Source organism: Eleutherodactylus coqui, chromosome 2, assembly GCF_035609145.1.
Source record: "Eleutherodactylus coqui strain aEleCoq1 chromosome 2, aEleCoq1.hap1, whole genome shotgun sequence".
Lineage (NCBI taxonomy): Eukaryota > Metazoa > Chordata > Amphibia > Anura > Eleutherodactylidae > Eleutherodactylus > Eleutherodactylus coqui.
Window position 1 is genome coordinate 48,926,195 of NC_089838.1, and position 72,089 is coordinate 48,998,283.

Here is a 72,089-nt window from a genome sequence, read left to right on the forward strand (position 1 = left end):
GCAGATAGGCAAAAGCTTGGAGTATATTGGAAGCTCACATTATAAAGCACCGTGCTGCTTGACATAAGGGTCTATGTAAATATCTGTTTGTGTGTGTGTGTGTGTGGGGGGGGGGGGGGGGGGGTGGTAAAGGGTTTTACTAAACTAAGAAAAATATCATTTTTACAAGTGAGTTGGAGTCGCCTCTTTTGTTCAAGACTTCGCTGTATCCGGGGAGTCCACCCCGGTACACGGCTTACATAGGTTCAACTAGTTTGATCGGGGGATCAAATGCAATCTAGATTTGAACCAAGATCACAGGCTAAAACGCGCGTTGAAATGTTTCTCTACTTCATCTTAGATCAACTCTTGTTGATCTTGGATCAAAACTTTGGTGCAGCCGGCCATAAGAGCCCTGTAGAATACTCTTAGAATGTTATATGGGGCTTCTATGAATCTTAAGCAATATTATACACCAATTTTATGGGTTTTGGAGAACTTTCTGTAAAGTTTGAAGTAATTCAGACAATGATTGGATGATATAGTTGCATGATAAGCATTAGTGGTTTAGCAGGACGCTCTGCATTGTACTGGGGCAGGGCCCAGCTCCCATCTCCATGACAGCCAGCTTGTTTACATGCAGAGCTGCAGCACACAAGGCCAAGAAACTTGCAAACAAACCCAGGGAGGACACCAGGCAGGTAAATATTGAAGTAAATTATTGGTTTGGCAGCAGAGGAAGATAAGATACAATAAGCAGATTAGTGATACCGCACTTTTGTGTCATGTGATCCGCTTTCTCGCAGTTGTTTCTGTAATCTGTTTTTTATATCTTCTATAAAAAAAATAAGGTTGTCTCAAAATTTTTTATAAAGCACCTAAAACTGAGCTACATGGACAAATGCCCCCTCAACACATTAGCCTGTCCTTAACCCCTTAACTAGCAGCTGTTTTGGGGGTTTTCATTTTTTCATCCTCGCTTTTCAAGAGCTATAACTTTTTTTTATTTTTTCATCAACATACCATATGAGGATTTTTTTTTTTTTTACAGGACAAGTATTTTTTAATGGAACTATTTAATGCACCATATAATGTATTTGGTGCGGTACAAATGACATTTTAACTTTATTGTATTGGGTCTGTAGCATTATGATGCTATGTTTATATATTTTTTTAATGTTTTACTACTTTGAAAAAAATTAAAAACAGCTTTTATTGAAAAGAAATGCTTTTTTGTCTTTATATGCAAAGCGCCATAACTTTTTGAGGCTGTGTGTGGTTTCATTTTTAATACAGTCGGAGCTGTATTACTTATTGTTACATTTTTGATGGGTACACGCGACTTGTTGATCACTTGTTGACCAAAAAAAGCAATTCTGACTTTGATTTTAGTTTGTTTTTCTTTGTTTTTTTATTTTTTTGCTTTTGATAGCATTAAAGGGGTTGTCCCGCGCCGAAACGGGTTTTTTTTTTGTCAATAGGCCCCCCGTTCGGCGCAAGACAAACCCAATGCATCAGTTAAAAAAAAAACCCGTTTAGTACTTACCCGAATCCCCGCGCTCCGGTGACTTCTTACTTACCTTAGTAAGATGGCCGCCGGTATCTTCACCCACGATGCACCGCAGGTCTTCTCCCATGGTGCACCGTGGGCTCTGTGCGGTCCATTGCCGATTCCAGCCTCCTGATTGGCTGGAATCGGCACACGTGACGGGGCGGAGCTACGAGGAGCAGCTCTCCGGCACGAGCGGCCCCATTCAACACGGAGAAGACCGGACTGCGCAAGCGCGTCTAATCAGGCGATTAGACGCTGAAATTAGACGGCACCATGGAGACGAGGACGCTAGCAACGGAACAGGTAAGTGAATAACTTCTGTATGGCTCATAATTAATGCACAATGTACATTACAAAGTGCATTAATATGGCCATACAGAAGTGTATACCCCCACTTTCTTTCGTGGGACAACCCCTTTAAGGCCCATTTACACCAGCCAATGATCCCACAAAGATGGCTCCAAGGACAGTTTGAGTGACAGCTTTGAGCGATCATTTTGCACAAACTATTAAGTAGCTACTCAGCTACTTAAGTACCAAGTAAGTGTGCAAATGAAGCCTTCTCTGAATGCAGTTAATATGCTCAGATCCTTTGTTCTCCACGGGGAAACAATGCTATCAGCACTCCCCGTGGAGAACTGCTGATAAGGCTGAAGAAGGATTTTTAGGTTGGACTAAATTTAATGATCAGCTAGCAGTGCCCGAAAAGAGCACGACGGGTGCGCGTTTAGACGCACCGATGATCACTAAATCGATCGCCGATTAGTGATTTTTTTTGGCAATTATCGGCTGGTGTTAATGGGCCTTTAGTTTCATCACTTCCACAATATATTGCAATACTTCAGTATTGCATTATATAGTATATCTGACATTCACATATTAAAGGGAATATGTAATCAGAAAATGAGCTTCTATGTAAATCACAGGATCCACCATTCACAAGAGGTGTAGGCTGTGACTTTCTACTCCAATTCACTACACACTGACCTCTGCAGGTCACAGAGCATGTCTACAACAGCCTCCCATACAAGTCCCTTCTGTCCATTGAATGGCCCATGAGGCTGCTGTATCTCAAAATGATGTTAAAAGTAGCTCAGGAAATACGGCCACCCCCATAGTCATGTACAGACAAAAGAAAAAAAAGTTCTACAATCAGAAGATTAAAACAGATTAGAAAAATGTGATATGTTGCTCTATCTGGTTTTAATTATTAAAAACTTTTTGGGTGATATAGTCCCTTTAAGCTCTGCCACAAGCTACCGGTAGGGCTCAATATGGTTAAAAAAATTTCAGCCTTAGGAGCCTTCACAAGGTCCAGGGCCACCATGGCAACCATATTTGTATCAACACATGTTAGGCGTAGTGTAACCATGACTTTATGCAATGGCGCACGTAAAACATAGTGCAAAAAACTTATTGACTTACATTGGGCCATTCAGACCTGCATTTTTCACATGCGCATATTACATGTGTGAAAAAAAATGCAACTTGTCCTACTTTGGTGCATATTCTGCACCACTATATAGTCTATGCGTGCATAAAATATGCAGTAAATATGCCTGTTTCTACATATTTGCTGTATACTGCATATTATGCTCTTAAAAAAAATGTGCGGAATAGAAAGGCAACATACGCTCATGTGAAAGTATTAAGGTGATTTAACACTTGTCATTCATGGGTTAATACAAGTTTAAGTCTGAAAGCTTTAAAACTGCACAGACCTGCCTGAGCGATTCTTGGTAGTGGGGGATTTAGACATTCTCCAGAGACCATATATCAATAAAAAATAATGTATTATTTCCTAAGTGCTAAGGCCCATTTAGACATAATGATTGGCGCTCAAAATTTGGTCAAACAAAAGTGCAACATAATGGTTACGTCTAAACGCGAGCCATCGTGTACTTTTCGTTTGCTTTTCTTTTAGTTTGAGCCTGCGTAAAAATCATCGTCGTTTTGCGCACTTCTCGTTACAACTAAACACACCCCGCTCAGTGATTCAGATGGGAATGTGAAGCATTGAATGAGAAGTGAACAATTCTCAGCGATGATCTGCCTGTTTAAATATTCTGCACGAGCAAATACCGGTGACGTCACTTGTTCATGCATCCAGTGTATGAGGGGCGCTAGACTTTTGTAGGATTTTTTACTTTTACAGCAATAAGGTGTAACTCAGGGTGCTGGTCAACCGGGACTAGACACTATACTTCTTTTTTGTTCTGCTCCACGCGATAAGTAAAGCTGAATGGGCTAGGTTCGTTAGAAATAGGGCAGCAGTGAGTTCACACAGTTGATGTCTCTTGTTCTTTCTCTGATGATCATTGTTAACTAATTTCGACACATGAGAGAACTCAGATGGCGGTGACCTTATTGCCGATTCTAAATTTAAAGATGTACTCTAACAGGCCTAAGTGTGCACTCTGTACTCCTGTCTTAGAGATCGGTCTCTACTTGTTGTTTAAGTTCAGCCAATGCATAACCACCAAAGGAGTCCTCTGTAGCTTTTGCAGGTTCCTGTGAAAGTTGAATAGTGTCACCACGTTTCTCTCTGGCAGCACTGACCCGTCCTGTCTGAAAACACTAGTACTCCACTGCTCTAGGCTCTCTTAGGCCTCCTGCACACGGGCGGAAATTCCACGGCGCAGAATTTCTGCCCGTACACGCCTGCATAGGATTGCATTACAACACGCAATCCTATGCAGACGGCCGCGATTTGTCTGCGCGAAATCCCGCGCATAAAACAAATCGCGGCATGCTCTATTTCTGAAATGTCACTCCCCGGCCGCTGTCTCCGGTCTGCGCATGCGTAGGCTGCCCGGCATATGAAAGATCTGGGGCCACCAGGAGCAGGTGAGTGACTGGTGAATTCTCGCAGCGGGATCCGACCCGGCCGTCTGCAGGCGGCCTTACTGAGTGTTTTTTCTCCACCCTTATCAGCTCAGAAAGCTCTCTCTTTCTAACAGGTAGCCTTGGGGGACCCGCACTCACTCCTGAGCGACAGCAAACTTACTGCATCACTAGTCCTCTCAGAGCATGATTCAAAGTTATATTCCTGCCCCTTTCTATCTCAGGATTAACTCAGCATCCTTCCGAAGTTGGTAAAATGAGCACCCATCCTTTTGGGGTGGGGGTAATAAATGAGTGACTTGAAAGCACTGCAGAATATGTTGGCGCTATACAAATAGCAAGATTTATTTATATATATAATCTATAGCTAAGTATGTATGTATGTATGGTGGAAAAAAGGACCTGCTGTACGTTTAACTTCTTCAGATGATCCATGCTGATCTATCATTATTCTTACTAGGGCTATTAATGCCAGGCTAGGGAAAGGCAATAAACCTCTTTAGGGGAAAAGTTCCGTCTCCACTCAAAATGTGGCCAGCCTAAGAGATCCCTCAAACCGATGCACAATAGTGGTTCTAATGTAATCACCTGCTTCACCATCCTGCATAGGGAGGTAAAGAGTCCTTGCAGGCACTCCAAATCTAGGATGGCTGAGCACTGTGCATGAGGGAGAAATGAGGATAAGCTGCGGTTGATATGGTCGTTGCCACACGGTCTTAATGCGACCTCGGTGCATTGTGGGTGCTGTCCGCAGGCTGCCTGAGCTTGTGGCTCGTGAGTGCCTGTGACATTGCCTCAAGCCGTAGAAGACAGGGTTGGAATATTGTATCCACTGAATGCCAACGACACTCCATAGTTTGTACCACTGTGCTAATAGCAGGTGACCCCCAAATTACACAGGCCTGAGCCTTACTGGTGTTTCATACACCACCAGGTATAAGGCCTTGCCTACAAGCATTCTCCAACTGACAAGAACTGAACATACCTATTCCTCTCCATAGGAGACTGACTGAACCTGGCCGCCAAGCTCTCACATTTAGGCCTCATGTCCACGGGGAAACTCAGGCCCGCTACGGATTCTCCATGGAGAATCTGCAGCGGGTCCCTCCTGCCCCGCGGACATAAGCGCTGAAAAATAGGAATTTAAAAGAATTAACTCACCCGCAGCGGACCGGGAAGGTCTTCTCTTCCTCACGGCCGGATCTTTTTTTTCGGCCGGCGGATGAACTCGTCACGCCGGCGGCACGTCGCCGACGTGCCGTGCGCGTGCGCCGGGCACATCCGCCGAGCCGAAACAAGAAAGATCCGGCCATGAGGAAGAGAAGACCTTCCCGGTCCGCTGCGGCTGAGTTAATTCTTTTAAATTCCGATTTTAGGTCTCCCGCGGATCCGGACGGCTTCCATAGGCTTCAATAGAAGCCAGCGGGAGCCGTCCCCGCGGGAGACCCGCACGAAAATGGAGCATGGTCCAGATTTTTTCATGCTCCATTTTTTTTAAAATCCCTTTTATTGACCATCCGCGGGTATTTATCTACCCGCGGGTGGTCAATGCATCCCTATGTGGTGCGGATCCGCGTGCGGGAGAAGAGTTTAAATCCGCTGCGGATTTTAATTCTTCTTTTGCCCGTGGACATGAGGCCTTAGAGTTTTAGCCTGATGACATCACAATGCATTGTCAACTGCAGGCTCATTTGCATACAGTGTGTATGTATGTGAGTCTATCTATCTATCTATCTATCTATCTATCAATTATGTAGATTATCTATATATAAAACTGAATGTATGTCTGTCTGTCTGTCTGTCCTTTATGCGCTACTACACCATTCATCCGATCGCCATGAAACTTTGGGAAGTTGTTGAGTACACTCCTGGGAAGATTACTGGCATAGTACATCTATCCTATCATAAATGGCGCGCGTGCGAGCATCGTCAACAGTTTTGCCCCCCCCCCCACGTAGATCGTTCAATTCCTATCATTGCCACTAATTCTCTCACTTCCCGATGTCGTAGAAACATGAAATTCGGCACGAGCATTGATTATGTCATAAATAGGAAAAGCTAGTGGGTCCCAACTCGATTCTTCAATTCTAAGTGCAAAAGAATTAGCGTCCAAATTTTACATTCGGAATCTAATTTTCTCACTTCCCAATGTCATAGAAACTTGAAATTCAGAATGGGCATTGTGTATGTCATAAATAGGAAAAGCGAATGGGTCCCAACTCGATTATTCAATTCTAAGCGCCAAAGAATTAGTGTCCAAATTTTACGTATGGAATCTAGTTCTCTCACTTCCCGATGAAATTTGGCAGGGGCATTGATTATGTCATAAATAGGAAAAGTAAAGGGGTCCCAACTCGATTATTCAGATTTAAGTGCAAAAGAATTAGCATCCAAATTTCACATACGGAATCTAATTCTCTCACTTCCCAATATCATAGAAACTTGAAATTTGGCAGGAGCATTGATTATGTCATAAATAGGAAAAGTTAATGGGTCCCAACTCGATTATTCAATTCTAAGCACAAAAGAATTAGAGTCCAAATTTTATGTACGGAATCCAATTCTCTCACTTCCCGATGTCATTAAAACTTGAAATATGGCACGAGCATTGATTATGTCATAAATAGGAAAAGTTAATGGGTCCCAACTTGATTATTAAATTCTAAGCGCAAAAGAATTAGCGTCCAAATTTTACGTATGGAATCTAATTCTCTCACTTCCTGATGTCATCTATATATATAAAATTGAATGTATGTCTGTCTGTCTGTCCTTTATGCGCTACTACACCATTCATCCAATCTCCATGAAACTTTGGGAAGTTGTTGAGTACACTCCTGGGAAGATTACTGGCATAGTACAACTATCCTACGATAGGTGGTGCGCGTGCGAGCGTCCACGACAGTTACGCCCCCCCCCCCCAGACAAAGATCGTTTGATTTCCATCTCAAGCACGAAAGCAAAAGGCATTACGAGCAAGCGTGTTCAACTACAAAATGATGCGTCCGCCGAACGTTTTGCAAGACAATTGCTGGATATTGAGAATGCTGAGGTAAAATGAAAGCTGTGCTGTGATTGGTTGCTATTTCTTATACTGCTGAGGTAACATGAAAGCTGTGCTGATTGGTTGCTACTTCCTATACTACTGAGGTTACATGAAAGCTGTGCTGTGATTGGTTGCTATATATATTATACCGCTGAGGTAAAATGAATGCTGCGCTGTGATTGGTTGCTATTTTTTATATTGCTGAGGCAGAATAAAAGTTGCGCTGTGATTGGTTGTTGTTTCTCTTACTGCTGAGGTAACATGAAAGCTGCGCTGTGATTGGTTGTTATATATTATACTGCTGAGGTAACATGAAAGCTGTGCTGTGATTGGGTGTTATATATTATAAAGCTGAGGTAACATGTAAGCTGCGCTGCGATTGGTTGTTATATATTATACCACTGAGGTAACATGAAACCTGCGCTGTGATTGGTTATTTATATATATAAAAACGAATGTATGTATGTCTGTCTGTCTGTCTTCGCAGTAACGCGCGACGGGTAAGCTAGTCTATATATATAAAATTGAATGTATGTGTGTGTCTGTCTGTCTGTTTGTCCTTTATGCGCTACTACACCATTCATCCGATTGCCATGAAACTTTAGGAAGTTGGTGAGTACACTCCTGGGAAGATTACTGGCATAGTACATCTATCCTATGATAAATGGCGCGTGTGCGAGCGTCGTCGACAATTATGCCCTCCCCCCCACGTAGATCGTTCAACTTCCATCATTGCCACTAATTCTCTCACTTCCTGATGTCGTAAAAACATGAAATTCGGCATGGGCATTGATTATGTCATAAATAGGAAAAGTTAATGGGTCCCAACTCGATTATTCAATTCTAAGTGCCAAAGAATTAGCATCCAAATTTTACTTATGGAATCTAATTTTCTCACTTCCCAATGTCATAGAAACTTGAAATTTGGCACAAGCATTGATTATGTCAAAAATAGGAAAAGCTAATGGGTCCCAACTCGATTCTTCAATTCTAAGCGCAAAAGAATTAGAGTCCAAATTTTATGTACGGAATCTAATTCTCTCACTTTCCAATGTCATAGAAACTTGAAATTTGGGACGGGCATTGATTATGTCATAAAAAGGAAAAGTTAATGGGTCCCAACTCGATTATTCAATTTTAAACGCCAAAGAATTAGCGTCCAAATTTTATGTACGGAATCTAATTTTCTTACTTCCCAATGTCATAGAAACTTGAAATTTGGCACAAGCATTGATTATGTCAAAAACAGGAAAAGCTAATGGGTCCCAACTCGATTATTCAATTTTAAGCGCAAAAGAATTAGCATCCAGATTTTACGTACGGAATCTAATTCTCTCACTTCCCAATGTCATAGAAACTTGAAATTTGGCACGAGCATTGATTATGTCATAAATAGGAAAAGTTAATGGCCCCCAACTCTATTATTCAATTCTGAGCGCAAAAGAATTAGCGTTCAAATTTTACGTACGGAATATAATTCTCTCACTTCCTGATGTCATCTATATATATAAAAATGAATGTATGTCTGTCTGTCTGTCCTTTATGCATTACTACTCCATTCATCCAATCGCCATGAAACTTAGGGAAGTTGTTGAGTACACTCCTGGAAAGATTACTGGCATAGTACAACTATCCTACGATAGGTGGCGAGCATCATTAACCGTTATGCCCCCCAGACAAAGATCATTTGATTTCCATTTCAAGCACGAAAGCAAAAGGCATTACGAGCAACGGGATGCGTGTTCAACTACAAAATGATGCATCCGCCAAACGTTTCGCAAGACAATTGCTGGATATTGAGAATGCTGAGGTAAAATGAAAGCTGTGCTGTGATTGGTTGCTATATATTATACTGCTGAGGCAACATGAAAGCTGTGCTGTGATTGGTTGATACTTCTTATACTACTCATGTTACATGAAAGCTGTTCTGTGATTGGTTGCTACTTCTTATACTATTGAGGTTACATGAAAGTTGTGCTGTGATTGGTTGCTATATATTATACCGCTGAGGTAAAGTGAATGCTGCGCTGTGATTGGTTGCTATTTTTTATATTGCTGAGGCAGAATAAAAGTTGCGCTGTGATTGGTTGTTATTTCTCTTACTGCTGAGGTAACATGAAAGCTGCGCTGTGATTGGGTGTTATATATTATACTGCTGAGGTAACATGAAAGCTGCGCTGTGATTGGATGTTATATATTATAAAGCTGAGGTAATATGTAAGCTGCGCTGCGATTGGTTGTTATTAGAGATAAGCGAGCGTACTCGTCCGAGCTTGATGCTCGTTCGAGTATTAGGGTACTCGAGACGCTCGTTACTCAAGACGAGCACCACGCGGTGTTCGAGTCAATTCCATTTCCTTCCCTGAGAAATTTGCGCCATTTTCTGGCCAATAGAAACACAGGGAAGGCATTACAACTTCCTTCTGTGACGTTCCAGCTCTATCCCACCCCCCTGCAGTGAGTGGCTGGCGAGATCAAGTGACCGCCGAGTATATGAAGTGGGCCCGCCCGCGGCTCACCACAGACACACGCTAAGAGAGATCAGGGAAAGTGCTGCTGCTGCTATACGGAGAGTGTTAGCGTCTTCAAGAACCACAACGGTCCTTCTTAGGGCCACAGCTCACCTAGTGCATTACTGTTGTGGCTGCTGTGAGCAGTTTTGCACTTTTTTTTTTTATGTATATCGGGCGTGCAGGCTATAGCGTTCTCAGGCTGCAGTCTGTACTTGAGTATAGGGGCAGTATTGGTCAGGCAGGGACAGTGGTAGTGTAGAATCCTGTCTACAAGAACCCCAACGGTCCTTCTTAGGGCAACCTGTGACCATGTGCATTTAACTCCGTGGTTGCTGGGAGTTGTAGTACCTCAGTATTGCACAGCAGAGCCTGCACGCAGCCTTCATTTAAATATTTTTCTGGCCGCAGTTAGCGTAACGTCAGCGCTGTCTGACTCCAAGTGTACGCCAAGAAACCACAAATTTTTTACATCACTCTGTGTTACACGCCAGCTGCCTCAGAAGTGTACGGTGTGTCAGACACCCATAGATTGAAAGTGCAATACACACTGCATAGCCTCAGCCTGCATTGCATAGAGAAAAAAAAGGACATTTAAAAAAGAAATCCTTTTTATGGCTACCGGTGACCCAGTGCATTTGCCTGCGTGGCCTGTTGGACTTCACGTCCATTCAAACTGCATAGTGCACAGCAAGGCCTGCGTGCAGCCTTCATTTAAATATTTTTCTGGCCGCAGTTAGTGTAACGTCAGCGCTGTCTGCCTCCAATTGTATGCCAAGAAACCACAAATTTTTTACACCGCTCTGTGTTACACGCCAGCTGCCTCAGAAGTGCACGGTGTGTCAGACACCCATAGATTAAAAAGTGCAATACACACTGCATAGCCTCAGCCTGCATTGCATAGAAAAAAAAAGGAAATTTAAAGAAGAAATCCTTTTTACAGCTACCGGTGACCCAGTGCATTTGCCTGCGTGGCCTGTTGGACTTCACGTCCATCCAAACTGCATAGTGCACAGCAAGGCCTTATAATTTATCTCTGGCTTCATTTTGCGTTATATTACCACTGGCAGCCACCAACTGCGCGGCAATAATTCACAAACATTTTTACACCGCTCTGTCTCTGCTCGATTCTTAACCCACCATGCTGAGGGGTAGGGGTAGAGGACGTGGACGCGGTCGAGGACGCTGAGTTCCACGTGAGGGTGTGGGCATAGGCCCAGTTCCTGGTCCAGGTGAATCGTAGACGGCTGCTGCGGGATTAGGAGAGAGGAAAGTTTCTTGGGTCCCCAGCTTCATATCACAAGTTCTGGGTCCACGTCGTAGACCTTTATTAAAAAACGAGCAGTGTGAGCAGGTCCTGCCATGGATGGCAGAAAGTGCATCCAACAATCTATCGACCTCCCAGTCTTCTACGCCGTCCACAGCTGCAACTCTGAATCCTCTCGCTGCTGCTCCTCCTTGCTCCCAGCCTCCTCACTCCATGAAAATGACACATTCTGAGGAGCAGGCAGACTCCCAGGAACTGTTCCCGGGCCCCTGCCCAGATTGGGCAACAATGGTTCCTCTCCCACTGGAGGAGTTTGTCGTGACCGATGTCCAACCTTTGGAAAGTTCCCGGGGTCCGGGGGATGAGGCTGAGGACTTCCGGCAACTGTCTCAAGAGCTTTCAGTGGGTGAGGAGGATGATGACGATGAGACACAGTTGTCTATCAGTGAGGCAGTAGTAAGGGCAGTAAGTCCGAGGGAGGAGTGCACAGAGGATTCGGAGCAAGAGCCGCTGGACGATGAGGGGACTGACCCCACCTGGTGTGATAAGCCAACTGAGGACAGGTCTTCAGAGGGGGAGGCAATTGCAGCCGCAGGACAGGTTGGAAGAGGCAGTGGGGTGGCCAGGGGTAGAGGCAGGGCCAGAGCGAATAATCCACCAGCTGTTTCCCAAAGCACCCCCTCGCTCCAAGCCACCGTGCAGAGGCCAAGGTGCTCAAAGGTGTGGCAGTTTTTCACTGAGACCGCGGACGACCGGCGAACAGTGGTGTGCAACCTTTGTCGCGCCAAGATCAGCCGGGGAGCCACCACCACCAGAATGCGCAGGCATATGATGGCCAAGCACCCCACAAGGTGGGGCGAAGGCCGTTCACCACCTCCGGCTTGCGCCACTGCCTCTCCCCCTGGGCCCCAACCTGCCACTGAGATCCAACTCACCTCTCACAACACAGGCACGAGCGTCTCCTGGCCTGGACCTACACCCTCACCTCCACTCTCCTCGGCCCCATCCAGCAATGTCTCTCAGCGCAGCGTCCAGCTGTCGCTAAGAGAATCGTTGGAGCGAAAGCGCAAATACGCCGCCACGCACCCGCACGCTCAAGCTTCAAATGTCCACATAGCCAAATTGATCAGCCTGGAGATGCTCCCCTATCGGCTTGTGGAAACTGAGGCTTTCAAAAACATGATGGCGGCGGCACCCCCGTGCTACTCTGTCCCCAGTCGCCACTGTTTTTCACGGTGTGCCATCCCAGCCCTGCACGACCACGTCTCACGCAACATTGTACGTGCCCTCACCAACTCTGTTACTGGCAAGTTCCACTTAACAACGGACACGTGGACAAGCACAGGCGGGCAGGGCCACTATATCTCCCTGACGGCACATTGGATGAATTTAGTGTAGGCTGGGACTGAGTCAGAGCCTGGGACCGCTCATGTCCTACCCACCCCCAGAATTGCGGGCCCCAGATCGGTGCTGGTATCTGTGGCGGTGTATGCCACCTCCACTAAACCTTCCTCCTCCTCCAACGCAACCTCTACCTCACAATCAAGACGTGTCAGCAGCAGCACATCACCAGCAGTCGGTGTCGCGTGGCGCGGCAGCACAGCGCTGGGCAAGCGTCAGCAGGCCGTGCTGAAACTACTCAGCTTAGGAGAGAAGAGGCACAGGGCCCACGAACTGTTGCACGGTCTGACAGAGCAGGCCGACCGCTGGCTTTCGCCACTGAGCCTCCAACCGTGCATGGTCGTGTGTGACAACGGCCTTAACCTGGTGGCGGCTCTGCAGCTCGGCAGCCTCACGCACGTGCCATGCCTGGCCCACGTCTTTAATATGGTGGTTCAGCGGTTTCTGAAAGGCTACCCACACTTGTCAGACCTCCTTGGCAAGGTGCGCCGGGTCAGCGCATATTTCCGCAACTCCAACACGGATGCTGCCACCCTGCGGACCCTGCAACATCGGTTTAATCTGCCAGTGCACCGACTGCTTTGCGATGTGCCCACACGGTGGAACTCTTGGCTCCACATGTTGTCCCGGCTGTATGAGCAGCGTAGAGCTATAGTGGAATACCAACTCCAACATGGGCGGCGTAGTGGGAGTCAGCCTCCTCAATTCTTTACAGAGGAGTGGGCCCGGATGGCAGATATCTGCCAGGTCCTTGGAAACTTTGAGGAGTCTACCCTGATGGTGAGCGGCGATGCTGCAATCATTAGCCTCACCATTCCCCTGCTATGCCTGTTGAGAAGTTCCCTGCAAAGCATAAAGGCTGATGCTTTGCGGTCGGAAACGGAGGCAGGGGAAGACAGTATGTCGCTGGATAGTCAGAGCACCCTCATGTCTATAACTCAGCGCGTGGAGGAGGAGGAGGAGGAGGGGGAGGAGCCTGAGGAGGAAGAGACAGCTGGGCCCACTGCAGAGGGTACCCATGCTGCTTGCCTCTCATCCATTCAGCGTGTATGGCCTGAGGATGAGGAGGATCCTCAAAGTGATCTTCCTAGTGAGGACAGCCATATGTTGCGTACAGGTACCCTGGCACACATGGCTGACTTTATGTTAGCATGCCTTTCTCTTGACTCTCGCATTAGATGAGTTCACGAAGAGGAAAGGGGTTTGAGAGTGATGCAATACCACAGGGCCCTGGTGGACAAACTGATGGTAAACTTCCCATCCGACAGCGCTAGTGGCAGAAGGCGCAGTTCCGAGGGCCAAGTAGAAGGGGAGGTGCGGAGATCAGGCAGCATGTTCAGCGCAGGCAGGGGAACACTCTCCAAGGCCTTTGCCAGCTTTATGGCTTCCCAGCAAGACTGTCTCACACCTCCCAAGTCCAGGCTGAGTCGGAGGGAGCACTGTAAGAAGATGGTGAGGGAGTACGTAGCCGATCGTACCACCGTCCTCCGTGACGTCTCTGCTCCATACAACTACTGGGTGTCAAAGCTGGACACGTGGCCCGAACTCGCGCTGTATGCCCTGGAGGTGCTGGCTTGCCCTGCGGCTAGCGTCTTGTCAGAGAGGGTGTTTAGTGCAGCTGGGGGAATCATCACGGACAAGCGTACCCGCCTGTCAACTGACAGTGCCGACAGGCTTACACTCATAAAGATGAACAAAGCCTGGATTTCCCCAGACTTCTCTTCTCCACTAGCGGACAGCAGCGGTACCTAAAGACCTTTGTCAATCTGTGTATGATATTCGTCCTCCTCCTCTGGCTCCTCCTCCTGAAACCTCACGTAATCACCCCGAACGGCAATTTTTCTGTGGGCCAAAAGGCTCATATAACTTTTCTAAATAACATTTATCAGTTTCAATTCTCATTAAAGCATTGAAACTTCCACCTGAACCAATTTTTATTTTGACTGGGCTGCCTCCAGGCCTAGTTAACCCCTTCCCGCAACAGGACGTAAGCTTACATCCTGGAGATAGCGCGGGATCACATAAGATCCCGCGCTATCCCGCAGCGGGAGCCGGCTGTCAGTCACAGCCGGCGTCCCGCTGCAACAGCGGGGGGGCATCGGAGATGCGCCCCCCGCTGTTAACCCCTTCCCTGCCGCGATCTAAGTAGATCGCGGCAGAGAGAGACTTCACAGAGGGAGCGCGGCTCCCTCTGTGTCTCCGGCCGGCTCTCACGATGTCATCGCGAGAGCCCGGCCTGTCACCATGGCAACAGGACGCCAGACACTGGCGTCCTGTATTGCCTATGCCTAGGATCGCTGTACAAGCGATAAGGCATGGCAGAGCAGTAGCTCTGCCATGCCTTATGACAGCGATCATCAGGGCAGTGGTGAAAGTCCCTCAGAGGGACACAAACAGTGTAAAAAAAACAAAGATTAAAAAAAGAATTTAAAAAAATGTAAAAAAAGAGTAAAAAAAACATTTTTTTATGCTTTTTCTCAGATTAGCATAAAAAAAGGTAAAAAAAAAAATATCACCCCACATATTTGGTATTGTCGCGTCTGTAATGACGCGTACAATAAGTTGCACATGCTTTTGACTGTGCACGGAAAAAAACGCTAAAAAACTGAGGCAAAATGCTAATTTTTAGCATTTTGCCTCACTAAAAACGCAATAAAAGTGATCAAAAAATCCGTATGTACCCCAAAATGGTACCAATAAAATCTACACCTCGTCTCGCAAAAAATAAGCCCTCATAGAGTGCCGTACATCAAAAAATAAAAAAGTTACAGGACTTTGAATGCAGCGATTTAGAAAAAAAAAAGATTTCCAAGAAAAAGGGTTTTTATTGCAGAAAAGTGGGAAAACCTAAAAAAATGTAAGAATTTTGGTATCGTTGTAACCGTACCGGTCCGCAGAAAAAATGGAATGTCTCATTTATGCTGCATGATTAACGCTGTAAAAAAAATAAAAAAAATCTATGGCAGAATTGATGCGTTTTCTCTGCCTGCTATCATTAAAAAAAAAATTAAAGTTTTACAATATAGTTAATGTACCCAAAAGTGGCACCGATAAAAACTACAGTTCGCCACGCAACAAACAAGCCCTCATACGGCCGCGTCGACGGAAAAATAAAAAAGTTATGACTTTTGATAAACGGAGAAGAAAATCCGCCAAAAATTGTTGCGTCCTTAAGCCCAAAATAGGCCATGTCATGAAGGGGTTAAAAATTAAGCCACAGTAAGCTAAGCGATTAATGGGTTTCACCTGCCCTCTGGGTTGGGCATGGACAATTTTTCTGGAGTACATTTGTACTGTCGGTACACCACTTTTTCGGGCCCTCGCCTACAATGTAATCCAAGTAATTTTTATTGGCTTCGCCTGCACTCATGGTACACCACTGTGTCTGGGGTTGGTCTACACTTTTGCTACAGAAATGTAACTCTGTTCTGCCTACCTATACTTCTGCCACAGTAATGCTAGAGGGGTCTGACTGTACTTCTGCCACAGAAATGTAACTTCGGTCTGCCGATACTTCTGCTCCTGAAATGTTACCTTGGTTGGTGTATACTGTTACTACTGTAATTTTACTAATACTGGGCTCTGCCCATACTGCTTCAACGGAAATGTTACTGGGGCACGTCTATACTGCTATAACAGAAATGTAACTAATAGTGGGCTCTGCCGATGCTGATTCTACGTAAATGTTACTGGGGCCTGTCTATACTGCCACTACTGAAATGTTACAAATACTATGCTCTCCCTACACTACTGCAAGGGAAATGTTTATCTGCTGCTTCGCCCATACTGCTTCTACGTAAATATTACTGGGGCCTGTCTATACTGCTACTACTGAAATGTTACAAATGCTGTGCTCTCCCTACACTGCTGCAAGGGAAATGTGAATCAGCTGTTTTGTCCATACTGCTTCTACGTAAATGTTACTGGGGTCTAACTATACTGCTACTACTAAAATATTACAAATGCTGTACTCTCCCTACACTGCTGCAAGGGAAATGTGAATCTGCTGCTTTGCCCATACTGCTTCTACGTAAATGTTACTGGGGCCTGTCTATACTGCTACTACTGAAATGTTACAAATACTATGCTCTCCCTACACTGCTGCAAGGGAAATGTTTATCTGCTGCTTTGCCCATACTGCTTCTACGTAAATGTTACTGGGGCCGGTCTATACTGCTACTACTGAAATGTTACAAATGCTGTGCCCTCCCTACACTGCTGCAAGGGAAATGTGAATCTGCTGCTTTGTCCATACTGCTTCTACGTAAATGTTACTGGGGTCTGACTATACTGCTACTACTAAAACATTACAAATGCTGTACTCTCCCTACACTGCTGCAAGGGAAATGTGTATCTGCTGCTTTGCCCATACTGCTTCTACGTAAATGTTACTGGGGTCTGACTATACTGCTACTACTGAAATGTTACAAATACTATGCTCTCCCTACACTGCTGCAAGGGAAATGTTAATCTGCTGCTTTGCCCATACTGCTTCTACGTAAATGTTACTGTGGCCTGTCTATACTGCTACTACTGAAATGTTACAAATGCTGTGCTCTACCTACATTGCTGCAAGGGAAATGTGAATCTGCTGCTTTGTCCATACTGCTTCTACGTAAATGTTACTGGGGCCTGTCTATACTGCTACTACTGAAATGTTACAAATACTATGCTCGCCCTACACTGCTGCCAGGGAAATGTTTATCTGCTGCTTTGTTCATACGGCTTCTACGTAAATGTTACTGGGGCCTGTCTATACTGCTACTACTGAAATGTTACAAATGCTGTACTCTCCCTACACTGCTGCAAGGGAAATGTGAATCTGCTGCTTTGCCCATACTGCTTCTATGTAAATGTTACCGGGGTCTGACTATACTGCTACTACTGAAATGTTACAAATACTATGCTCTCCCTACACTGCTGCAAGAGAAATGTTAATCTGCTGCTTTGCCCATACTGCTTCTTCGTAAATGTTACTGGGGTCTGACTATACTGCTACTACTGAAATGTTACAAATGCTGTACTCTCCCTACACTGCTGCCAGGGAAATGTGAATCTGCAGCTTTGCCCATACTGCTTTAATGTAAATGTTACTGGGGTCTGTCTATACTGTTACTACAACTGAAAAGTTACTGCACTCTGTCAATACTGCTGCAAATGAAATGTTACTGGGGTCAGCCTACACTGCTGCAACGGAAATGTTAAAGGGGTGTGTCTATACTGTTACTACTACTGAAATGTTACTGGGGTCTGTCTGCACTGCTGGAACTGAAATGTTACTGGGGCATGTTGCAACTGATACTACTGAAATGTTACTGGGGTCTGTCTACACTGCTGGAACTGAAATGTTACTGGGGTCTGTCTAGACTTATACTACTGAACTGTTACTGGGGTCTGTCTATACTTCTACTACTGAAATGTTACTGGGTTCAGTCTATACTGCTGCAAATGAAATGTTACTGGGGTCTCTACCTACTGCTGCCAATGAAATGTTACTGGGGTCTGTCCATACTCTTACCACTGAAATGTTACTAATTCTGGGCTCTGCCTATACTGCTGCTACTGCTATGTTACAGGGTTGTGGATACGGAGGCTTGCCAAAGACATGATGGTGGCAAGGCCACGCTATTAGGTCCCCAGGCGCGACACTTTTTCAGCGACACGGTTACTGGGAAGGTGCATATAACCACGGACACATACTGCCTCAAAAACATACCCCTCCTCCTCCTCCAACAATGAAAACTATCTTGGCAAATGCTTTCGCAGTGGTCCGTCTGGCGGCAGTCCAAGAATTTCACCTTTAACGACACAATAAGAAAGCCCCCCACCACGGCCCACTTAATCCTGGCCACATTCCGAAAACCAACTAAATAAAACCGCGCTACTATATCCACACTCCACATTTCATCCTGGCCACATTCCGAAAACCAACGAAATAAAACCGCGCTAATAGGTCCACAGTCGCGACCACTTTCCCACCAACGCGGTTACTGGTAAGGTGCATATAACCACGGAAACGGGGACAGGACACGTACTGCCTCAAACATCCCCCTCCTCCTCCTCCAACAATGAAAACATTCTTGGCAAATGCTTTCGCAGTGGTCCGTCTGGCGGCAGTCCAAGAATTTCACCTTAAACGACACAATAAGAAAGCCCCCCCCACCACGGCCCACTTAATCCTGGCCACATTCCGAAAACCAACTAAATAAAATAGCCGACTGGTAGACCAATGGTGGCTTCCAACTTGGTGGTACTGCTAAGTCCAAAGATTAGCGTACAGCTGAGGTCGGAATACAGGTGACTATAGAACACACCATCCCTGCAGGGCAAGGGACTGAGTTGCAGCAGGTACCGACCCTAAATGGAAGCAGGCCAGCTGAGAATCACATACTCCCTGAATGATTTTGGACTGACTGATGATGAGGCCTTTACTTGTGATCATCTTTGGTAATTCCTAAGAAAGATGCTTGCGTGGTAGTAGCCGGAAACTTGGATTGCTATTTGCTAACACTTTGAAATGGACAACGGAAACCATAGGAATGAAGCCTTTCCATTTTCCAGCTTGAGATGAGAAGGAGTGCAGACTTTCAATACCTTGAGTATCCTTTTCATTGCAATCAAATGCACCTCTCTTGTCTTAGAAAATACTAGCTTTTCCACATAGGTGTTGTCAATCTGTCTATACTGTTACTACTGAAATCCCACTAATACTGGGCTATGCCTATCCTGCTGTTATGGAAATGTTACAGGGGTCTGTCGATACCGTAACTACTGAAAGGTAACTGATACTGTGCTCTGCCTATACTGCAGCTACTGAAATGTTACTGGGGTCCGTCTATACTGTAACTACAGAAGTGTTAATAGGGTCTCCCTAGACTTCTGCAACATAACTGTTAGTGGGGTGTGCGTATACCTTAGCTACAGGAGTATTACAGGGGTTGGTGCATACTGTGGGTGCACTAAGTGTTCCCATCGCGGTGTTCCATGTATATGGCCCCCCCAAAAATTACCCAGTCTGACTAGGGCATGCAGTGTGGGCCGAAGCCCACCTGTATGTAATCTGACGTTAGCTCTGCTGTCCAGGGCACTGCAATGGGATATAGTTATGTACCGCCGGTGGGTTCCAAGGAGCCACCCATGCTGTGGGTCCACAGGGACTTCACATTGGGGAGTTCTACTTGCCTGTGTCTATGTATAAAAAACCCCAGTCTGACTGGGGCATGCAGTGTGGGCCAAAGCCCACCTGTATTTTATCTGACGTTACATCAGCTGTGCTGGGCACTGCAATGGGATTTATTTATGTACCGCCAGTGGCTTCCTGGGGCCCACCCATGCTGTCGATCCACACTGACTTCACATTAGGGAGTTGTACCTGCCCGTTTGTATGTATAAAAAACCCCGGTCTGACTGGGGCATGCAGTGTGGGCCGAAGCCCACCTGTATTTCATCTGACGTTAGCTCTACTATCCGCGGCACTGCATTGGGACAAACTACAGGAGCAATACAGCGCTAATGAGACGTGCACAGCTACGCTAGCATTGGAGTCCGCTGTAGGCCTGCGATTGCTGAGGGTTTGTGCAGAGGCCTATGTCCTGGATGCAGTGAAAGTCCGCTTCCTGCCTAAGATTGCGGAAGCTGTGGGCCGAGGCCTATGTCGTGGGTGCGGTGCAAGTCTGCCATGTTTGGCCGCTCAGATTTATTTTTTGTTCATGTCTTGGGTTTCCTAGGACCCACCTATGCTGTTGGTGCCCACTTAGTTTCCATCGCGGTGTTTGACCTGTCTGGCACAAAGACACTGACTGACTTGGGTAGGGGGCAGAGTGCAGATGGCTTTCCCCTTGCGGTGTCGATTGAGCAATGCGACACCTTGACAGAATGAATACTGTGTTGGCACATGGATTCCCCATTGCTATGCCCACGTTTGCAGCTCCTGACGGAGGTGGCACAGGATTGAATTTCTCATTGCTTCAGTACAGCATTGTGGGCTATCGCCCCGCCCCTCTTAAAGAGGGTCGCTGCCTGGCCCTGCCAACCCTCTGCAGTGTGTGCCTCTGGTTCCTCCTGATCGCAGACACACTTATAAATAGACATGAGGGTGGTGTGGCTATGCAGCCAGCGTGTGGCATGAGGGCAGCTGAAGGCTGTGCAGGGACACTTTGGTGTGCGCTGTGGACGCTGGGTCGTGCGGGAGGGTTGGGCAGCATGTAACCCAGGAGAAGAGGCAGGGGTGTGTCCCGCAGGCAGAGCTTGTGCTTAGTTGGAGGTAGTGTGGTGCTTAGCTAAGGTGTGCCTTGCTAATGAGGGTTTGTCCAAAGTAAAAATTGTTATGGGGGGGGGGGGCACTCTTGCCGCTATTGTGGCTTAATAGTGGGACCTTGGAACCTGAAATGCAGCCCAGCATGTTGCCCCTCGCCTGCCCTATCCGTTTCTGTGTCGTTTCCATCACTTTCTTGGGTTTTGCAGATTTTCACCAATGAAAACCTTAGCGGAGCATGGGCGATATACAAAAATGCTCGAGTCGCCCATTGACTTCAATTGGGTTCGTTACTCGAAACGAACCCTCGAGCATCGCGAAAAGTTCGACTCGAGCACCCGAGCATTTTGGTGCTCGCACATCTCTAGTTGTTATATATTATACCGCTGAGGTAACTTGAAAGCTGCGCTGTGATTGGTTGTTATCTAGATATATAAAAACAAATGTATGTATGTCTGTCTGTCTTCGCAGCAACGCGCGACGGGTAAGCTAGTCTATATATATAAAAATGAATGTATGTCTGTGTGTCTGTTTGTCCTTTATGCGCTACTACACCATTCATCCAATCGCCATGAAACTTTGGGAAGTTGTTGAGTACACTCCTGGGAAGATTACTGGCATAGTACAACTATCCTACGATAGATGGTGCGCGTGCGAGTGTTGTAGACAGTTATGCCCCCCAGACAAAAATCGTTTGATTTCCATCTCAAGCACGAAAGCAAAAGGCATTACGAGCAACGGGATGCGTGTTCAACTACAAAATGATGCATCCGCCGAACGTTTCGCAAGGCAATTGCTGCATATTGAGAATGCTGAGGTAAAATGAAAGCTGTGCTTGGTTGCTATTTCTTATACTGCTGAGGTAACATGAAAGCTGTGCTGTGATTGGTTGCTATATATTATACTGCTGAGGTAACATGAAAGCTGTGCTGTGATTGGTTGCTACTTCCTATACTACTGAGGTTACATGAAAGCTGTCCTGTGATTGGTTGCTATATATTATACCACTGAGGTAAAATGAATGCTGCGCTGTGATTGGTTGCTATTTTTCATATTGCTGAGGCAGAATAAAAGCTGTGCTGTGATTGGTTGTTATTTCTCTTACTGCTGAGGTAACATGTAAGCTGCGCTGCGATTGGTTGTTATATATTATACCACTGAGGTAACATGAAAGCTGCGCTGTGATTGGTTGTTATCTAGATATATAAAAACGAATGTATGTATGCTCGTCTGTCTTCGCAGCAACGCGCGACGGGTAAGCTAGTAGATATATATTATATTTGGATCATAGAATTTGTGGATATAGATTAAAGATAGAATTTAGATTATATATATAATATATGTATATATAGACCACCAATCTGACCAGCAATGAAAAAATTTTTCCAGGGGAAAGCAATCCAGAGATTGTGTTATACAAACTGGCCACTGGATGCCACTGTAACATCAGGTTTTACAAAACATAGGTTTTGTCAGTTATACCAGTATTTGAACACTGTTTACTCCTGGATGTGGTGGGATAGGTTAGTACAATTAGAACTAGCAGTACAGTTAACCAAAATAACCAACACCTTCTGAACTGTATGGTGACTAATGCTAGAACCAATAAAGTAGACAAATTGGAAGTAATAATGTCTGAGGTAAACTATGACGTAGCAGAAATAACAGAACTTGACAAAGAGCCTTTACATTTTGGGTTGAAACGCATGTTGCGTTGAGGAATAAAGTGTTCATCTGCTCCAGATGTAATTTTTGCACCATTTATGCTTTTAAAAACTTCATTTTTTTCTGCTATTGTGATTTGGATCTGAAGCCAGGATCCTTCTCTCGGGCGTGCATTTCCCACTTCCCTCCATGTGCAGTATTAGGTATGCTGATGGAGCTTCAGTATATAGAGAAGGCAACGTCCATACTGCTATATTATATAAAACCGACTTTATTCACCCCGGTCATCAGTGGCAACGTTTCGACTTCTAACCGAAGTCTTTGCTAAGCCCACTAAACATACATAGGTACATCATATATGTACAAATTACAAACACTCTGCAACCAATAACATACACATACATGATAAAATCAGCCCCTCACCAGGTGTAGCTGGTTTCTCCAAGGGTACCTCCCATCTTACTCCTTGTTAGATTATGTCTGGCTACATTAGTGCAACGGCATTTCCCAACTGCTGTGCGGTTGTGTGGGAATTCCCATTCTCGTGATGATTCAATCTGACCAACTGGCATCCCGTACTTGTACTGCACAAGCGCGTGCGCCTTATTCAGTGAAAGTGGGATGATGTCATGCATATCTGGATGGGACCCAGTATCATGTCTGCACAGGGGTACATTGATCACGTGACAGGTCACATGATAAGCAGCAGAGCCGCTGGGACTACACGCATCTCCCACGCATGTGTGTGGCGGACCCCCTCACAGAGTGACCTCATACCCTTATCGTAGACAGTTGCCTCACAGTGCCTATGCTGAACTAGCAACAATTTATGATGCTACAGGCATTAATACTAAATAGTAACAATATTGTGTATTAGCATCCAACATCCGCACTATGTTAGTGGGAAGCAGTTTCTATCAGCTACCTCTCATAACATGAGTGTTAAGTAGCCACTTTTATAGAATAAAGGGCATGAATGCTTCCCACTGATACTGCGGCGCTGAATGTCACTAAACAACTCTCAATCAAGAGACAACTGTCAAGTATAGCAGGAATAACAGAGACCTGGTTGGATAAAAGCTGTGACTAGACGGTGAACCTGCAGTCTGTTCTGAAAAGATTGTAAAAAAATAAGAGGGGGGGGGGTGTCTTTATGTTAAATCCTGTTTTTAGCCTACATTACGGGAAGATATATCTGAGGGAGATGAACATGTGGAGTCTGTATGGGTGGAAACACAATAAAATCCTTATAGTGGTTTTCTATAGGCCACCAAATTTATTAGAAGCCACTGAAAATCTGTTACTGAGGCAAATAGATGAAGCAGATAATCACAATGAAGTAATTATTATGGGGGACTTTAACTATTCGGATATAAACTGGAATGTCGAAACCTGCAGATCCCATAAAGGTAACAACTTCCCGTCAATTACTAAACTTGTATAGGACTCGACAAGAGGGACGGCCAGTTTAGGCTTGGTATTAAACAATAGACCTAACACAATAACAGGGGTGCAGGTTGGGGGGTACCTGAGAGATAGTGACCATAATATAATACATTTCAACTTGCCTTTTTAAAAGGGAGTTTTATATGGGTTCTAAGGGAATTAAGTAATGTGATACACAATTTGGTGCCGATTTTCAAAAAAAGGGGTCAAAAAGTGAACCTGAAAACTACAGGCTAGTAAGTCTTACTTCTGTTGTGCATAAAATGTTTTAGGGTTTCTAAGAGATGATATCCTGGAGGACCTCAAGGAAAATAGCTGTATAACTCCGTATCAGCACGGGTTTATGAGAGTCAATGGATCCTGTGTATCTGGACTTTTCCAAAGTGTTTGATACAGTGCTACATAAAAAGTTGGTATATAAAATGAGAAGGCTTCGTCTGTGTGAGAATGTGTGTGAGTGGGTAAGTAACTGGCTCAGTGGTAGAAAGCAGAGGGGGGTTATAAATGGTACATGATTGAATCACCGTTGCTAGTGGGGTACCACAGGGAGTAGTATTGGAGGGGTTACCATTATTATCTGGGTACCACAGGGAGCAATATTGGAGGGGTCACTATTAGGGATGAGCTAGTATACTCGCTAAAGCACTACTCGCTCGATTCGGGGGCCGGCGCGGGGCGGGGAGCTGCGGGGGAGAGCGGGGAGGAACGGAGGGGAGATCTCTCTCCCGCCCCCTCTCCCCCCGGCTCCCCGCCACGACTCACCTGTCAGCTGCAGTGGCTCCCGAATCTTCAGGGACGAGCAGGGAGATACTCAGCTAAAGCACATTACTCGAGCGAGTAGTGCTTTAGCGAGTATACTCGCTCATCCCTAGTCACTATTACTAGTGTGGTATCACAGAGGGCGACATTGGAGGTGTCACTGTTATTGGTGGGCTACCACAGGGGGGCAGTACTGGAGGGGTCACCATTAGTTGTGGTTTATCACAGGGGACAGTATTGGAGGGGTTACTAGTGGGGTACCACAGGGGGCAGTATTGGAGGGGTCACCATTACTAGTGGTATACCACAGGGGGCAGTGTTGGGCCCTATTCTTTTTAATATATCTATTAATGACCTGGTAGAAGGATTGTGCAGTGAAATATCAATGCTTGCAGATGATACAATACTATGTAAGGATATTAACACAAGAGAGAACGCACAGAGATTGCAAGAGGATCTGGATAGGTTTGGAGCAGAAAAGTGGCAAATGAGGTTTAACACTGATAAATATAAGGTTCTGCACATGGGCAGAGGAAATACATGTCACCATTACACATTAAATGGGAAATTACTGAGTAACACTGACATGGAAAAGGACTTGAGGTTTTAGCTAATTGGAGCAACCAGTGGCAGGCAGCTGCCGCCAAGGCAAATAGGATTATGGGGGGGGGGGGGGGGGGGCATCTAAGGGCACATGACAAGAACATTGTTTTTCCTCTTTACAAGTCACTGGTCAGACCACACAGGGAATATTGGGGACAGTTTTGGGCATCGGACATATTTGAGCTTAAGTGCGTACAAAGTTGGGCAGCTAAAAAAATAAATGGAATGGGCGGATTACAATACCCAGAGAGGTTGTCAAAATCAGGGCTATTTAGATTTGGAAAAAAGCTGGCTGACGGGTGACTTAATAACTATGTATAAATATATCAGGGGACAATATAGAGATCTCTCCCATCAGCTATTTATACCCAGGACTGTAACAAGGGGGGACTCTAATAACTGAATAGGTATATCAGGGGACACTACAGAGTTCTCTCCCGTCATCTATTATACCCTGTACTGTAACAAGGGGTCGCCCTCTGCGTCTAGAGGAAAGACGGTTTCATCACCAACACAGTAGCGGGTTCTTTACTGTTAGAGCAGTGAGACTGTGGAACTATCTACCTGAGGACGTGCCGATGGGGAACTCAATAAAAGAGAACAATAGGGGTCTGGACACCTTTCTTGAGCAATACATTATAATATATTATATCACTGTTTACTTCAGAAGGGTCGGTGATTATTCCGATTGCCAGATTGGAGTCGGTAAGGATTTTTTTCCCCTTAAATGAGGAAAATTGTCTTCTACCTCATTGGGTTATTTTCTGACTTCCTCTGGATGAACATTAGGGGGTAATAGGCTGAATATACGTATTTTTACAGCCTTACATACTGTTACCATGTATGTTAGTATGTGTTTCTTTAGGGTTCTGGGGTAGGATGAAGGGGGTCATTCAAACCACTTGAGATTTAAATGCTGCGTGATGTTATTTCTCAAATTTCAGATTATGAAGAGCCTGTTATTTCTCAAATTTCAGATTATGAAGAGCCTTAACTGTGTTTCTTCTTTTGTCCACTAGAAGGCAGTGATTGATGCAAAATGTTCCCTCCACATCCTGAATATTCCTCGGGGCTCAGAGAGGCTCCGGATCTCCCGGAAGTAAGAGAATAAAATAAAGCTAAAATCCTATTATCTGTCACGCAATATTCTGTAAAATATTGTCCTAAGTGTTCTCAGAGCTCCAAACCTATGTGGTAATTAATTTGTTAATAAATCTTGCAGAGCTCTGATACAAACCGCACCAAATCCGCAGTATAGACGTAGAAGGTTATGATACAATTTTTTTCTGCCTGCAGTCACCACTAGGGGGAGCAGACATAGGTGAAAAATTCCTAATAACATAATTATAAAGGTTTGTCGCTTTCTATTAAAGTAATTGCTTAACCCCTTGAGGATGCGGCCATTTTTCATTCTTTCAATTTTGGTTTTCTTCCTCGCTTTCCAAAAAATCATAATTTAAAAAAAAATAAATTTTTCCACACCGGCTCTTCGGGACCGACTACAGATTCCCACTCTACAAACTGGGGATTCCCCTCTCCTCTCTTCTTCACTTTTCTCTATACACTTCTCTACATTTCTTCTTTTCTCCTCTAACTCTTTAAATGACAAATAGGTTTGGATGCCCTTCACAACGTTCTTCAGCCGTCGTGGGGAGGGTGGACGAGGCCCGGACCTGGAAGCGACCGGACTCAGTCATTCCCCCACTAGGGACCGCAGCACTGGTTTGCTGCAAAGACGCTAGTCGTCTACCAAGTGTTAGTTCTGTACCACACGGTACACCTATGATGACAAGATTTCAATATGTTACAAGTGGTTGTTTGTCCCCCCTATCCTCTCCCCCCCCCCCCCTCACCCTCTTGTTTGACCCTTCTCCCCCCCCAATCCAGGTTGCTACACAGAAGTAAATATCAGCCTACGGCACTCGCTAGTCCTCAACACAACCTCCCAATATGATAAGATAGGACGATTAAATGTATGCTCTTTTAATACAAAGGGGCTTAACAGCCCCAACAAGCGCAATCAGGTGCTGTATAGACTCCACAGGAAGCGGGTTTCAATTGCCATGCTCCAAGAAACACATTTTCCACGCACCGGACCTCCGGACTGTGGGAAAAACAGATTTCACCCCTTATGGTTTCATTCCATGCACCCGGAAAATAAAACCTGTGGAGTCTCCATAGCATTTCACAAATTTATGACACCCGTAATCCTGTCACAAGAAATAGGAGACGACGGGAGATACATATTCCTTAAGGTATCCATTGACAATAGGATTCTCACAATCGCTAACCTATATTTCCCTAACCAAGGACAGGTGGCCTTTGCATCCAGAGTTCTCTGGGGACTAAAGGACTTCGCAGAGGAGACCCAGATCATTCTGGGAGGAGATTTTAACATGTGCATGGATCCCCGAATAGACTACTCCACGGGACGCTCTGCACTCAATAGAACGGCCATCCGCAGGATTCAGAAAGCGTTAGTGAGTATGGACCTGATTGACCTATGGCTTATCATCCATCCGGGTAAGCGTGATTACAGTTTCCACTCTATGGCACACAATTCTTATAGTAGAATTGACTACATATTCATTTCACATAGTCTACTTGACAGGGACCCACAATGTTCCTTAGATGTATTCCTGTGGTCAGACCATTCTCCTGTCTTTGCATCCATGGGCCCGGGGGACACAGAAAGAAGGACATCCACACGGCTCCTTAATGATCACTTACTTAAAGGTGCGGCCTGCCTAAGCGATGTAAATGGGAAACCCTGAAATGTATATTAAGGGGGGTGTTCATATTCCATGGAGCAAGAATTAAAAAAGATCAAACAGCAAAACTCACCCAACAAATAAAAGACCTCAATATTAAAGAATCCTCAAATAAATCCCAGGCGACTCCCTCCCTACAAGCCGAGATATCAGAACTCGAAACCCAAAATACTAGACATCTTAGACCAAAAAACTCTGGCCAGAAGAGATAAGATTAAAGCCGGTTACTATGAATACGGCGACAAGAGTGGCAGATGGCTAGCCAGATCACTACATCCCAGAATGGCTCAGCCACACATACATTCCATCAATTCCTCAACGGGCAGACGAGTACACTCCCCGTGGGAAATAATGGAAAAATTTTGCCTATTCTACTCCACACTATATAATATTCCCGAAACATGGACTGAATCGGACAGTCGGTGTGGACAGAGAGTGGAGGAGTACCTGGACCGCCATGTCACGAGACACCTCTCTACGGAGGAGGCTCAGGACATGGAAGGAGATATTGGGGAGGAAGAACTTACACAGACGGTGAAAGAAATTAAAACCGGGAAGAGCCCAGGTCCGGACGGGTTCTCCCCGGGATTCTACAAAACATGTGGGAGCCTGTTCTCCGATGTACTGCTAAAGGCCTTCAACGCAGTGTCTAGGGGCTGCCCCTTTCCTCCACAGGCCCTACAAGCACATATCGTTCTGATTCCTAAGCCAGGAAAAGACCCCTTAGTGTGTCGCAACTACCGCCCGATCTCGCTCATTAATTGTGACTTAAAAATTTTCTCCAAAATTATAGCAAACAGACTAAGTACCTCAATACCCCGACTTATATATGGTGACCAGGTCGGCTTTGTACCGGGGAGAGAGGCCAGGGATAACGCTGCCAAGACCCTGTCCTTAATCGACTGGGCAAGAAGGAGGAAAACGCCACTCTGCTTGCTCTCTGATGACACAGAAAAAGCGTTTGACAGGATAAGTTGGAGATTCCTGGAGGCGACTCTTCAGAAGGTCGGAGTAGTACCTAGGGCAATAGCATGGATTATGGCACTATACAGAAGCCTTTCGGCACAGGTCAGGGTCAATGGCAGCCTTCCAGTCCCATTTGAGATCAGGAACGGTACGCGACAGGGCTGCCCCCTGTCTCCTACCTTATATATACTAGTGATGGAAACTTTAGCTAATGCCATCAGCAGCAACCCCTCGATTAAAGGAATACGGGTGGGTAAAGAGGAACACAAAACTTCACTCTTTTCTGACGACCTATTAGTGTATTTAGCTGAACCCCGAATAGGCCTCCCCAACATCATGCAAGAATTTACAACCTTTGGTAAGCTTAGCAACTATAAAATTAATGCGCAGAAGTCAGTGATTCTTAACATCTCGATCCCCAGAAAGGAAGCCGACGACCTAGCTGAGGGGTTTCCATTTCTCTGGGAATACAAGTCATTCAAATACCTAGGGGTCCACATCCCAGCAGATCTAACCCAGATATACAAACTAAACTATAAACCTATCTTATTAACCCTGAAGGGAGACTTGGAAAGATGGTCGGGGGCCCCATTATCATGGTTTGACAGAATGAACGCGATTAAAATGGACATTCTGCCGAGACTACTATATATTTTTCAAACTGCACCGTGTAATCCCCCGGGTATCTTCTTCGACAGACTACGAAGTCAAGTGCTCAAGTTCGTATGGAAGGGAGGATCCAAAAGACTTAGCTATAAGAGCCTCACCAAACCCCCCCAAAAAGGGGGGATGGGACTCCCGGACTTTCGTGCATACCACAAAGCGACCATAGGTACTTTTGTGCTAGACCTATTTCACCATAGGACAGACAAATTCTGGGTGCAAATAGAAAACGGAAACAACATCCTCGAGACAAGGGGGGTGTTTTGGATCCCCGGAAATACTAACTGGGAGAAAGCAGATGCTTCTACCATGATGCGCACACTGATAGGGGCATGGAAGGGAGGTTGTAAGATCACTGTTCCGGGGCCCCTCACCCCATTGGTCGGGAACCCACACCTTCCGGCAACACTGACGATGCGTAGTCTAGGGTTCACACCGACAGGCACAGAGGCCAGGGTAGGAGAGGTAGTGGAGCCCGGAGGCATACGGGACCTGGTGTCCCTGGGAGGAGCACGGGAGGCTCCCCCGGGTTCATGGATGCAGTATTTGCAAAGAGGCAACTATCTAAAAAAGATAAAACCCAATCAGGGATGGAACATGAGTTATACTCCCTTCGAGAGACTATGTTGTGCCTCGGAAACTCCCAGACACACAGTCTCATTGCTTTACAATCAACTGCTAGAGGAACGTCTGGAAAATCACCAGCCCAGATGGATAAGAGCTTGGGAGGAGGCCTTGGGAAAGGTGGTCCCCGGGGATCTCCGGAGCAGGGCGTTTCAACTTACCCATAAGATGTCTATCTCTAGCAGGCTCCAGGAGTTAAACTTTAAGATCTTATCATGATGGTACTTGACCCCTGAGAGGCTACACACGTTCTTCCCCTCATCCCCGAACGTGTGCTGGCGCTGCCAGGTGGGAGCGGGATCGATGCTCCACATCTGGTGGGAATGCCCTATGGTGACACCCATGTGGCAAGATATGAAACGGCTATATGAGGCAGTATGCAGAGAACTGCTTACCTTAACACCTGAGTTGGCGCTCCTGTCTATCCCCTCAGGCGATGCTCCATGTCTCAAAAAAGGCCTATTACGATATTTTATAATGGCAACTAGACAGGTGATACCGAGGTTCTGGAAACAGAGCTCAGGTATACCCAGAAGCGCATAGGTGGGGGCGATGGACGAGATAGAACGAATGGAGAGGCTTAGGCTAATGGAGGACGCAGAAGGATACGACCAGTTCTATCGAACGTGGGCCGTTTGGACAGATAGCCGAAATACTCAGGGATTCTTGAGATGGTTAAATACAGGCTTCTGGGAGTAAGAAAGGTGGACCATGTATAGTAGCGAGAACATAATACCTGCAACCTGGTACCCCAACCCCTTTTTTTCTCTTCTCTTTTGCTTCCTCTTCTGTCCTTGTGCCCGACATACCCCACCCCCCGTTGTTTGTGTGTATTATAAGTTACAACAAAGCCAAAGAATCTGGAGGTATAAGGAACTTTATTTGATGTTTCATTCAGTAATATTACAACTTTTCCTTTATTATCGACAAGTTCAACTTACATAGTAGTTCCCAGGTTTTATGTGAATATGTAATGGTTCTACAAGTGATGTTAACAAAAAGCAATAAAAATACTTTGGGAAAAATATATATATTTTTCCATATTTTTTCCATTGCAAGGTGTATTTTATAAATTGTACCATTTACTGTATTATATAATGTACTGAAAAACATTTAAATACTTCCAAGTGGGGAGAAATTGACAAAAACAGCAATTGCGCCATTTTTTTTTCTTGAGGGGTGTCTTAGTTTTACAGCATACATGGTGCAGCAAAAATTATATGTTTACTTTATTCTGTGTGCTAGCATGATTGCGGGGATACCTATTTTATTAACCTATTTTACCTATTTTTATTGGTAGTATTTACGGGTTGATATGACTTTTTCAGTCTTTTCTATTAATTTTTTTCTTAGAAAAAGGGTGATCAAAAAGGTGCAATTCTGCCGTTCTATATTTTACGTAAAAGTACACTCTTTGTCAAAACTCCCAGAAGAATTTGTCGTTTAGCCCCAAAACTGGGCATGCAGTTCCACCTCAGACAGATACGTAAATGATGAGAGTTGTGGTGTGATTAGATGAATGGTCTTGTCACCAGAGTCCCTAAAAGTGGTTAGCCCCTTGGCCTATAAAAGGCTCTCAGAGGCTCCTTGTTTGTAGTGACCTCTTCTTTCGCTTGTGTAGAGCTTGTTGGGCACTAGATGTCCCTACGACACAGAGAAGAGATTTCACCCCATTACCAGAGTCTGAGAGGGGGCGCATTATTGGGATGTGAGAAGCTAGATGGTCGTATCGATGAATTCTCCCCCACTGGGCGATCTGACCAGACTGTTAGGGGGTGTTGGGAACAGTGGATGGGGGCACACAAGATGACCGGGCTCAGGGCGCCCCCTACAGACCACCAGCTTAGCAATATGTTCAGGATATTCTACATCCATGTGTGTTCCTCTCATGGTGGCTTTTAAGATGCAGCATGATAATGCTATGTCGCACACATAAGGGTGTCACAGAAATGCCTCCACAACATTGTGACACTTCCGTGGCCACCTGGTCGCCAGAGTTCTCGCCAATAAAACATGTATGGGACCATCTGGGACGCCAACTTCGAAAGGCTCCATGTCTGCTCTTATTACTGTTAAGGACACAGAGTGTGGACCCACTGGACCAACCAACCAGTTAGGTTTTGGGTTAGTCTCAGTATGGTTGGCAGTTGACCCCCTGAAGTCAGAAGTACCGGCAGAGGTGCTATGAAACAGAATAATGTAGGAATAAATCTTGCCCTTTGCTAAACAGGAAGATGGGAGAACCCCTGCCCAATAGCGGGGTAGGCGTCGTGACAAGGACGACCCCATGGTCTTCACATCTGGACTAGCTATCCCTGACAGGACACAGGAGAGAAGTACTGGGCACAGGACGCACCAATAACACAGGACAGGGCTGTGCAAACAATGGAACTGGGAACAGTACCAAGACAGGAGCTGGCAGCAGACAGATGTGCACAAAGACACAAGCAAGGACAGGAATAGACCATAGGTCAGGAACAGGGTCTAACAACTGACAAATGTATAAGTACAGGATGGCATTAGGCAATGCTGGGTGACTGGAGCTGGACACACCAGGCTAAGACACAAACGTCAGGAAGCAGCAAACATACAAGACAAAGAGCAGACAGAAAAGCCAGGCGTGAGGAAGCCATGAAAGATGACTGAGCCAAACACATAAACGAAATAAGGTGCAGAAAAAGAGAGAAAACCAATAAATGGAATACAGATACAAGTACAGGATCAAACAGACAATGAGGACAGGAACAGGCGACCTAGGAAAGCTGGGTGTCTGAGACTAACTCACAACAAGTCTCATGCAAAGAGGAAGTGCCCCAGCCCAGCCTAAATAGGAGAGTAATGCCTATTAACCTTGCAGATGAGCTGAAAGACAGAGAACTGGTTAACTCTTTCAGTGCTGGTAAAAAACTGACATATAGAGTCCATACACACAGAAGGAACAGAACGATGGTCGCGTCTGCCCGGAACCACAAGAGGGCGGCAGACACGGGTAGCAGACCTAACAATCACAAGCTAGAGGCGGGCAAATAGAGTACTAGAGCCTCATTTTCCCCGCGTCACATCTTGTATCCAAGCTAGAGGTGGTACAACAGATTACTAGAGCCTCCATGCCTATCCGTATCACATCTCGTATCCAAGCTGGAGGCGGCCCAACAGGGTACTAGAGCCCCCATGCCCACCCACATCCCATCTTATATCCTTCTAGGGGAAGATGTTACTGACAATGAGTGTTATACAAATATATATATTTATACTCATTGTCAGTAACATCCCTCCACTAAAAATAATATACTCTTTCTAGGGGGTGGGGGTTACTGACAATGACTAATATAATATGTATACTTAGTCCTTCCAGGAGGGAGGGATTGTGTTTTTCACAATGAGTGTAATTCTGCCCATTTCTGAGGTGTCCACGTTTAAGGACCAGCTCTAGCTGTGGATTAAAGAGCAGTTTTCCTTCTGACCACTAGATGTCAGTGTTATACCTATAGTGAGAGGCAGGTGCAGCTTCATCTCCCCACAGACAGCCATAAAAACAGTAACAAAAAACATAACCCACAATTGCTGCCACCTGAGTGACGGATCGCAGGATGAGGATAACGTTCTCCAGCCGGGATGTGGGGCACCATGATGTACTCATTGTGCATCAACTCTACCTGCGCCGTTATAGCCTGGCTGCAAGTAGCGTTGTGACCGTGAAATGGCAGGTGATGCTACGCTCGGGGCACAAAGCCTCAGATGATCTGTACAGATATCCTGTCAGCAGGATGATTACATCCAAGGTAAATAAACTTCATTACTTTCCCGGGTCACATGACACATGCAGCTTCGAGAACACGATGTTTCGCTCTATTTCAGTGACTGCTGGCGGTTCAGTGTGACTGGAATAGAGCGGGCCCTTGACAGCACTAACCAATACAAGCGACCATTACTTCTCCAGGTGAGGTGGCAGGGGCCATTTATCTCGGAACAAAAACCCTAATTAGCCGGGATGGCCATAAAAGAAACCTCACGCTTCACCTTGTTTGCTCGGTAATAAGTTTTTGTGCTGCGCAGGCAGCCTGAATTGTAGAAAATTGGACCTTTTCAGAGAATAAAGCATAAAATGCTGAGTACATTTGCTTTACTCCAAGTCTTATGCTCCAGTCACATTCAAAGCGGCACTCAGAGTTTGATATTAGCAGCCCCTGCTGGTTCAGTGTTGGCATAGCACATTGACTGCTGATTCTCATCCTGATAGTGCTGGTAGATACTAAAGAAGCAGCCAGCAGAATTCTGAATGCAGCTCTGGATGTGATTGGAGTATAAAGCACCTCATTCTCTTGATATAGATTCCTTAAAGGAGCCTTATTAAAGATAATAATGCCACCTGCAGATGTAGGGGATGTAACCCTGTATATTTAACCCCTTGTAAGACTAAACCTTTTTGTTTTAATTCTTTAGGATGGTTTCACACCTGTGCCCGGAGTTCCTCTTTCTTGCTCCATTTGGGAAGCAGTAAAGGGGAATCCCCATGGCTAAATGGCTCCATCTCAGGACCGAACCAAACAGCACGGGGCAGACTCCATTGCCTATAATGTGGTCCGTTCAGATTTCGCCCAGCTGCCAGACGTTTGAGCGGAAGGAACAGCTCTGCATGCAGCGCTTATTCTTCCTGGTATTTTGAGCTGGATCTGCAGCGGAACCTCCGACCGGAAGATCCAACACAGGTGTAAAACCAGCCTTACATTTATTCCGTGTTTTTGTGATTTTAGAGTCGCTGCGCCGGCCACTTTGAACACGTCGCACTTATGAACACATTTGACAACGATTCTCCAAGATTCAGAATTTCAGCCAAGATTTCCTTTGTGAAGTTGTCGGCCGAGGAAGGCGATCCTTCAGGTAAGGAGAAACTTTGCAGAACTTTCTCACAGTTTACATTTAACGGCTTAAGATCCTAAGTTACTGCAAATCTAAGACACCCTACCAGCTACCAACATGACATGTCTGCTATTTACTGTACAGATGCAGCAGAGCTGAGTGTGTCAGATTCAGAATAGCTAAGTGTATAGGGCGCTGCTGAGATCAGCGTCAGATGTAGCAAGGTATAGAAAGGCTGGGTGCGCCTACCGCAGGATAGTTGAGTGCGCCTGCCGCAGCAGAGACAATTATGTCAGATTCTCCAGAGACAAGTGTGTCAGATCCATTAGTGCTGAGATTGTTAGATGCAACAAGACCGATTATATGGGATTGTAACAGAGCTGAGTTTGTCACTTGTAGAACAGTTGAGTGTGTCATCTGGAGCACAGCTGAGTGTGTCAACGGCTCCGGAACGGAATGTGTGTCACCTGCAGCAGAGCTGAGTGTGTCAACGGCTCCGGAACGGAATGTGTGTCACCTGCAGCAGAGCTGAGTGTATCATATACTGAAGAGCAGAGTGTCAGATGCAGCAGGGATAAATTGTGTCAGCTTCTCTGGAGTCAAATATGTCAGATGCATCATGGCTAAGACTGTTAGATGCAGTAGAGCTGAATTTGTAAGTTATGAAACAGTTGAGTTTGTTAGTTGCGGAATAGTTGAGCGCATCGGATGCAGCAGGGTGGAGCGCGCATCGGTCCAGGAGGGTGGAGTGTGTCAGCTATATATATAGATCTTTGTTTTACTTGGTCTACTCCCTGAAGTTGTTAAGAAATATCTTCAAGACTCTTGCATCTGTATTTGGGAAAGTTGGGTGACAACCGACGGTACAGTTGCCGTTAAAGCCCATGTTTGGCTGTCACCCAGCTGTCCCAAAACCCTCTCCCCCCTCTGAAAAGTAAAGAATATTTATACTTACAAGGGGTTGTATTAGATTTTGGGTGGATTTTCTGTTTTTCCTTGACTCTGATTTCTTCACGACTACCTGTAACCTGAATTTATGGACGTTTTAAACAATTTGTGGTGATGGGGTGTTGGAGGGGGAAGCAAACTTTCCATTTGTCATATGCCAGTGTGAGTCCCTGAGCAGAATAGCAATGTGGTGCTAACGCAGATCTCCGCGTGCTGCTTTGTGTGGATGTTGAACAACTCAAGATGAAAAATGTTTTTGTCAACAGACAATTAAAGGGAAAAACGATAAGAGCGTCTTGCGGTTGCCACAAAGCTTCTGCCGTGAATCGCTGTCATTAATCACAGGAATTTTCACATGGGAGTCAAAATTAGTAAGGGAACTATTTTACGAAACGTCATCAAATAGACCCATCAGACAGGGAACAACAAGTCCGGCCATGGAAATCCAGGCATCTGTGATTACAGCTGACCATTGACCCAGAGCTGACTGATCAATAGGGTTAGACGGCAGTGCCCAAGGGATCAGACAGCTGAGGAGACTTGCCTATGAGCTGATAAAATTATTTCGGCTACCATGCCAAACCCAGCATGGCACTTACAAAAACAACACCAGGAAGTTTGTTTGCTCAAAAAGGCTCTTTGCCATCTGAACATAAAAGATATTGCAAGTGACACCTTCAGATCTTAACAAGAGCGTGTGTAAGGAGGGAGCCCAGGTTCAAGTTTGTACTGTAAGGAGCTCTGTTATGATTCTATAGTTATGTAATCGGGATGGCATAAGGAAAACCTCTACTGGCTATCCTACATTACTGCAGTTTGCGTATTTCTCTATGGAGTGTTGTATACAACTTCCAATGTAGAGCTCAGGGGGGAGATCTGGAGGACTTGAAATCATAGAGAGCTGCAAGTTGGAGAGCAATTCCAGTGGTATTGAGCCTTAAGAGAGCCTGCATTGCTGGGAGAGAGCAGCCAAAGTACTGAGGAGTCAGCTTGAAGGGCCATGTGAGATGTGTCCTGGAGAATCTGTGCCTGTTAGAGAAGGGCAGTGGCACAAGAAAGGAGGCAGCCAGTGCTTGAGAAGTGCAGATCCATAATGTACAGGAACCAAGAACAAATCTGCAGGGACTACAGTCAGAGAGACTGCTACAAAGGGTTCACATTGTCCTGCAGCTCTGCGAATCAGGGTACCCTTAACAGATGTCCAAAGCTGCGTCACCCATATTATGGTACTGAACACACTGGAAATGTGTAAGTGAGGTCGGCCCTCAGGTCAGCCCAACGTGTAGAAACAGGTAGTGACTTAAAAGCAGGCCTGCCAGTTATAATACGTGAGCTCGAGCCGGCACCAGAGGAACACATTCATCCCCCAGTTGCAGACAAGTTAGTGGACAACACTTGCATTACTTTTGGAATTTGTGCAGCTGACCGCCATTGCTGGGTTTAAAACATTCGTTGGTACTAGCACTTGTTCTACAGTAAAGTGTGTTTCTGATTTTTGTGATTTCTAATAGGTTGTCAACAGACCCCACTCACATTTGAGTTAAGAATATTCTTAGTTACAGTCAGGTTGTCTGATGTTTCAGAATAACCGCATATTGCTTACCTAGTAACAGAAGCTTCTATGGCAGCTCCATTTTCAAGTTTTGTAAGCCTGGTGTCCGCACCGTACCCCTCTGTGTTGGTTGCCACTGACACGTGGCCACAAGGAGTGGTCACCAAGTGACTCATACGTGGCACATACGAGAAAAATTACACATCAGAAGTCTTTTTGGGTTGGTTATGTGCCATGTAAAGGTGTTTTGAACGATGGGTAAGAGATTTGGGAACTTTATGGTGCTCATAGACATGACAAGTTCCCTGACATCCCTTCTCAAAAGTTGGCCAGCAAGCTCTTACATGAGTGTGGCAACTATTTATAGGAGCCTTGACTGTGCCTTTGCCATTTATAGGGGCCAAAGCCCCTATAATTGGTTGTCACACCCATTTCAGACCATGCTGGCCAACTTTTTAGAAGGGATGTCAGGCAACTTCTTAAAGGAAACCTGTCAGATTCTTACAGGAAACTCAATCGGAAAAACGGGAGATCTCCTTGACTCCCAGAAGAGAAGGCAAATTTAGGAGCCCAAAAACTTATTTAATAGTGCCTATAGACATTATAAGCACCATTAAATACGTTTTTGTGCTCCTAAATTTGCCTTCTATTTTGGGAGTCCAGGAGATCTCCCATTTTTCCGAGTGAGTCAGGAAACTACGTATGACGCTATATATATTTTTAGCAGACTTCACACAGAACGACCCGGGGGCAGATATTTCCAAATCATTCATTGATTTTTGCGAGAAATGCCCTTTAGCTTAATCTGCTTTTTTAAGTATCCCCCTTGGCACTACCGATTAAGCCAAGCAATTAAAATGAGACTTCACAAATGATTTTTTTGCCTCAGCATGGCCGCTTTGACTCCATCTGCCGCGCTAATTAGGAGACAATAATTAAATAATAGTTTGAAATTTTTAAGAAGAAGAATTAATTAGGAAGCAATGTGATATTTTCTCTTTAAGTCAACAATTTAAAATCTTCCTCAGACTGGAGATTATTTGGATGGAGGGCGGGCATCAGGGGTGGCGGGTTCTCTCACCTGACCATGCTGACTCAAAAACACAATTAGCAGTTTTCGTCCCTCGGAGATGCAGGTGATGTTGTTTACCGACTGTGTGTGAAATCCATATTATTCTGCCGTGAATTATACGAGACAGTGAGGGCAAAGTTATTTTTTAGGGCTCTGTTTAAAGAGATGTTCAGGATTAGAAAAGTATGACTGCTTTCTTCCAAAAACAGTGCCACAGCTGTCCACAGGTTGTGTGTGTTATTGCAGTTCAGACCAATTTCCTTTTAATGAAGCTGAGCTGCAATACCAGACACAACTCAAAAAGACCCACAAAAATTCAATAGAAGTACCAGTGCTGGAAGGAACCTCCATACTATTACCTGGTGTGAACCCCCATAGTGATATACTAGAGCTACATGGATAATTATTTGCCATTATAGAGGGTGACAAGCTCTTGGTGATCTAAATTCCAAAATCCTCCGTTGAAGACAACTCCTTTCTTAATGGCCTACGTGCATCCTCCAAATTGGGACCTCCAGGTCTTTTATTTCAAGAACGATACAGGATTGAAGGATGTCCCCAGAAAATGTGCCAATGAGAACTTACATTGGTACTTTACATGGGCAGCATGGTCAGGGAGGATTGAAGCTTTAAAAGCAATGCAATGGGAAGACGCAGCTCTTTGATCCTTCCACCATGACTATTGTGGATATTGTACATTTTTAGGCCCCTTTGCAGTGAACCCCATTTAGTACCCATATAAATGTTAACAGTTTTCTAGTTTAATTCCTTATGGGTAATTTTATCTTCAACTAGTTGTATTACGTTTACTTTTCATCAGTTGACTCACAGTGACTCGAAATGATAATTGAAGAAGTCTAATGGCCAATGTTAATTATGGCTATTCAAAAAGTCCTAAAAATTATACGACAAGCTTCAAGATGGTTGGATAGACGCGGGTCATTAAACCTCCATGTCCTTGTAGATAATGCAACTGTTGGCCCGTCATTAAGCGTCAGGGCTTGGAACAGAACGTACAACTTTTTGTTTCCTGGGTAAGTCACATCTACAATTACGGCTGAAATTGGATTTAAAAATATCCGTAATTCAAGACTACAATGAGAGCGCATTAGCTCAGCAACAAGGTCGTGACTTAAGAGCATTGCATTTCTTTCTAATCTTGCCAGAAAGGTTACTCCGCAGCCAGGATATGATTCATTAATGGGAACCTGACTTAGTGAAAGTGCCTTGTTCTGTTTTTGGATTCATCTGTAATTATCTCCTCCCCTGCAGTTCAATTTTTTTCCATTTTTGATTCAGGGCTCGGAGATGAGAAAATAAACGCGTCAGACCCGACATGGGTGAGTAATCTAGGAACAATGCAGATTAATTGTACTACATCACATTGAGTTACTTGTATTACAAGTGAACTAAGGCTAGAGTAAAAAGGACAAATCTCCCTGGAATAGAATGGGCAGATCAATGAGTTTTTTTTGGCACAAAACTGTTTTTATAGTGAATCTTTCCTTGTAGATTTTTAGTTTCATCCCACAAAGAGTATAAGAACACGATCAGGCTTGGGGCAGAGCAGAAGGGTTTTTTTTTGTGCAAAGGTGAGTCTGCAGGTTGACAATCTTTATGGAGAGGAGGGGTGGGGCAAATTGGGCCCACTTCCTTTATGATCCTCCCAGCGAGTTGTCTTGGCTGCCTCGTGGGCAGATCTGTTTCGGTCTGTTGGACCTCATCACCAAGGTTGAGGCTAACTATGCAGTGTGCTCAAGCAGGTGTGGGGTTTGAGGAGATAGGGCCTCATAGCATAGCAAGAGCAAAGTAGGGTTGCTTCTGGGTGGTGCTCCATAGTATTGTGCCATCCACGTAACAGGACAGTCTTGTTGATCCTCCTAACATGTCAAGAGACATGTTAGGGGGAGAATGGGGCAGCTTGATTTTTATCCCTTCCTTAATGTGTCCCTAAGTTGTCCCTTTATGGTATGCCTCTAAAGTATGCACACTCCTGTATTGCCTAACCAGAGACCATATTTTGTTGGCAGATCTGTTTTGGGCTGTTGGCCCTCATCAGCAAAGTCTAGGCTAACTATGCAAGATGATAAAGTGGAATGGGCATAAATGTTGAGGGTATCCCATAGCAAAAGCAAAATGAAGTCCCTCCAAATTATTATCACCATACTATCCTGACAACAGAATATTCTGGTGCTTGTTGATCCTTCTAGCCTTTGAAGGGAGAACATTTAGAAAAAGGAAATGATGGCTGGGGTAACTTTTTTTATGGGCCCCTTAGCAGTTGCCTCTATGGTACATAAGCTCCTGTGTCCAAGGTATAAGCTAATCAGAGACAACATTTTGTGATCAGATTTGTGTTGATCTTTCGGACCTCATCAGCTTGGTATGAGCTAACTACCCTGTTTCCCCGAAAATAAGATGCGTCTTATATTAATTTTTGCTCCCAAATATGCGCTACATCTTATTTTCAGGGGGTGTCTTATTTTTCAATGAAGAAGAATTCACATTTATTGTTTAACAAAAAAAATGAACATTTATTACCGTATATACTGCACAGTACCGTAGTTGTCACCACAAACCAATATAGCTAGACAAACTGTGAAAACAAAGCAAAAATTACTCAATGACAGTCATGTCATCATTTTCTGGCACATCATCATAAACATCTGAACCCGGAATCTCCTGCTGAATTTCTTGACACTCCTGGCTCCCACACACTGTCTGGAGACTGTAATGCTCAACCCCTCAATACACTCTGTGAGAACCCAGTCTTAAGAATCACACATATGGTTGCCTGACTCACACACAGAGCCCTAAAAAAAAATAAGGGCTGTAAAGTAACGTACCTGTCTGCAGACAGAAGTTCCTGTACCACTTGTAAGCAGGGATGGTATTGCAGCTTCCGGCCACCAGGGGGAGCTCATCATAGCAGACATGTACAGCAGGAACAGAACATACAGTATGTACTTTTCCAGCCAGCAAGGGGAGCTCACAACAGCACACTCGTACAGCACAGCAGGGACAGGATAACAGCAGACTGTCTGCAGATCTACCTATACATCTGGAGGTAGGAGACAACGGGAATGGCAGCAGGGGACAGGCCTCTTGACTTGCCTGCACACTTTAGTATGCCTTACTATCGAGGTGTGCCTTATATTTGCAACTTCTGCAAATTTCTTAATGTGTCTTACTTTCAGGGGGCCTTATTTTCGGGGAAATACGGTATGTGAGATGTTCTAACGGTCTTCTCCTAAAAAGGGTCATCTTTGTTTATACAGCAGAGGATCACGATTAGATTACAGAGTGGTCACTCCTGCCAAGCAACAGACTGCCTCTCCATGCTTCACAGACTTGCTTTAAGTTTATCCCATTATATAAAATATCATAGTGTATCATGCCATAGTAACAAGATGTTCTCCATATAATTCTTTTTGTAGGACAGTGATATTTGTTCTAAACTTATAGAACAAGTGAAGTTGGACGTGCGCTTAAGAGACAGCGAAGGAAAAAGTGAACCAGAAAATTCTACGACCTCCCGGTAGTTAAAAATGTTTGGGCTCATTAATCAAAACTTACCAAAAATCCATGCTAGTTGCCCATTACAACCAATCAGAGCTTAGTGGCTATGGTCTGGTTGAAGGGACAATGAGGCCAGAAATTTTTGCCACTTGAGTAAATTCATCCATGTGTCTATATATACTACTTGTTGAGCTGTATTATACTCCAGGATCCACATCTGACCCTCGCTTCTTATTCTTCCATACGTGCTGGCCCATTACAGAGAGAGAAGAATGAGCAAAGGACAACGAGAGGAACACACAAACAAGACACAAGCATGGAAAGATGAGGGTGTAGAATGGGCCAAGGCCAAAGGAAAGGTTAGAGACAGGATGTCAACGTGATACATTCAACTTTTTGAATTTACACCAATATGTCTTTTCAAAGAGGCTTCTATTATAGATACTGGTACTTTAAAGGGATATGCCCTCACTGATCGAGAGGCTGGACCCCCTGCTGCCATTGAACCTCTACAGATTAGCTTCTACCCAGGCACTCTAACTCCATCCCTGTAACCACTGCACCTCATAGCAATGGTACAACCCTGCCCAGGCACTCTGACTCCACCCCTGCGACCACTGCACCTCATAGCTGTAGTACACCCCTGCCCAGGCACTCTGACACCTCCTCTGTGACCCTTGCACCTCATAGCTATGGTACAACCCTGCCCAGGCACTCTGACTCCTCCCCTGTGACCACTGCACCTCATAGCTATGGTGCATCCTTGCCCAAGCTCTCTAACTCTACTTCTGCAGCTGTAATAGTTATGCTGCTGCCCAAGCACTCTGACTTCACCCTGGTACCCCTGCTCCCTTTATAGCTATGTCCCTGCCCAGGATCTCTGACTCTACCCATGCACTCCCTATAGCGAGATCTCTACCCTTGCTACCCCTTTAGCTATCCCCTACTCAGGCTCTATGACTTTACCCCAGCTCTCTATAGCTATGCCCCTGCCAAATGGGTCAGGCACTCCAGTTTGTTGCCCATTAAATAATAAACATTCAGTATTATGAATTTATTCACCATCATCTGTATATTTTGCAGGTTGAAGAATTTTTGGACTTCCCTGGACTCATGGCTGCAATGGCTTATAGGTAAAATTTACTACATGTTTAGATTGAAGATAAATATCATAAACTATCCAAAGTGTCTTGATAATTTTACACTTCTTTACTACTCTAGTAAATAGAGGTTGTGTATGTGCCTTTTTTTCTAGAAACAGCACCAACCTAGCCCACAGGCTGTGCCTGGTATTACGGCTAAGTCCCATTTAAAATCAGACACAGTCCATAGATCAGAGCTGATCTCATACGCAGGGACACCCCTTCCATGAGGCAGCCTGAGACTAAGAGGAGATGCTCATTGCCATCTAGCCAGTATTAATGGCCGGTAAAAAGTCATTTCCAGTTGCAACCTCACAAGCAGGGCGCGCATTCTGACCGCAGCTCAGGTTGGGCGGCCACTGCACTGTCATCAGAGGCTGAGACCCCTGACCTCTCACTCTGGCATCTGTGTTTCTGCACATAGACACCGGCTTCTATTCTGAGGGGTAGAGATCAGAGGTCACAGCCTCTGATGACTGCACAGTTTGCCACCAAACTGGCCTTGTAGACAGACTGAGTGCAGCAATCACTGTTAATTCTGTGACTACTACGGAGTCACTATTACTGCTGGGGGTGCTATGTGGGACACTTACTACTTTGGCCACTATGGGGGGCACTATGACTACTTAGGCCCCAAAAGGGTCACTTTTACTACTGGGGCCTCTACCGGAGTCACTATGATTACTGGGACCAGTAACAGGGTCACTATTACTGGTAAAAAGGTAAAGTCCCGTGGTGCAAGCACCGAGTTCTTGCAGGGTGGTTTGCTATTGCCTTTCCCAGTCTTTACCCCCCAGCAAGCTGGGTACCCATTTTACCGACCTTGGAAGGATGGAAGGCTGAGTCAACCTTGAGCCAGCTACCTAAACTGTGTGGGGATTAAACTCACAACCTTCAGGTCGTGAGCGAGAGCTTAGGTCTGCATTCTGCTGCCTTAACACTCTGTGCCACACGAGGCTCATAAACTGAGGCCATTAAGGGAGCCACTAAGGTGGACACTACTGGGGTAACTATTACTCTGTCACTTCAGACAAGTCTCAATGCTTCAAATATGTGTTGGGTGTCTTGTGTACTGGTACTTTCAAGAGCTGTCTATTTTGCAGGGGAGGGCGGAGGGAGACACTGCTCATACAACCCCTTTAATTCTAAGTTTTTGAAGCACGTGTATAAGTCATGTCCCCCTTTGTTCTTTTCTTAAAAAGGATTGATATAACGCAAAAAAAATTATATATTTTAAGAAACCAAGTAAAAGGCGATACATTTTCCCAGAGCTCCTCAAGAAATAGCGGTGGATTAGTGTCTCACAGCCAGCCAGTAAGTATCAAGTCTTTTGAGTCTTCAGAAATGATATAATTATATATGTACAGCTGGTATAAGTTATACATCTTCATTGTGTTATCTTAGTAGCCCAAGAAAATTCAGACTAACATTTGAGGTTTCATACCTGGTAATGAGTCTTCAATTGTCTAGAGCAGTGATGGGGTGTTGTCCAAGGTACAAATCTCAGACGCTGAAGATATTCCAGGCCGGTGAGATTCACATGAGCAGTTCAATTACATTCTGCCGCTCAGATTTGGGAAGGTTTCCAGGCACTGGGGTCTTCTGACCGGCTCCCAATTGGGAAGAATTAACACAAAATAACTGCTATCAGCATTATGTGTTGCGTGCTCATCAGCTGTAATTCCAGCATGATTAATTGTCTCGTGTGTTACCATGCATTATAACACCTGCATGTATTTAGGTCGAGACCCATATGGTCATTGCAGGGCGTGAGGACAAAATTACTTCAGTCATGGGTGAGGAGATTGTCAGTGGTATGGATCGCGCAGTGTGAATTTCACATCGGGTTGAACTTGCCCTTCAAGATCTGTTGGTGCTGCATAAAGGTTATCAGCATTGAAATTTAGTTCTACTTTCCACTCTTTACATTTGCAGAAAAGAGCATTATCTGCATCTTCTGACATGCAAATAACGTAGGTCGGTGAGTGCCCTATATAAATGGGCACAAGGTTGAAATTTTTGCATGGGGTTCGCATACTTTCTTTTTTCAGAATCTCTCTGATGTTGTTTCTCAAACATTGGCAAGCATGTACAGTGGCACACCAATGGCAGCAGACTACTCAGCTGCTATCGGACCCATGGGGCAGGGAGGTCGGCCCCACTTCCGATGACTCGCCAGGACTACTTAACTCACAGTACTGCCAGATGCTTCTCCCCTGTCTTCACTTCTTTACAGCTATGAGAGAAGGAGATGTGGGGGAAGGGGAATTAGACAGAACTGTGTAGAGTTTGGCTGTTGCTGACTTAAGCCAGAAAAAGAAAGGGGAGGGGACATTATATCTTTGAGGGGAAGTGGACACTAGAATTATGAGGGGCTTAAAGGAGGCACTATTAAAGGGTTTGTCTGGGCTCTTTTCAACTGACCTATCCTCCCACATTCCATGCTGAATATCCAGCCCATTGCACTGGACAGTGGGCTGGATGATCAGTTGATGGTCAGGGGTTCCCAAGTAGCTGACCCCCATCCATCAGCTACTGATGACCTTTGAAAAGAAGGCAGACAACCCCTTTACATTGTGGAATTAGACAGGGGGCAATACTACTTTGTGGGGCCAGAGTGGGGGCATTACTACTTTGTGGAACCACATAGAGGGCATTATTTCTATGGGGGTACTGAGAGTGTCATCAGGGTTGGCAGCAGGAGAAAAAAAAGTGCATAGAGATGAGTTATGGCTAGAAAGAGTCTTCATGTCAGTATGGGCAGGAATAGAAGGGAAAAAATGAAGATTCCAATAAAAGAAGACATCACCTGTGATCACTGGAGGTAACTGCACTGTAATTACTATCACTGGAGGTAACTAAAATGTAATCACTATCACTGTACAGCACTGGTCTGACTAGTATATGGTGACTGCAATATTTAGAGGTATACTAAAGCTGAGTCTCCATATCTAAGCCACCATGGTATAGAAGTTATGCTGTCTTCAAAAAATATACATATATCATTTTTTTTTGGAGGGGAGGAGCCAATTCTGAGTCTTGCCATGGAAGCCTCATGAGTTCTATGTAAGCCCCTGAATATGTAAAGAGTCTAACAGAAGAATGTTACTAGAATGGAGCTTCAGCTTGATGAGGGCTGGCACACTGGTCAATGTTATTAGTGTGTGACATCCAGCAGCTGGTAAGCGCACCCGCCTTTCCCTGGACATTCAGCATCATCAGCTGTTTCTCTCCAGTTCCACTGGCATCAGGTGCCTGGAGGCAGATAGCAGAAGACTTAACATCGCAATCTCAGGAGATTAGGACTTTGTGTCAACCATCGAGGTAACCAGGGGGCTCCCCGAAGGCAAAGAATAATTTCCTGACATCTGATGAAATGCCAGCACATTGTAACTATAGTCTGCGGGAAAAAATGTACAAAATGTGATGGATAAATTGTTACTCCATCTGTTCCACAAAGGAAGGCTGACTGCGATCCTATCGCAAACGCCGGTCTCATTTCTTTGTATTTCGGTGTTTGTGATCCAGCACGTTTTTGAAAATATGTCTGGCTCAACACCAGCAATGTCTCCAAAAGTGTCCCCACCAATGTTATCTGATGTGCCGCCCTTTTACGACGTACCTTCAAAAGAAGAAATTAGTGCTATGAGCATTGCAATCCTGGTGCCTAGGCTGTTACTAACAGCTTTAGGGTATGTTCAGAGAGCGGATTTTTGATGTGAATTCTGTGCCAATTCCTTATCAAATTCAATGAGTCAATGGGAATCTAAGTTGATTCTTTCCACACGTGGATTTCAAATCCATGTACTAAAAAAATAAATAAATAAATGACCTGTTACTTCTTGACGTGGATTCCCTGCCATTTTTGAGCAGAATCCATGTGTACGGATTTGCCCATTTAAAAGTGCGGCATCCACATGCAGATCCACAGCCAATTATTTGCATAGCTGCGGCAGAAATCCTCAGCTCAACGGTTTTTGAGACGTAATACACAAAAATCAGCTTTGGATTGTGCTGTCTGATCATACCCTACCATACCACAGTGATTTGAGACCAATATCGTTGTTCTCTGATCGTTGTAATATTTAAGTGCCGTAGTGATAGCAACCGCAGCATCTGAGGAGTTTTACACATAAAGGGGGCTCTCATTGTCTGCCCATTGGCCAATTGCAATGTGATTGTGGGGAGGGCTGATACTTCACTATGGAAGCTAGGGGAATTAACAAGGATCCTTATGTTTGCCAGAAATTGTTTGTGCCAAGATGCCATGCACTGTTTAGATTCCCTATTAGGGCATATGAACGTCATGAAGTGGGGTCCTCACTTCATGGCTCCTGTTGTGGCAGTCCCTGTGCCATCCTGGTACGAGAGAATTAGCCATTCATGTGTCTCGTAATACTACATTCCCTTACAGCAACCATGGTAAATGGCAAAAAGAAACCACAAAAACAATGGCGCAATTGCAGAGTTTTTTTGCATCCCCCCCCCCCCCCCAAAAAAAAAATTATAAAAATGAACCATGGCTCTCAAACGACATAAAAATGACTTTTCTTCCAAAAGAAAATTTTTTTTGTGCAAAAGTACTAAAACATAAAACATTATTTATTTTTTATTTGGGATTGCCGTATTTCTACCTGCCTATAGAATAAAGTTACATTGTTGGGTAAATAACAAACAAAAGAAATGGTGGAAATGCTGGTTCACTTTCCCCCCCCCAACAAAAAAAATAAACGCTAATTAGTTTAACAAGGGAGGGTTGAAACAGGCTGAACTAGATGGACATTGTCTTCATTTGGCCTAGCATACCATGTGACAGCTATGTGCTTTTCAGCTCAGAGGCGCCCTCCAGTTGGACCCGGTCTGTTGATGTATTACATGGTTGGCGATTCATTTGAGTAACTGGCATGTAATACTACATTTCACCAGCAGAGGCCACTGGTGAGACTGACCTAGGGGGAACATTCTCACGCTGAAGTCAAAAGCGTTTCCCTGGCTTTCCGCCAATGTTCTGCTCATCCCAGAATAAAGTATTAGAAGTATCTGTATTATCATTTATTATATGTTATGATGTTGATAGTCTTTTATTACTGTGTGATTTGCAGGACACGATTCCCAACACCAGACACAACGCTATCTTCTTGAGGGACCATCAAAAGATTGCTGAGGCCATATTGTTAAAACCCCATTATCAGAAGGTTAAACTACCTCAAGCTGTAGACTCTCAGCAGTCTACCATGAAATCTCAAGACCATGATACAAAGAGGGTAGATCCTAAAAGTGTTCTAGACAGCCAAGTACTGGAGTACAACACTGGAGCTGAAAGATGATCTTATGCAGAAGTTGTATTGTGATATTGTATGTGTATGTGTGTTATGGGTAATTGTCATTTATGCTGACTTATACCACAGAGACTGTGACTTAGTAGTCTTGTTTGCCTTAAGAGACTCCACTAGAATAAACACATTCAGTTGGCCAAACTATTTTGGAACATCCTAACTTCTTGCTTTGGACAATATCTTACAGAGAACAGCCTAGTACCACAGCACATTGTGGAACCATGGGACTGCATTTCATAGATGCACCCAAAACCTTGCACTGAGTCCTGTGAAGAAGGGATGCCTATCACAGGTTGGCTGAATAACCCTCGTGGGTAGATTTATCCTGCCTCTTCATGGGTGGAGTCATTCTGCTTCGTCATGGGTGGATACTATCAGGCAGATAGATGGATGTGTATTTGCCTTGCCATACACTGGTTTGGCTGTGGACTAACTGAGGTGAAAGCACCTTGGGAGCCCCAGTTTTCACACTTACTGCCTCCAAGTGGGATTACAGGCTTTGCTGTTGGATCCCCAAAGCCATTACACACACAGGTAGTCCAAGCTGTGTGGCTGCTGGCGCTGCAGTACCTGAAGGTCTGAATGGGTGCGTAATTGAGAAACGAGCTTGAGTCAGGGCTGGCAGCACAGGTGCATAAACAAGGTCCAGGCTATAGGTTAGGGCAGAGTCCAAATTACAGAGCCATGGTCACTGAATACAGAAGTCATAACAGTCAGAACTAGCACAGGTCAAAACCAGGAATATACAAACTGTGGCTTTGTCACAATGGTAGGAGACCAATTGCTTAGGCATCCACCCTTGGGTGTGGATGCCTAGTTTAGGCAGTGCATGGACAGGATTGGAGGGGCAAGCGTAATGGGAGTGCACACTGGCATTTTAAGATACTGGGCAAGAGTGTGCATGAGCTCTGTGGACATAATGCAGGGAGCGAGCAGAGGAAGAAGCAGCAGTACGGTAGAAACCCCTAGCCGCTGCAGGAGCAGGTGAGTCACGATGGAAGCGTGCCGTAATAGTGACATTCTGTTCACTCATGGGTGTAGTCATTCTCCTTCTGCATTGTTGGAGACATTGTGTTTCATCGTGGGTGTAGCCATTCTACTTCCATGTGGATAGAGTAATTCTGCTTCCTCATGGGTGGTGACATCCTCATTCCATAGGTGTCAACAAAAGATGCGAAACCAGTCCCAGAGTTACAATACTCTTCTTTCTTGCAAGACATAGAAGGATAAGAAATGAATAACCAGTGGATGTTCATATTCTGGGCTGATTAGGTCCCATTTTGATGATTCGTTTTGACACCACATACTACATTTTCAAAAAATAGTCAAGGGGACCAATTAGAGTGGACTAGACCAAATGGAGAGTAAATCTAGTCAACCTGTACTCAATCTTGACAATGATTCTCAGGATCATACCACTTCTTAGAGGTCTAGTCAGCTCCGAAGACCGATCAAGCTCGGCCACCTTTGCCCCTTCAATTCAGTATGGAAATGGGAAGACAGACAGACTATGACAACAGTTGTTTGAAGAACAGTACTGCTCCATGGTCTGCAAGTGGACACTTGAACAACAGCGCTACAACTGTCCATGGGTTGTGTCTGGTATTGCAGATCAACCCCATTGAAGTGAATAAGACTGAACTGCAATACCACACAGAACCTGTAGACCGATATTTGGAGTCATACCGATGCCTTCTTTCAGATGATTAACTGAATAAAGCTTCACCGGATTTACAAACTCACATCTCACAAGTCTACTCCTGTAAGTTACGCTATTTATATGCCACCTACTGGCAAAATAAAGCATGAAAAACATCAACTATTATATCATGGAGTTGTGTGCAGCTATAATGATGATGTTTTTACCACATGACTGTTTAGATAATATGCACAATCATATCCTGACAGTGTAGTCGCACTTACAATCACAATGCGCCCTGAGACGGTAATCCAGGATGTTCTTATGTGAATGATCTGTAATTTCCTCCTTAAATCCTCTGTGCCAAGATTAGGCTGTCCTTCATAATATTGTTCTAGAAGTCATAGCATGGATTATCTCTGATTTGGATGCAGCATCACAAGCAACACTCTTGGATCTGTTTGTCATTGGATCTTAAAGGGCCAAAGCACAAAATTATCAGCTGACTGATGAAATCTATCCTTATTAATCATAATGCGCCTTTTCTGAATTGATTCACTGATGCATAAAATGTCCACCTAAAAATTGTGCTAAAAGGATCTCAATTACTACTTGACTTATTCTCCAGTCACATCCTGAGCTGCATGCAAAATTCTGTTGATGCTCAAAACTCTGTTACCACTCAAACTGAAAGACTGTGCATCTCACATCAGCCCCCTGCTGGGTGAAGACATGCTCTCCTGTTGCGCATAGTATTGTACAGTGATTGTGCCTCTTGCTCCGCCCCCTCCAGACATGTATTAGACATAACACAATGGAGCATAATCATGAAATCTTGTATGCCAGATTTCTGAAGTATAAAATGTGCAGTTTTGGCTCTGTTTTTTAGCTTTTTTATAGCGTTTGTCTTACAGGATAAAAAGTGTGTTCAATTTATTGTACGGATTGTTACAGATGCAATGTCACCAAACTTGAGGGTATTTTATTTATTTATTTTTTAATCAAAGTGGGAAAAGTGCACAAAAATTGGGTTTTTTTTGCCATTTTTTACATATTTTTATATATATATATATATATATATATATATATATATATATATTTTTATGTCTCTGTTGGGGACTTGAATCTGCAATCCTCTGATAATGCATTGCAATACTTCTGTATTGCAATGCATTATCACCTATCACAGCAATCACATACAATTATCCAATTGGAAGTGGTAACACAAGGCTCTGTCCTAGGCCCGGTGTTGTTCAACATTTTTATAAATAATCTGGAGGAGGGAATTGATGGGAAACTTATCAAATTTGCTGTTGACACAAAGCTAGGAGGGATAGCTCACACTAGGGAAGAAAGAGAGAGTATTCAAAAAGACCTAGAAAAGCTTGCACAGCGGGCAGCGACTAACAGAATGGTATTTAGCAAGGAGAAATGCAAAGTCCTACATCTGGGCAAGAAAACTGAAAAAAGCACATACAGAATGGGAGGAATCGGGCTAAGCAGCAGCACATGTGAAAAAGACTTGGGTATACTAATAGATCACAGACGTAACATGAGGCAACAATGTGATGCAGCAACAAAAAGGGCAAACACAATTCTGGGATGTATTAAGAGACGCATAGAGTCTAGATCACGTGAGGTCATTATCCCCCTCTACTCTTCCTTAGTCGGACCCCATCTGGAATACTGTGCCCAGTTCTGGGCACCCCGATTTAAGAAAGACAAACTGGAGCAAGTTCAGAGAAGAGTAACCAAGCTATAGAGCGGTCTGCAAATCATGTCCTATGAGGAACAGTTAAAGGATCTGAAAATGTTTAGCTTGCAGAAGAGAAAGCTGAGAGGAGACTTAATAGCGGTCTACAAATATCTGAAGGGCTGTCACAGTGCAGAGGAATCAGCCCTATTCTCTTCTGCACAAGGAAAGACTAGAAGCAATGGGATGAAACTGAAAGGGACGAAACAGATTAGATATAAGACAGTGAGGGTGATCAATGAGTGGAACAGGTTGCCACGGGAGGTGGTGCATTGTCCTTCAATGGAAGTGTTCAAAGGCTGGACAAATATCTGTCTGGGATGATTTAGTAAATCCTGTACTGAGTAGGGGGTTGGACCCGATGACCCTAGAGGTCCCTTCAAACTCTTCCATTCTATGAATTACAGGCCATGGCAACGCATGAGCTCTCTGTGATTAGATGGCGGAGGGTTAATGACGTCACAGAGGCATGTAAGGGCTCCTACCCACTTGCATTTTTTTAACGCAAATGTCAATGGGACTTTCCAATGTTAAAAACGCATCACACAAAAAACGCAAAGTACAAACTTGCGATGCATTAGAAAGTCCCATTAACATTTGCATTAAAAAAATGCAAGTGGGTAGAAGCCCTAAGGCAGGGGTGTCAAACTCATTTTCACCGAGGGCCACATCAGCCTTATGGGTGCCTTCAAAGGGCCGATTCTAATTGTAAGACAGTAAAGTAGAAGTGAATCCCACAGTGGCCTGATTGGTAGTAAGGTCCTCCATAGTGGCCAGTGACGCACACATTTTGCGCATACTCACGCACAGACGCACACCATTCTGCGCAGACGCACGCACACCATTCTGCGCAGACGCACGCACACCATTCTGCGCAGACGCACGCACACCATGCTGCGCAGACGCACGCACACCATGCTGCGCAGACGCACGCACTCCATGCTGCGCAGACGCACGCACTCCATGCTGCGCAGACGCACGCACACCATGCTGCGCAGACGCACGCACACCATGCTGCGCAGACGCACGCACACCATGCTGCGCATACAGACGCACACCATTCTGCGCATACAGACGCACACCATTCTGCGCATACAGACGCACACCATTCTGCGCATACAGACGCACACCATGCTGCGCATACAGACGCACACCATGCTGCGCATACAGACGCACACCATGCTGCGCATACAGACGCACACCATTCTGCACATACACACACACAGACGCACACCATTCTGCGCAGACGCACACCATTCTGCGCAGACGCACACCATTCTGCGCAGACGCACACCATTCTGCGCAGACGCACACCATTCTGCGCAGACACACACCACTCTGCGCAGGCGCACGCACTCCATTCTGCGCAGACGCACGCACTCCATTCTGCGCAGATGCACGCACTCCATTCTGCGCAGACGCACGCACAGACGCACACCATTCTGCGCATACAGAGGCACACTATTCTGTGCAGATGCACACCATTCTGCACATACACATGCACACCATTCTGCGCATACACACGCACAGACGCACACCATTCTGCGCAGACGCACACCATTCTGCGCATACAGACGCACAGACACAGACCATTCTGCACATACAGACGCAGACCATTCTACGCATTCACACGCACAGGCGCACACCATTCTAAACATATACGCACGCTATTAGACATATATACATACAGACACACACATATATACATACAGACACACACATATATACATACAGACACATATGCACACAAGGACACTTCTGCATTTTGATACACATATTTATACTTACCTGCATCCAATATGGTCCCACTGGCTGGTATACTGGCTGCTCTCAGTCCTTCTTGCGCCAGTGAGAGGAGGTCAGCGCTGACCAGGCTCTCACCCTGGAGCTGCTCCTCCTCAGCGTCGCTCTCCTGCTGCACAGATCATGTTCTCTGCACTCTTCTTCCCTCCTCCGCGGCCGTTGTCAGTCTGCTATCGGCACTCCTCTATTACTGTCTGCACTAGACAAAACAAGCTGAGTGAAGATCGCCTACTGACTTCAGCACGGAGGTGAGAGAACTTACTGCATAGCCGGCGGGCCTCAGAAAATGAGGCGGCGGGCCGGATTCGGCCCGCGGGCCTTGTGTTTGACACCTGTGCCCTAAGGTATAGCAGTGAGGATCATGTTATTGCAGCAGGAGCCAGCTGTGAGTCACATCCAGCTCCCTCTGTGTTTGGGCGGGCTCAGCTTCTTAGCATGTACCAGCCATAGGATGTAAAGGTATTTCCATCACCGTAACTGCTTCCCAGCCAGGGCGTACATTTATGTCCTGGGGTGAGAAGGGGTTGAGCTTTAAGGGATGTATGTTATATGACTTTGCTAGCACCCAGGAAAATTTTAGATGCTGCTTTGAGTATGACTGGAGTATAAGACATGATGCATTACTAATGTATATAGAATTGAAGGGATGCCATAGCAAAGAACAAATTGGTCCACTCGCCACTATGGTGCCAGGTTTTTCCAGAGGCCTTGGTGTATGTCACAGCCTCACCCACAATGCACTTCCTTTGAAGATGGGAGTCCTACACAAGTTTTTGCCACCCTGTAGCAAAGTGCATTAACCCAACCATTGCTCTCTCCAAGGGCCCCATGGCAGCCACACGGTCCACCTCTATGTCATATATGCCCATGTATCAGAAACAGCTCCAAAGCTTCATGGATGCAATGTATTATAGGATCCCTACTGAGAAATACCAGAAACCTGAATGCAGCTCTGGGTGTGACTGGAGCACAATTTTTTCCACTGAAAACAATTGCGCATGCAGAGTCCTTCCTCTGCAATTATCAACGACTGTTCAGCATAATTGATATCAAGCAGTAATTGCGACGGTAAGCAGTAACATAATTACAGCCGATGCTTCATGCAACCTGCAAATCGGGTGAGGACATATTAATCAAAGCTTGGTTAGAGATGTCCAAATCACATGATTACTGTGACCCTGCTATAAAGGCTTGGGAGGTGGGAGGCTGTACATACCTCTTAATGCTCTATGCTAAATGCGGAATGGGTGCTGGGTGGGGAAAGCACATTTCCCAGAGGTATTATCTGGCACTGCTGGCCTAAATGCAAAATCTGTAGCAGAGCCCACCCACCATGTGCTATGAATAATATTGGGGTCTTTTCATATGGCAAAAAAGCCTTTGGATCCCTTCAGACCCAGATGCCCCTGTTACCTCTGCTCCTGGCATTTCTGCTTTAAAGGGGTTGTCCAGTTGAAAATAATTGATGGCCTGTAAGAAGGATAGTAGATTGATGGAGGGAGGGGGGGGGGGGGGTGTCTGCTGCTAGGGCCCCCCTCTGATCAGCTGTTCACTGGGTCTGTGTGCTTGTGCATTCAGTTAATTTCTCCAGGAAGCAGACCATCAGGAGATTTGGTTTCCAGTACCATCTCTATGCTGATGATACCCAGCTATACACCTCCTCCCGGGATGTCATAGCAACATTCCTCCAGAATGCCACAGACTGTCTGTCTGCTGTGTTCAACACTATGTCCTCTCTCTACCTGAAACTGAACCTATCAAAAACTGACCTACTGGTGTTCCCGCCCTCCACTAACCGACCTCATCCTGATATCTCCATCTCAGTGTGTGGAACCACCATAACTCCCAGACAGCACGCCCGCTGCCTTGGGGTCATATTCGACTCAGATCTCTCCTTCACCCCCTACATCCAATCTCTGGCCCGAACATGTCATCTGCACCTCAAGAACATTGCTAGAATTAGCCCTTTTCTCACCGTGGAAACGCTAAAAATGCTAACTGTTGCCCTCATCCACTCCCAGCTCGATTATTGCAACTCGTTGCTGATAGGTCTCCCCTGTACCAGACTCTCCCCTCTCCAATCCATCCTGAATGCAACAGCCAGGCTCATCTTCCTGTCTAGCCGCTACTCGGACGCCTCTGCCCTGTGCCAGTCACTGCACTGGCTGCCCGTCAAATACAGAATACAATTTAAACTCGCTACCCTCATCCACAAAGCATTCCACAGCACCGCCCCGCCCTACATTGCTTCCCTAATCTCAATCCACCAGCCAGCCCGGGCCCTCCGCTCTGCTAATGAAATCAGGTTGAGTGCCTCTTTAATTCGAACCTCTTATTCCCGCCTCCAAGACTTCTCAAGAGCAGCATGAGTCCTCTGAAATGCGCTACCCAAAACTATCCCGGCAATCACTGACACACTAAACTTTAGGCGTGCTCTAAAAACGCACCTCTTCAGGGAGGCATACCATATCCCCTAAACCAAACCCCTCAGTACTCCGCCTAATAACATGCTCTCTGTCCCACAGACTGCAATCCCTGCTAGCTGTAATCAACCGGCACCTGCAGTCATCCCGATTTCGCCACTATACGATCTGACCATTGTCTGTGTGTATAGCATCCCTCACTCTCCACCTCACCATACCGTGCACATCTCCAGCCCCTCTAGCTTCTGTATCACCCCATTATCTCCTGTAATGTAAGCGCTGCGGAATTTGTTGGCGCTATATAAATAAAGATTATTATTATATGTAAGGGGAGGGAGAGGGATATAGCCATCCGCTTCTGCTGCCTTGTCTATGGAAAGGTCCTTTTACATGAAGCAATTGGCTCTGGTAGACGAGTGCCGATTTACAAAAGCTCTTGTCTACTGGACCTCTACACAGGCCAATTCACACGATTGGGGAAGAATGTATTGCTGGGGGTCTGCCTGCCCTGGTGATCCTGAGATCTGTGCACCCCAAATCCTTTAAAGGGGTTGTACCAGTTATCCCTTGTCCTCTGGCCCTGTGTCCCCTCCACCTCACTGTGCAGTGGATGCAACAGCGGGGGTATCAGTGCACGAGCCAGCTAGTTATCCTTGTGGACCACTATCTATGGGAGCGGTGGCTCTTCCCTCCGTTGTGGCTACAGCCTGGGTCTTTACAGATCTGTGGATGAGATGGGCGATAGTAACGTGGCCTCCTCCACAGGCTTGGTTGTCTTGCCGTGGTCTACACGGCTGTAGAGTCCCTGGAGGGATAAATCTCTGTTTAGGTGGCAGTCCCGGTGTGATGTCTTTCATTATTTCTAGGAGATCCGGCTCACCACCCCAATAATAGCGGGGTTTAGGTGGTTGGTAACCCGCCGGCACGCCATGAATCACACGGCTGCTTGCATCTGCAGCAGAAGACATGTTTCTCGCTCTCTGGCCAATCGTGCTTTGGGCCCAAGAATCTGCAGCCGCAGTTAGCGCCTCCCACTTCGGGCACCAGCAAGTCCAAAAAGCAGGGGTAGTCCCCCCCCCTACTTTGCGCCAAGCCAGAGTGTTGTCAGTTTGGCACCAAGCAACTTTGGGGGAGTGAGTCACAGAGGAGATCATTAAAATATAATGGCCGCCATCTTGGGTGGCCCCACTGAAATTGGTATGGCAGTCCATTAAATTAGTTAGGCACATCAGTTCAGATCCTGTTCATGGTACGCCAAATCCTGCAACTGGCAGGGAGAGGGGGAAGGGAAGGTGCTCCTTAGTTATTTGTTTTAAATGGGGGTAAAGATCCTGTATCATGTCATGACGCCACCGTTCCTACGCACCGTTATTCTATGTGGCGGAGTAATGTCCTATTTTGTAGATAGGGCATAAATATTGTTAGTACGAAGAGCCCTTTAAGTGTCAATTATCACTTTAGCTCTGGTATTCCATTCCTGAAGCAGGTCATCATGATATATAGTGTTATAGAACCCTCCAGGAGAGAGGCATAACTTGAAGCTTCTGGGGCCCAATGCAAAACCTGTAACGGGGCCCCCAACTAAAATGCTTTATTCATAGTACTGGGCTCCCTATATGGAAAGGAGAGGCCTTATGGGCCCCCTAGGGCTCCTAGGCCTGGGTGCAACCGCATCCCCTGCATCCCCTATAGCAGTGATGGCGAACCTTTTAGAGCGCGAGTGCCCAAACTGCAATGCAAAACCCACATATTCATCGCAAAGTGCCAACACGCCAGGGGACGGGGCTTATCACGCTGTATGATTTTACCCCCATCGTTCTAAAAAGGACGGGGCCACTTCAAAATAGACTGCGTGCAGATTTTAACTGCTTTTTGGATGCGGAAATACTGCAGAATGTCCTCAGCAGAAATTTCTGTCGCAAATTCTGCAGCATTTCCGCACCCAAAAAGCAGTCAAAATCTGCACGCTGTCTATTTTGAAGCGGCCCTGCCCATTTCCACCAAATGTAAACATACGCCAGCGGTAATAGTGACCCCCCCTGGCGGTAATAGCGACCCCCATCACCGACCCCAGCAATAATACTGACCCCCACCCCAGCGATAATAGTGACCCCCCACCCCAGCGATAACAATGTCCCCCACCCCAGCGGCCCCCCAGCGCATAAAAGCGACACCCCCCAGCGGCCCCCAACGCATAAAAGCGACACCCCACAGCGGCCCCCAGCGCATAAAAGCGACACCCCACAGCGGCCCCCGGCACATAAAAGCGACACCCCACAGCGGCCCCCAGCGCATAAAAGCGACATCCCACAGCGGCGCCCAAGCATAATAGTGACATCCCCCAGCATATAAGCGACATCCCACAGCCTAATAGTGACATCCCATAGTGTCCCCCAGCCTAATAGTGGCATCCCATAGTGTCCCCCAGTGCAATAATGACATCTCATTGCGGCCTCCTCTCCCCCACTCACTCACCTCAGTTGTGGTGCGCTCTCTTCCTGCATCTCAGCCTCTGCCGCAGCTCCGAGGGTCGGCGCTGCCCTCTGTCCCGGCGCTCCCTGCCTCACTGCTGTCCTCCATGCCAGGGCCGCTGGTCAGGCCCTGCACTGCCCGTGCCAGCTCTCCCAGCCCCGGGCCCTCAGCTCCCAGGCTCGACACAGTCCTCCGCCCCCAGCCAATCAGAAGCTGGAGGCGTGAACCAGTTCTCTGACAGGTGTATTATGTCGCCACCCCTTACTTCCTGTGGCGACATAATACTCCACTGCTGGTATTGACAAGTGGTGGGCGGGCGATGGTGGAGCATGCCAGTAGGGAGGGCTCTGCGTGCCACCACTGCCCTATAGTTACACCCCCTGCTCCAGGAACAGCATGCATTCAAATTCACAGGAAATAAGCAGTAACATGTACACCCTGTGATGCTAAGGAGCAATGTACATCATGTATGGGCAGTAAAGTGAACTTCTGCCACCCGCAATGCCTGCCGAACAATAGCGGCCGCCAGGCGCCGTTCATTGGGCTATTGAGCGGGAATTATCAGCGGACGATCATTACTTGGCTGCTTTTATTTGTCCTATTTCACTTTGGCTATAATTTATTTGCAGTTCTGTTGTCAGTGACAACCTGGGCTTTTATCAGCTGCCGTGAGTGAAAGCTTTAATTACCTCCTTCTCTCAAAATCGTCCCTCACAACACACAGCAAGAGAATCAATATGCAGCCCTGCAATAAATCAGTCGTTCACATGAAAAGCTTCCCCTAGGAAAGAGAAATGAACCTGAAGGTGAATGTCCAGCTATGGAGATCCTGCGCCAATTCATTTCTTAATATATCAAATATGTCAAAAACCAATGCCTCCCCTAGAAGGACTATACATATATATATATACATACACACACACACACACACTCATTTTCAGTAATGCCCCCCCTAGAATGAGAAAATATATATATACCCTTAATCAGTAACATCCCACCCCTAGAAGTTGTCGGATGAAACTTTCTCTGTGTGATTGTAACGTTGATATAAGTAAGTGATTACAATATCAGAGCGAAAGGAGAATTTATTGTGGAAAACTGACCCCTTGAAGGGAGGCTCTAGTACCCTGTTGTGCCGCCTCTAGCTTGGATACAAGATGTGATATCGGGGGGGGCATGGAGGCTCTAGTACCCTGTTGTACCGCCTCTATATTGGATACAAGATGTGATATGGGGGGCATGGAGGCTCTAGTACCCTGTTATACTACCTCTAGCTTGGATACAAGAAGTGATACGGGGGGACATGGAGGCTCTGGTACCCTGTTGTACCACCTCTAATTTGGACAAAAAAAAAGTACCAGTAGGAAACTTTGCAAAACATTAGATGGGCAGGAAAATCTTTTTGGTACTATACAATGTAAAAAAGAAGTTCAGCAGCAGTACCTATTTTCAGGCAAAATCTGCCAGCAGCGGCAAATCGTGTGCGCGTTCACAAAACAGGGTTGGATCCAGATCCTCAATCAACAGTCCAAACAAAGTATGAACAGCACAATTTGGGTGCAATAATAAAAGTTTACATCCCCATGGATGTCACTTTATTTTTCATAGGCATAAAAATAGGCGACGTTTCGACTGCACAGCCGCAGTCTTTGTCAAGCGCTTGACAAAGACTGCGGCTGTGCAGTCGAAACGTCGCCTATTTTTATGCCTATGAAAAATAAAGTGACATCCATGGGGATTAGAGATGATTAGCTGCCTGTACCATCTATTTTTATGGAATTGGAATAAAAGATCATCTTTTACATCATCTCCTTGTCTGCTGCGGATCTTCCTTATATCACAAGTCTGCAACATATAAAGGTTGGTCCACCTTTACTGATCGGCTGTGCAGAGAATTCTTCCCCATGTTTGGGTATTAACCCTTTCCAATCCAATGTCGGGCCTGCCCCGACATCATCATTTTCCTCCACAGCTCCAATGTCGGGGCAGGCCCGACACTGCAGTGCAGGAGTGCATCTGCACCCGATCGGCAGACACATCGGGTGCAGATACACTTGTGCACTGGTCCCCATCGAGGACACCCTAGGAGAAGGCAGAAAGGGTTTTTAACCCTTTCTGCCTTCTCCTTTACACATTACATAGCGCTCAATTAGCGCTATGTAATGCATAGAGATTCCGTCCGGCGATCATGTGACCGCCGGTGTTACCTGACCCCCGGCGGTCACATGAACTCCGAGCCGGGAGCCTGCACTGTGGGACCTGCTTACCTGACCGGCGTCTTGCGCGTTCTCCTTTTGTCTCCTGTCCCGGCGATCATGTGACCGCCATGTGCCACCTGACCCCAGCGGTCACATGATCGCTGGGCCGGGAGGCAGAAGGAGAATGTGGAAGACGCCTGACAGGTAAGCAGGTCCCTCCACGGTGCAGTGAGCACCTGCACCCTCCTGAACTCTGTCAGTTCAGGAGGGTGCAGGGAAAATGTATTTTTTCTCACCCATTTTCCCCAGCTCCAATTTATTTGGAGCTGGGGAGAATGGGTGAGAAAAAATAAATGGATTGGAAAGGGTTAAGAGCGGTGCTGCGGGATCTCTTTATTCTTACGAGTGGGGATTAGAGATGAGCGAGCACCAAAATGCTCGGGTGCTCGTTGCTCAAGTCGAACTTTCCGTAATACTCGAGAGCTCGTTTCGAGTAACGAACCCCATTGAAGTCAATGGGCGATTCGAGCATTTTTGTATGGGACCAATGCTCCGCATAGCTGATAACTTGTCAAACACCAGAAAACATCAGAAAGTCATGGAAACACCACAGAAACTGATAGGGAAGGGCAGGGGCAGCATGCATGGCTGCATTTGAGGCTCCCAGGTCCCACTATTAAGCCAAAATGGAGGCAAGAGTCTGGCATCCCCCCCCCAACAATTTTTACTTCGGACAAACCCTCATTAGCAAGGCACACCTTAGCTAAGCACCACACTACCTGCAACCAAGGAAATCACTACCTGCGGGTGACACTGCTGCCTCTTTTCCTGGGTTACATGCTGGCCTTGCTGTCCAACCCCCCCGCACGATTCTGCATCCACAACGCACCCAAAAGTTTCCCTGCGCAGCGTTCAGCTGCCCTCATGCCACACGCTCGCTTCATAGCCACACGACCCTCATGTCTATTTATAAGCGCATACTGGATGAGGAAGAACCGGAGACACACACTGCAGAGGGTTGGCAGGGCCAGTCAGCCACCCTCTTTGAAAGTGTGGGTGATAGCCCACAATACTGTTGAGAATTGTTGATAAATTGACATACGATCATCATTCCAATCCCGTGCCACCTCCGTTACAAAATTGTCAGGAGCCGCAAACGTGGGCATAAAGGGGACTCAGCTGGCAGCACTTCTACACATCTCCACAATGCAGCAATACTCTGTGTGGGAAGCACGTGAGCGGGCCCAGGGTCAGGCTCGGTGCCAGCCTCCACCTTGTGTGACCCAAGGTGCCGTGAGTTACATAGCAATGGGAAATCCATTTGTCCCCACACAATTCATTCTGTAGGTGTTAGATAGCTTAACACTACAATGGAAAGTCTTTGAGCTCCTTGGGTTTGCCAATGCTCTCGGTGCCCAAAGATGGTATTACACAAGAAGAAATCAGAGCGCCCAAACATGGCAAAGTTTCACCACGCCAAGGACCTCAGCCCACATTTCTACCCTAGTCAGTCAGTGTGTTTGTGCCAGACAGGTAAAACAATGCAATGGGAAGTCTTTGTGCACTCACAGCATAGGCGAGCCCAAGGAACTCAAGCGTGGTATTATACATGAGGAAATCAGAGTGCCCAAACATGGCAGAGTTTCACCCTGCTAAGGGCCTCGGCCTACTTTTCTGCCCTAGTCAGTCAGTGTATTTGTGTCAGACCGGTAAAACACCGCTATGGGAAGTCTTTGTGCACTCATAGCATAGGCGAGCCAAAGGAACCCAAGGAAAGTATTAAACATGCAGCAATTACAGTGCCCAAACATGCCAGACTTTCACTCCGCCGAGGACCTCGGCCTTTGCACACACCCTCAGCAATCGTGGGCATAAAGCGGACTCCAATGCTAGTACAGCTGTGAACGTTTCATTTAATTAGTTGCGGTTGCTTTCATTGCTCCAAAAACTGGATGAACCAGGAAGAAGTTCCACAGGCCAAACCTGGCACAGTTGCATTTCTCCCAGGACTTCGGCCTCTGCCCACACCCTCAGCAATCGTGGGCATAAAGCGGACTCCGATGATAGTACAGCTGTGAACGTCTCACTAATGCAGTAACGCTCCTTTTGTTTGGCCCAAACCAGCGTCTCAGATAACTGTGGTAACACAAGAGAAAATACATGTTGCCCAGTGCTGATCCCCTGACCTCAAGCAGGAGGAGGAGCTGGCATAACAAGGCCAAAAAAAGTGACTGAGGTAGGACCCGCAATAGTCTGTGTGGGAAGCACGTGAGCGGGCCCAGGGTCAGGCTTGGTCCCAGCCTCCACCTTGTGTGACCCAAGGTGCCCTGAGTTACATAGCAATGGGAAATCCATGTATCCCCACACAATTCATTCTGTGTAGGTGTCAGCTGAACACCGCAAGGGGAAGTCTTTGAGTTCCTTGGGCTCGCCTATGCTGTCAGTGCACAAAGATGGTATTACACAGTAAGAAATCAGAGTGCCCAAACATGAGAGAGTTTCACCCCGCCAAGGACTTAGGCCTTGGCCCACATTTCTGCCCTAGTCAGTCAGTGTATTTGTGCCAGATAGGTAAAACACCGCAATGGGAAGTCTTTGTGCACCCACAGTATAGGCAGACCCCAGTAACATTTCTGTAGTAAAGCTTTAGGCAGACCCCTGTAACATTCCTGTAGCAAAGGTATAGGCAGACTCCAGTAACATTTCTCTATCAGAAATATAGGCAGACGCCTGTAACATTCCTGTAGCAAAGATATAGGCAGACCCCTGTAACATTTCTGTAGTAAAAGTATAGGTGTACACCTGTAACATTTCTGTAGTAAAAGTATAGGTGTACCCCTGTAACATTTCTGTAGCAGAAGTATAGGCAGACCCCTGTAACATTTCTGTAGCAAAGGTATAGGCAGGAACCCCAGTAACATTTCTGTAGTAAAAGTATAGGCGGACCCCAGTAACATTTCTGTAGCAAAGGTATAGGCAGACCCCTGTAACATTTCTGTAGCAGAAGTATAGGCAGACCCCTGTAACATTTCTGTAGCAGAAGTATAGGCAGACCACAGTAACATTCCTGTAGCAAGGGTATAGGCAGACCCCAGTAACATTTCTGTAGCAGAAGTATAGGCAGACCCCTGTAACACTTCTGTAGTAAAAGTATAGGCGGACCCCAGTAACATTTCTGTAGCAAAAGTATAGGCAGACCCCTGTAATATTCCTGTAGCAAAGGTATAGGCAGACCCCAGTAACATTTCTGTAGCAGAAGTATAGGCAGACCCCTGTAACATTTCTGTAGCAGAAGTATAGGCAGACCACAGTAACATTCCTGTAGCAAAGGTATAGGCAGACTCCAGTAACATTTCTGTAGTAAAAGTATAGGCGGCCCCAAGTAACATTTCTGTAGCAAAAGTATAGGCAGACCCCTGTAATATTCCTGTAGCAAAGGTATAGGCAGACCCCAGTAACATTTCTGTAGCAGAAGTATAGGCAGACCCCTGTAACATTTCTGTAGCAGAAGTATAGGCAGACCACAGTAACATTCCTGTAGCAAAGGTATAGGCAGACCCCTGTAACATTTCTGTAGCAGAAGTATAGGCAGACCCCTGTAACATTTCTGTAGTAAAAGTATAGGCGGACCCCAGTAACATTTCTGTAGCAAAAGTATAGGCAGACCCCAGTAACATTTCTGTAGTAACAGTATAGGCAGACCCCAGTAACATTTCTGTAGCAGACGTATAGGCAGACCCCTGTAACATTTCTGTAGCAAGAGTATAGGCGAACCCCTGAAACATTGGTGTACTAGGAGTGTAGGCGAAGGCTGGAAAAATTAGTTAGATAACCGTATAGGCGAGGGCCAGAAAAATTTGTGTACCAAGAGTACAAGTGTACCCCTGAAAAATTGCTTAACTGCGAGGGCAGGTGAAACACATAAACATTTTTTCAAAACTACAGCTCGCTGTTGCTTAATTTGTAACAGAGCCTGGAGGCAGCCCTGTGAAAAAATTGGTTTCTGTTAAAGTATGAATACAATAATCTTTGAAAAATCTATATATATAAAATTGAATGTATGCATGTCTGTCTGTCTGCGTGTCTGTCTGTTTGTCCTTTATGCGCTACTACACCATTCATCCGATCGCTATGAAACTTTGGGAAGTTGTTGAGTACACTCCTGGGAAGATTATAGGCATAGTACATTTATGCTACGATAAATGGCGCGCGTGCGTGCGTCGTCGACAGTTACGAACCCCCCCCCCCCCACGTAGATCGTTCGATTTCCATCATTGCCACTAATTCTCTCACTTCCCGATTTTGTAGAAACATGAAATTTGGCAGGAGCATTGATTATGTCATAAATAGGAAAAGTTGATCAGTCCCAACTCGATTATTCAATTGCAAGCGCCAAAGAATTAGCGTCCAAATTTTACATACGGAATCTAATTTTCTCGCCTCCCAATGTCATAGAAACTTGAAATTTGGCACAAGCATTGATTATGTCATAAATAGGAAAAGTTAATGGGTCCCAACTTGATTATTCAATTGTAAGCGCCAAAGAATTAGCGTCCAAATTTTACGTACGGAATCTAATTCTCTCACTTCCCAATGTCATAGAAACTTGAAATTTGGCATGAGCATTGATTATGTCATAAATAGGAAAAGTTAATAGGTCCCAACTCGATTACTCAATTCTAAGCGCCAAAGAATTAGCGTCCAAATTTTACATACGGAATTTAATTTTCTCACTTCCCAATGTCATAGAAACATGAAATTTAGCATGAGCATTGATTATGTCAAAAATAGGAAAAGTTAATGGGTCCCAACTCGATTATTGAATTCTAAGTGCAAAAGAATTAGCGTCCAAATTGTACGTACGGAATCTAATTCTCTCACTTCCTGATGTCATCTACTGTATATATATAAAAAGGAATGTATGTCTGTCTGTCTGTCCTTTTTGCGCTACTACACCATTCATCTAATCGCCATGAAACTTTGGGAAGTTGTTGAGTATACTCCTGGGAAGATTACTGGCATAGTGCAACTATCCTACGATAGGTGGCGCACGTGCGAGCATCGTCGACATTTATGCCCCCCAGACAAAGATCGTTTGATTTCCATCTCAAGCACAAAAGCAAAAGGCATTATGAGCAATGGGATGAGTGTTCAACCAGAAAATGATGCATCCGCCGAACGTTTCGCAAGACAATTGCTGGATATTGAGAATGCTGAGGTAAAATGAAAGCTGTGCTGTGATTGGTTGCAATTTCTTATACTGCTGAGGTAAAATGAAAGCTGTGCTGTGATTGGTTGCTATTTCTTATACTGCTGAGGTAACATGGAAGCTGTGCTGTGTTTGGTTGCTATCTATTATACCGCTGAGGCAACATGAAAGCTGTGCTGTGATTGGTTGCTATATATTATACTGCTGAGGTAACATGAAAGCTGCTGTGCTGTGATTGGTTGTTATATATTATACCGCTGAGGTAACTTGAAAGCTGCGCTGTGATTGGTTGTTATATATATATATATATATATAAAACGAATGTATATATGTATGTCTGTCTTCGCAGCAACACGCGACGGGTAAGCTAGTTGTAAATAAATTGTAAGCAGAGCCTTTTGGGAAGCAGAAAAATTGGCAGTTCAGCGTGATGACATGCTGTTTTAGGAGGAGGAGTAGCAGGAGAAGGAGGAGGAGTAATAATATCCAAGAGTGATTAACAAAGCTAATTCCCCCTTTTATTCCGGTGATAGAGAATGCTTTTTTCTCTGGTTGCAGCGAAAAGAATTATTAGGTTCCGCTGCTCTCCGCTGGTGGAGAAGAGAAGTCTGGGGAAATCCAGGCTTTGTTCATCTTTATGAGTGTAAGCATGTCGGCACTGGCAGTTGACAGGCGGGTACGCTTGTCCGTGATGATTCCCCCAGCTGCACTAAACACCCTCTCTGACAAGACGCTAGCGGCAGGGCAAGCCAGCACCTCCAGGGCATACAGCGCAAGTTCGTGCCACGTGTCCAGCTTTGACACCCAATAGTTGTATGGAGCAGAGGCATCACGGAGGACGGTGGTACAATTGGCTACATACTCCCTCACCATCTTTTTACAGTGCTCCCGCCGACTCAGCCTTGACTGGGGAGTGGTGACACAGTCTTGCTGGGGAGCCATAAAGCTGGCAAAGGCCTAGGAGAGTGTTCCCCTGCCTGCGCTGGACATGCTGCCTGATTCCCGCGCCTCCCCTGCTACTTGGCCCTTGGAACTGTGTCTTCTGCCACTAGCGCAGTCAGATGGGAAGTTTAGCATCACTTTTTCCACCAGGGCCCTGTGGTATTGCATCACTCTCGTACCCCTTTCCTCTTCGGGAATGAGAATGAAAAGGTTCTCCTTATACCGTGGGTCCAGAAGGGTGTACACCCAGTAATCCGTAGTGGCCAGAATGCGTCTAACGCGAGGGTCATAAGAAAGACAGCCTAACATGAAGTCAGCCATGTGTGCACGGGTACCAGTATGCAACACATCACTGTCCTCACTAGGAAGATGACTTTCAGGATCCTCCTCCTCCTCCTCTTACTCCTACTCCTCTACAGCCCATCCACGCTGAACAGATGAGAGGCAAGCGGCATGGGTACCCTCTGCAGTGTGCCCAGCTGTCTCTTCCCCCTCCTCCTCCTGCTCCTCCCCCTTCTCCTCCTCCAAAACACGCTAAGATATACACATGAGGGTGGTCAGGCTATCAAGCGACATACTGTCATCCCCTGTCTCCTGTTCCATGTTGCAGCTGGTATTCCACTATTGCTCTACGCTGCTCGTACAGCCTGGCCAACATGTGCAGCGTAGAATTCCAGCGTGTGGGCACATCACACAGCAGTCAGTGCTCTGGCAGCTGATACTGATGTTGCAGGGTCCTCAGGGTGGCAGCGTCCGTGGTGGACTTGCGGAAATGTGCGCAGATGCGGCGCACCTTGCCGAGCAGGTCAGAGAAGTGGGGGTAGTTTTTCAGAAACCGCTGAACCACCAGATTGAAGATGTGGGCCAGGCATGGCATGTGTGTGAGGCTGCCGAGCTGCAGAGCCGCCACAAGGTTACGGCCGTTGTCACACACGACCATGCCTGGTTGGAGGCTCAGCGACGAAAGCCAGAGGGCGGTCTGCTCTGTCAGACCCTGCAACAGCTCAGGGGCCATGTGCCTCTTGTCACCTGATTAGTTTCAGCACGGCTTGCTGGCGCTTGCCCACCGCTGTGCTGCCGTGCAATACCGACTGCTGGCGACGTGCTCACACCTCTTAATTGAGAGATAGAGGTGGCGGAGGAGGAGGGGGAGGGTTTGGAGGAGGTGGTATAAAACGCCGCAGATACCAGCGCCGAGGAAGGACCCTCTATTCTGGGTGTGGGTAGGGCGTGAGCGGTCCTAGGCTCTGACTCGGTCCCACCCTCCACCAAATTCACCCAATATGCCATCAGGGAGATATAGTGGCCCTGCCCGCCAGTACTTGTCCACGTGTCCGTGGTTAAGTAGACCTTCCCAGTAACCGTGTTGGTAAAGGCACGATTTAGGTTGCGGGAGACGTGCTGGTGTAGGGCTGGGACGGCACACCGGGAAAAATAGTGGTGACTGGGGAGCGAGTAGCGTGGGACTGTCGCTGCCATCATGTTTTTGAAAGCCTCCGTTTCCACAAGCCTGTACGGCAGCATCTCCAGGCTGATTAATTTGGCAATGTGCACATTTAAAGCTTGTGCGTGCGGGTGGGTGGCGGCGTATTTGCGCTTTCGTTCCAACGCTTGTGTTAGCGACAGCTGAACGCTGCGCTGAGAGACATTGCTGGATGGAGTGGAGGACGGTGGAGGTGAGGGTGTGGGTGTAGGCCGAGGCGCTCGTGCCTGTGTCCTGGGAGGGAGATTGGATCTGTGTGGCAGATTGGGGCACAGGGGAAGAGGCAGTGGTGTGACCCGGAGGCGGTGAATGGCCTTCGTCCCACCTTGTGGGGTGCTTGGCCATCATATGCCTGCGCATGCTGGTGGTGGTGAGGCTGGTAGTGGTGGCTCCCCGGCTGATCTTGGTGCGATACATGTTGCACACCACTGTTCGTCGGTCGTCCGCGCTCTCACTAAAAAACATCCACACTTTTGAACACCTAGCCCTCTGCACGGAGGCTTACCGCAAGGGGGTGCTTTGGGAAACAGTTGGGGGATTTTTCGCTCTGCCCTGCCTCTACAACGGCCACTCCACTGCCTCTTCCAACCTGTCCTGCTGCTGCACTTGCCTCCCCCTCTGAAGCCCTGTCCCTAGTAGGCTTAGCAAACCAGGTGGGGTCAGTCACCTCATCGTCCAGCTGCTCTTCCTCTGAATCCTCTGTACGCTCCTCCCTCGGACTTACTGCCCTTACTACTACCTAACTGACAGACAACTGTGTCTCATCATCATCCTCACCCACAAAAAGCTCTTAAGACAGTTGCCGGAAGTCCCCAGCCTCATCACCCGGACTTCGGGAACTTTCCAAATGTTGGGCATCGGTCATGACAAACTCCTCAGGTGAGAGAGGAACCATTTTTTCCCACTCATGGCAGGGACCCAAGAACAGTTCTTGGGAGTCTGCCTGCTCATCAGGATATGTAATTTTCATGGAGTGAGGAGGCTAGGAGGAAGGAGGAGCAGCAGCCAGAGGATTCAAAGTTGCAGTCCCTAGGCCGGGAGTAGTGGACTGCGTAGAAGACTGGGTGGCCGATACATTGCTGGACGCATTTTCTGCTATCCACGACAGGACCTGCTCCCACTGCTCTGTTTGTAATAAAGGTCTACCACGCGGACCCATAAATTGTGATATGAAGCTGGGGACCCCAGAACTTGCCTCTCTCCTAATCCCGCAGCAGCCGGCTGTGATTCACCACGACCAGGAATTCGGCCTGTGCCTACACCCTCACTTGGATGTCCGCGTCCACGTCCTCGACCCTTACCCCTACTCCTCATCATGGCAGATTAAGAATAGAGCAGGGCCCAAATAAATTACCCCACTGTACAGCACTGACAACTGTGGCTTAATTCACCGCACACAGAGACTTGTAGATAGCGGAGGCTCTATGCTGTGACTTGAAAAAATTAACTCTTGCGTTGATACCTAGGGGTAATTTACTGCTCACAGAGACTTGTAGATAATAGAGGCTGTGTGGAATGAGAGAAGACTCTAAAGCCAGTGGATAGTGCTGGTAACTGCGGCTATCTCAACGCCACCAAGGAAAGGGTATTGTGAGACGCTCTGCACAGCGGCAGAGCTGAAATACTTTGCAGTGGCCCAGATAATATTACAGTACTGTTTAGCAGTGAGACCTCTGTATAATGCACTGCAGACACAGAACGTTATAAATGAAGTCGTTCGCAGCAAGCTAGGAATTATTTGAGTGCAGTTTCACGGTGAGAGCTGGTTGTACGGCACTGCAGCCTGAAAAAACTATTACTGAAAGGCTGGGAACAGGCCTAGATGCGTAATACAAAAATGGATGCACTACAACTCCCAGCCAGCCATAAGTATAATGCACACGGTCAGATGTAGCCCAACGAAGTAGCTTTGGGGTTTTTGAAGACAGGATCCTACTGTAACACTTTCCCTATATCAGCAGCAGCTCTTTCCCTAAACTCTGTATAATACACTGCAGACTGAGAATACTATAGATGAAATGACCTGCACAGCCCGAGATGGAAAAAAAAAATGGTGCACTACTGCTCCCAGCCAACCACAACAGTAATGCACACGGTCAGATGTAGCCCTAAGAAGGACCCTTGGGGTTCTTGAAGACAGGACCTACACTAACACTATCCCTGAATGAGCAGCACTTTCCCTAACCTCTGCCAGCGTGTGTCTGAGGCGAGCCGCCGGCAGGACCACTTTAAGTACTCGGCGGTCACCTGATCTCGCAAGCCACTCACTGCTGTGGGGTGGGATAGGGCTGGCACGTCACAGCAGGAAGTGGTAATGCCTTCTCCGCATGTCTATTGGCTAGAAAATGGTGCTAAACATGCGGGGAAGGAAATGCAATTGACTCGAGTACCGCGTGGGGTTCGACTCGAGTAACGAGCATCTCGAGTACCCTAATGCTGAAACGAGCATCAAGCTCGGACAAGTGTGCTCGCTCATCTCTAATGGGGATGTAAACTTTTGTTATTGCACCCAAATTGTGCTGTTCATACTCTTTTTGGTACTATGGGGGTGAGAAGGTACAGGTTCATAAAATGGAAGAATCTGTCTCAAAATGGCTGCTAGATACAAAATGGAGCATTGTAATATGTGAATAACGCTTGTGCGTAGTAAAACAGTAAACAAAGCAGAAATAACTTTAGAGCAGAAGGTGCGGTACAGTGCATAATGATTTGTTTCTTTTTTCCCGAGAACCAAGCCTGGTACAATCGTTATCAGAAGAAAACTCCTCCACGCCATGAGTTTTGGAAAAAGAACGAATCGTGCTAATAAGACACTGTGACCATCCAAACTCATGAGGGAGGAATCAGATAACGTCGGGAGAAAGAAACATTTCAAGGACATTCCACATATATATTCTCACACTATGCTGCTGTTTGACCAATGCATGATTCTTAATGTTTTTCTAACCAATGAGATTAACGCCGTGACTAATGACGCATTCCTTTCCTGTATTAGAACTATACCAAGTCAATAAGCGCTCAGTGTACGGCGCGCCTCTTTACAGAGAGAGTCACCTGTTACCTGCCGTGGCTTTCTCTACGTACCTGAGGAAACTGATAACTATCTGTCTAGTTCTTGGTTTCTGGGATGCATCCAAGTATGGACTAATTTGGAGCCCAAGGCCTGAAAGGTTATGTGACCGTGCAGTGGTCCTTAACAGTGGTGTCTGTTGGCCATCTTTGTGGTGCTCATTTTGTATTCAACCTATGGAACTCCAATGGAAAGGAGGTCATAGGATACATGATTTCAGAGTAGAATTTAATCAAAAAATTGATAGGTGCCATCATTTTTTTCAATATCTGCAACTATTTTCAAATTATCGATGATGTCAGGTTGTGTATTAATAAAGTT

The 72,089-nt window shown here is 46.0% G+C and overlaps 1 protein-coding gene across 6 annotated transcripts; it reads left to right on the forward strand.

The window, feature by feature from the left end:
- Positions 1-588: 588 nt before the first annotated feature.
- Positions 589-48,920, forward strand: LOC136611329 (uncharacterized). Of its 6 annotated transcripts, XM_066590841.1 has the most exons (9): positions 625-680; positions 26,343-26,422; positions 35,102-35,228; positions 40,079-40,119; positions 42,217-42,317; positions 42,561-42,657; positions 43,382-43,431; positions 44,643-44,754; positions 48,543-48,920. In XM_066590841.1, exons 2-9 carry the CDS (start codon positions 26,363-26,365, stop codon positions 48,765-48,767), a joined length of 813 nt encoding a protein of 270 aa, XP_066446938.1. In that variant the 5' UTR covers positions 625-680; positions 26,343-26,362; the 3' UTR covers positions 48,768-48,920. The 6 variants fall into 6 exon arrangements, with proteins under 6 accessions (XP_066446937.1, XP_066446938.1, XP_066446939.1 ...); XM_066590840.1 differs by lacking the exon at positions 26,343-26,422 and having other exon boundaries at positions 589-680; XM_066590838.1 differs by lacking the exons at positions 625-680; positions 26,343-26,422 and adding an exon at positions 33,911-35,004.
- The last annotated feature ends 23,169 nt before the right edge of the window (positions 48,921-72,089 follow it).

What these genes read in the sequence shown, in the direction of transcription:
- LOC136611329 (XM_066590838.1), top strand. Translation starts at nt 34,861, where the DNA reads ATGGCTAAATGGCTCCATCTCAGGACCGAACCAAACAGCACGGGGCAG. An exon ending in GGGCCAAGGCCAAAGGAAAG is followed by an intron (nt 42,658 to 43,381) that starts GTTAGAGACAGG and finishes TATATTTTGCAG; the next exon opens with GTTGAAGAATTTTTGGACTT. An exon ending in ATGGCTGCAATGGCTTATAG is followed by an intron (nt 43,432 to 44,642) that starts GTAAAATTTACT and finishes TTTCTTAAAAAG; the next exon opens with GATTGATATAACGCAAAAAA.